Source organism: Medicago sativa, chromosome 3, assembly GCF_051527215.1.
Source record: "Medicago sativa cultivar Bolivia chromosome 3, Bolivia_mono, whole genome shotgun sequence".
NCBI lineage: Eukaryota > Viridiplantae > Streptophyta > Magnoliopsida > Fabales > Fabaceae > Medicago > Medicago sativa.
Genome location: NC_140751.1, coordinates 44924529 through 44988673, shown reverse-complemented (window position 1 = coordinate 44988673; position 64145 = coordinate 44924529). Strand labels below are relative to the sequence as shown.

Below are 64145 nucleotides of genomic sequence, written 5' to 3'. Positions count from 1 at the left end.
ATCCACCAAATTTATATGGGACTCACATGATTTGGCAGAACTCGTGTGAATTTTAACCAATCAAAGGAAGTGTGTTGAAAAGTGTGTATTAAAATGTGTGTCGCTAGCATTTTTCTTATTATCTTTCCATTTTTTTATTGCATTAACGATCATAGATTATTAACAATATTTTATCGAAATTTTACATGTAAGTTATAAAGGATATTTTATATAAATTTTTTCATATAGATAAAAATTATAATTATAGATATTTGTGATTTTCAAATGTAACAAACTCAACAAACCATATTTATTTTTTTTCAATGACAACAATAATATAACATATATAACAAAAAAATTATCTTTTTTAATAACACCAACAATATAATATTATTATATGAAAAATTATTTCAGGGTATAATTGGAATAACAAAAGAGCCAGCCTAAAATCTTCCCGAAACGAGAGAGAGAGAGAGAGAGAGAGAGAGAGAGAGAGAGAGAGAGAGAGAGAGAGAGAGAGGAAAGACACAAAGCAATTATACAGGTTCTTTCAACAATCCGGAAGTAGTCCTGTCCCCCTTGCACTTCTAAGGAGAGTTCACTAAAATCAATATCTGATTACAATTGCTCAAGCACAAAAGAAAGAGACTTCAAACTACTCAACACAAAAGCAAGAGGTTTCCTATGCTCAAGCACAAACGCAAGAGGGTTGCCCTTGTTGAAGTGTGTCCTGCAGTACAATACCCATGGAAGGCACATGGTAGCATCTCGTGATAGTCTTTGTAAGTGAATGTCATCTGTTGGACAATCTTTTGATATTTTGTTTGCAGCTTCGACGGCTAAGATGCCCCAGTAGGTGAGAGATCTTGTTGGGAACCTCTTCATTCTCCCCTTCTTCAGTTTCAGACACAAGGAACTCAAAGTTGGGAGAGAGTACAAGGTTAAAGTGTTCAACTTATTTATCAATGCATGATTTGTTGTTGCAAGTAAATAAAAATTATGATTATGCAGACATTTGAAAATGATTATTCTTTTTAGGTTTCTTGTATTACCATTTTTCCAGAAAAGACACAAAATAAAAACAAAGTCGGGATCAAAACGACCTTTTTATTTAATGATGAAAATACATAAAAAAAAAAACAGAAGCCCTAAACAAGTCCACTTTCGTCTCGGGTGGGACGAAAGGATTTTTTTTTAAAAAAACAGAAAACAACAAACAAACATAATAATTGAACAAATGAGTAGTGGAAGGAACATCAATAGCGACTCAATTGTGGTTAATCACTCCTCCAAGTAAGATTCCAAAACACCCCACCATCAACCATACTCCACAAGTCCCTTACTTTTACCTCTTTGTGTGTCAAAATTGAAAAGATCTGGGGAAAGAGAAGAGCTAAAGACTGCTCACCAATCCACTTATCTTTCCAAAAACTAGTACCCCACCCATTAAACACCTTGCATATGACATTGTTAGAGAACCAATTCGCCCCAAAACCAACTTCCAACGTCTTCAATTCATTCCACCACCCTGAGGCAAAGCGCGGCCATCTTGCCCCTTCCTCCTGTGAGTATAATGACAATCAAGTACAATTATTTTTCTCCTTAAAACTCCATATTCATTCCTAGAACGTTATGGAAAAAACCAGCCATTCAATCCATTAGTTTTCATTGCCATTAATATCTCTTATATTGTTGATAAATGTTGCAACGGAAATATGAGGCTATTGATTTAGTCTTTGCAACGTGCATCATACATATATATTCAATATAAAAGGGAATTGAGGAAGTGAGACAAGGTAGGATGGAAATCTAGTTCATAGTGTTTTATACTACACTATCCTCTTTCCATTGTTCTACAATTATTCTGGGCATTGTTTGTGAAGCTCCATCGTGTTTGACCTCGAGTGCACGGGTTCAGACACGCAGTTGTGTAAACCTTGGGGAGCAAAACCGGATTTGGGTTGCACCGGAAGTCCACCGGAAATTTGCTTTCAGGGCAGTGGTTTTGGGCCACGGCACAACAATTCTCTTCTATCTTTTCCTAACCCTCTCAACTCTAGTTCACTCATAATATTTCTAACAATCTGAAAGCAAATTTTTTTATTGTTTAATTATATTTGGAAATATTAACTTTGTGATTTTTCTATGTATCATGTTTGTTTCGAATTGCATGGAAAGAATCTCACTCGATACCATCATCAAATGGATTGTAAAGAACGATGTGGATGAGAGTTCAAATGATCGTCGTATGATCTGAGGTAAAAAGAGGAGTTTCGAGTTCAAGTAAGCCTTAAACTCAAATATATTTATGCATATAAATGTTAAATTTAAAGGTGTGATATTTTCTATGTCCATAGTTGTGAGAAATTAATTTTTCCTATTGGGGATAATTTATATGAAATGGACAAAAGGTAGCATAGATTTTTTTTTTTTGACAAAAAAAAAATGGTAGTATAGAGATATAAGTTAATATCTTCATATGATAGTTTGATATAGTGATAATGATTCCTATATTTGAGATTGATAAACTACACATAGTTACGTTTATGTTTCAATATCTTTAAAATATTTTTTTTTGGATTGATTTAAAAAGTATGAGGGGAACAATTTTACTATCTTTCTGATAGGAAAATTTTATTTCAAGTTTTATAACTTTGCATTGATATTTATGTGCCTCTAAATATGATTAAATATTGTAAAGTTAACTAGTGTGATATCTTCCCCTTGCTAGCCTTTACTGGAACCGTAATTTATGAATACCTATGGAATTACAATAAGGTTAATTAATGATAATTCTCATATGATTATATACTTGTTCTTCTTAACGTATAGGTTATAACTTATACATTATTTCAACGTTAATATGTTTTTAAGACAACAAATAAGTGTAGAGTAAAAGACGTTTTATTGTCTAGACTACATGGTAATTATAGATGTGTTGTTGGCTATGCACAATATCTTGTGAATTTTTGGCGTGTCTTAGTATGAAATTCTGAAGCAACTTAACTTTATTGTATAACATGCTAGAAACTTTTGGAGTTGATTTATTGTTGATGAATTTATATAGTTATTCATGTTTAACTTTATTTTACATGCATGTTGGGGGAAAGACCTATCAAAAATAAAATAAAAAAGGTAGAAAAGTTATTCTCTTAACCTAAATTACTTAAATGTTGGGGTTATGAGAAGAAGAACAAAAACAATCTTGTGAATGATGTTTATTCTACTTTTACTCTTGTTATTTTTGAATGTTCACAAAGTTTTGAAACATGGGAAATTGTAGAAGGATTAGAAGAAGGAAAAATTAAATCTTCTGGACATAGAATGTATAATTTTCTTTTTTTGGTAAGAGTAGAAGATGTTGATAAATTATGAATAAAAAGCTATGCTTAAGATGATTTCACTATCTATGAGTATGCTAGGGTTAACCAATGTTTTTATTTTTGAAGGAAAGGGTCTATCTCATTGTTATTTAAAATATAAAAAAAAAAGGCATTAGAAGTGATCTAAATTCCATGGTAAATATGGTTTGAAAATAGTGAATATGCTTTAAGGTAGCAATCTCATAAATAACAACTGGAATTTTAACGGATAATCTCTCAATTTGAATGTGAGATGATTGATTGTGTTATGTATTTTGTATATTATATTAGATGTGACATTGCATGTGGTATAATGAATAGATTGAGTATATAAACTCATGATTTCAATGGTTATTATTTGAATGATAAATTATGTTTTCCAAAATATTTAAAGAGTATTTTGGATATTATATTTTGATGATTGTGTTATCTTAGAAGGATTTTAGTGAATTGGATCTCAAATAAGGATGAGGTAAGTTCCTTTGCAAAGCACATATTTATTTCATGATGATGTGATGATTCTTGGAAATAAATAAAGCAAATATGTGTAGTCATATTTACTAATGAAATCAAAATTCATAGCTCTTGAATTTGCAGGTCAAGAAGCATTATGTTTGAAAGACTCCGTGTGAATGAGATACCTTTATGGAGGAGATCCACACCTTCTAAATATTTTGTGATCACTAGCTATAAGCTATGTGACTAATATTGGTGTCTATGAGAGACGACACAAATCATTTTGTGAAAGGAATTAAAAATAATGTTATCTCACTATATGAGAAGTGAGAAAAGGAAAAAAAAAAAAAAAGAAGAAGAAGAAGCTTAAGATCCTTATGTGAAAGGATTACCCAGGAAAATTGTCCTGGATACGTCGAGGGGATGAATTTAAAGCCTTGAGTGGAGGAAAATATGGTGGATACCCATTTTGTGGTCAAACGAAGCCATATGAATACTCCTATATGCACTACATCTTTCATCCCTATGGCGTGTGGTAGTGCTTAATGTGAGGTTGAGCTTTTAGCTCTTAAATGAGTTCATAGCCCTAATTTTTGGGTGGTCCTTATGAGACGGACTTGATTGACTCGCCGCTTGTTAAATTTTGAGGTTGAACATTTTTTTTATGTTCTTAATAAATTCATAGCCTTTTATGGTGGTGCTTTTGAGACGCACTTGATGAATTTACCTACTTGAGTGTGAAGGCTTAGACCACCTTCTATGAAAGACTTGGGCAATCTTTCTAGAGCACTCATGAGCGACCCAAGGTGATAAATGTCTTAATTATGGCGGAATTAATCATCGCGGAGCTATCACAATTTTAAAGGTAAAAGTGCGTGTTGTGGGGTCTCATCTAAAATCTATTAAGTTCAAGAGTAATTTGACTTTATAGATTTAAGGTGTTGCCTCATTTCACTACGTGTTAATTCAATCCTCGTGACATTAACACTTAAGCAAGAAAAAACCTTTCCTTGCCCAGAGTTAAATTTTTTTTCATGTCCAAATTTCTATTCATTTTCATTGTCTTTCTTTGATTGTCATTAGTGGGGGATTGTGAGTATAATGACAATCAAGTACAATTATTTTTCTCCTTAAAACTCCATATTCATTCCTAGAACGTTATGGAAAAAACCAGCCATTCAATCCATTAGTTTTCATTGCCATTAATATCTCTTATATTGTTGATAAATGTTGCAACGGAAATATGAGGCTATTGATTTAGTCTTTGCAACGTGCAGCATACATATATATTCAATATAAAAGGGAATTAAGGAAGTGAGACAAGGTAGGATGGAAATCTAGTTCATAGTGTTTTATACTACACTATCCTCTTTCCATTGTTCTACAATTATTCTGGGCATTGTTTGTGAAGCTCCATCGTGTTTGACCTCGAGTGCACGGGTTCAGACACGCAGTTGTGTAAACCTTGGGGAGCAAAACCGGATTTGGGTTGCACCGGAAGTCCACCGGAAATTTGCTTTCAGGGCAGTAGTTTTGGGCCACGGCACAACAATTCTCTTCTATCTTTTCCTAACCCTCTCAACTCTAGTTCACTCTTAATATTTCTAACACCTCCGATTAAGCATGCAAACATTCTCCCCGTATTTTTCTATCAACACCACTTTCCAAAGAGGTAGATCTTCTTGGAGTAGACACCACTTCCACTTGGCCATAAGACTCAAATTCACAATCTTTACATCTCTCACCCCTAAACCTCCCTTACTCTTTGGTTGACAAATCCTCTTCCAATTCACCCAACTTCCAATTCACCTAACATTTTATCATGACTTATTTTCCCGCTTTAGATAGAGAGCGACCAATCCATGAATTAATTATTTTCCATACCTGGTCTTTGATAAATTTGTACAAGTCTTTCTTGTTTCTCTTTGTCAAGGCGCTGCTCTATAGCACGATTATTGGCCATAGAAAATCTTCAAGGAAAAGGATACCCCTCAAGAGGAATATCAATAACTGCATCATCTTGAGTAGCATCACAGAAGCTTCGAAATTGGAAATTCAACATCATTCAAGCTTATCATCACTCGTTAGAAGATCATTGCAATCTCCCACCATAAACCAAGTAAGGTTGGACATTCCTGCAAGTATACGAATAAGAGCCCAAGACCCACACCTTCTACGTCTGTCAGGATAACTGTAAAAACATGTCAACCTCCAAACATCTTATTGGTCACTTTCCCAATGCAGATCAATGCAGTGACTAGAGTAATTACTAACCTAACATTTAGCATCATCATTCAACTAAACTGCACTACCTCCTTCTCTACCAAATCTATCAACTGCAAAACAAAAACTCAAATCCCACCTTGCGCTTGACTGACTCCATTGAAGTTGCTTTTAGCATTTAGATTTGTTTTTATGTTGTTTTTGTATACAATGATTAGCCATAAGTTACATTGATGAAGTTTATAGAATGTTAGCTAGCCTAGACACATGTTAAAGCACCTAGCACTCTTTGTCTCTTTGTATCATGTGGTTCTTAGATGTCAAATGTTTTCATATGCATTAAAATCTTCCTTAGAATGGCAAAACGTTGTTTCTAAGTGTTTGATTTGATTCAAAATCCTTTGATTAATTCATATCAAGCTTTGTTTTTGCCTCTTCTAGGTGTGTTTCATGCATTTTGATTCGATTCATGATTTCTTGAATCGTATCACAAGTGAATCGAATCATATTCCTTTGAATCGTATAATGAATTCTTTCTGGACTTGTTTTTAAAGGTGTTGATACGATTGACAAACCTTTGAATCGTATCAACCTTCATTTGGGCAAGGTTGATATATTCGAATCACATATTGTCTGATTTGTATCAATCATCGTAGCTCCAGATTCAATCTTTTTCACATGTTTGAAATGATTCAAAATATGTGTAAATTGATTCAACATGTTGTTTTTCGCTAAAATTTTGCACTAGCCACTCATTTCTATATATACTCATATCCTCCCAACTCCCAAATTACTGAATCATTTGCATATTTTCTCTCTAGAGTCTCCAAACCTCTCTCTCCACTTGTTCTTCAGATTAAACACTTTTTCTAAAAATCATTGTGGTCTTTGAGTCATAGATTACTATAATGCTATAAGAATTTGCTTTCAAGGATCTTGGATGGGAATCACGGTTCCAAAGTGAATTGAGTAATTTAATTCCACCTCCAAGGGTATCAAGTGGTTCTTTCTAATCTTCTTAAGCTCAAGAGGATCCAACCATCAGACATAGCAAAGAAGAGTTCGAGGTGAAGAGCTTCAAGGATTGCATGGGTGATTGATGATTCGAAGACTTAGAGAATCACCAATTTCAAGGGTTACTTGATTGGGGGTTGTGGTTGCATAGGATTTGAAAATTAGGGTAATTGAATGGATTCTTGTAATCACAATATTATAATTAAATTTCAATTTTAGTGGAAGTCCTTGAGAGAGACGTTTTCTATCAAAAGTGGAGGTACCCCGAAGCGAGGACGAAAGGGGGAACCACTATAAATCCCGGTGTCTTATCTTTTTCCTTTCCTCTTTTACTTTTTGTTAATTAGTGTATATTAATTTTTGATAATTGTTGCTAATTAGTTTGAATGTGATCAAAACTTTAATTGTAAACCTAGTTTTGATCACAATTGAATTTAGTCAAGTTTCTATTCATCAACTTCATATACCTTGTGTTCATTCGCTTGATTTATTGGTTTTAGGTTTGGTTTGAGAATTGTCTAGTTTTGTAAATTTTGTTAAGAATTATTGATAGTTGATTGTATTAAGATTTAGCAATTGAATCTCTCAATTCAATAGTAAATCTTACCGGCGTTATTCATTGCTTTAATTTTTGTTATCTACATCGTGCACGAATCCAATTGGTCAAAGTCCTTTCAAACACGTTTTTGCTAAACTCTCGATTATTTAGAAAAATGCTATTCATCCTCCTCAACGTGTATTCTAGCTTGCCTTATAGACCAACATCCATATTATTATGTCAAATGTTTATGATCAGGAACAAAGATTATTCAGGGTAAAGACCTGCAGTCAAATGACCCAAGTCTCGACAATTCAAACTTAAGATTTTCATTGCTTCTGAAAAGTCGCAACTCCAAATGACTCTATCAACTGACCCTATCAACTGAGCTAAGATCACGAACACAAATTGAACGTTAGATTAACAAAACAATTGAATGCAAGGAAATTAAATGACAGTTTCCCATAAAAAAAAGGAAATTAAATGATGGTGCACAAAATCAATTGAAACCTAGATTAACTATAAAAGGAATAAAACACAAAAATCTTGAAGGAATTATCAAAAAAAAGAAAATAACATAACTACTAATCAAAAAACAAAATACGTATCTCCCTCAAAATAAAAAAAACCTCCCTAAGAAAAAATATTAGGCGCTGAACCCGATTCGCCCAATAGCCTTTATTTATTCGTCCCGTTTTTCCGCTTTTTTATTAAGTTAACGTTTGAAAATTATGAACAGTGTTTTTTTTATAAAATTTTGATTTTGATTAAAACTAAAAAAAATATAAATGTTTGTTGCTTTCAAGTTAAAAAAAAAAAATCAAACTAATCATGATTATCTATTCCAACGACACCGACAATAATACAATATAACAAAAAAATATAATATAAATTTATTTTTTAATGACACCAAAACAATTTTATTATAGAAAAAGTTGTTTAAGGGTATAATTGGAATGATGAAAAAGTAAGTAAGTATAAATAAAGTTATAAAAAAAATCAAACTAATCATGATTATCTATTTCAACGACACCGACAATAATACAATATAACAAAAAAAAAATATAATCTAAATTAATTTTTTAATGACACCAAAACAATTTTATTATAGAAAAAGTTGTTTAAGGGTATAATTGGAATGATGAAAAAGTAAGTAAGTATAAATATTCTCTCAATTCAGGTGGGCTAATTTAACTTCTTAAAAAAAAATATAAATATACTCATCTAGTTTGTTACACTTTTTAAATGATAAAGAAAAAAACAAAAAAATATATATTCATATCGCGTTTGTTACATTTGTTTTAATATTTAAATTTATTCTTATCTATTTGTTACATGTGTTATTTATATTGAAAATTGAGAGTATTTTTGAAAAGAAAAATTCAGCCCAAAAGTGCTGAAAGAGGTAGTTTTCTTTATATATAGTATAGATATGTCAACGATTCATGAATCATCTCCTCAATTCTTTTTTTTTTCTTCTGGACTTTGTCCTTCTTTACTATCAATTTTTAACTCTCTTGATTTTAGGGTTTGATTTTCCTCAAGCTTATAAATACTATGAACCCCATCTTATAACATCATCTTACATTTGTGCTGCAGCAGCTTCAGCGCCTTCTCATCCCTAGCTTCAACTCAAATCCTTCTTGCTGAGTCTGAAATTTCGACTCATTCATCCATCAAATTAAGTCTCCGTCTAAAATTGCTGACCATTTGTGATTCCTCCTCTTCGTCACAAATTCTCTATCTAAAAGTATGATGATAGGAATCACAAATGGTTAGCAATTTAGACGGGGGTTTAATGAGATTCTCATAGTGGCACCAAATCTATACTATCGGTGACACAGTTACACAAGATGAAAATCAAAGTTAAAGATGAAGTGAATGTAGATGATCTATGACAGATCTACGGTTTAATTTTACTATCATGTTTTTTTTCTAATCCTTGATTCTTCTTTAAAGTGGTAGATATATGATAGATCTACGATTTAATTTTACTATCATGTTTTTTTCTAACTCTTGATTCTTGTTCAAAGTGGTAGATCTATAACAGATCTACGGTTTAATTCTACTATCATGTTTTTTTTCTAACCCTTGATTCTGCTTCAAAGCGGCAGATCTATGACATATCTACTGTCTACTATCATGATTTTTTTCTAACCCTTGATTCTTCTTCAAAGTGGTAGATATATGACAGATCTACGACTTAATTTTACTATCATGTGTTTTTTCTAACTCTTATTCTTTTTCAAAGTGGTAGATCTATGACAGATCTACTGTTTAATTTTACTATCATGTTTTTTTTTCTAACCCTTGATTCTGCTTCAAAGCGGCAGATCTATGACAGATCGACGGTTTAATTTTACTATCATGATTTTTTCTAACCCTTGATTCTGCTTCAAAGAGGCAGATCTACAGTTTAATTTTACGTTATTTTCTAACTCTTGGTTCTTCTTCAAAGTGGTAGATATATGACAGATCTACTGTTTAATTTTGCTATCATGTTTTTTTTCTAACCCTTGATTCTTATTCAAAGTGGCAGATCTATGGTTTAATTTTACAATCATGTTTTTTTTTAACCCTTGATTCTGCTTCAAAGCGGCAGATCTATGATAGATCTACGGTTTAATTTTACTATCATGTTTTTTTCTAACCCTTGATTCTGCTTCAAAAGGCAGATCTATGATAGATCTACGATTTAATTTTACTAAGATGTTTTTTTTCTAACCCTTGATTATGCTTGAAAGCGGCAGATCAATGACAGATCTACAATTTAATTTTAACTATCATGTTATTTTCTAACCCTTGATTCTTCTTCAAAGTGGTAGATATGTGACATATCTACGGTTTAATTTTACTATCATGTTTTTTCTAACCCTTGATTCTTCATCAAAGTGGTAGATATATGACATATTTACGGTTTAATTTTAATATCATGATTTTTTTCTAACCCTTGATTCTGCTTCAAAGCGGCAAATCTATGATAGATCTACGGTTTTATTTTACTATCTTGTTTTTTTTTCCTAACCTTTGATTCTTCTTCAAAGTGGCAGATCTATGACTGATCTACGGTTTAATTTTAGGCTTAATTCGATATTTGGTCACCTAATTAATTTGTTGTTTTCATTTTGGTCCCATAAGTTTTAAAATCAACGATTTGGTCCCTCAATTTTTGCTTCAGTTTTCAAAAAAGTCCTTTTCGTCCAATAAGTAACTGCAGTTGATCATTTCCATCAAATTCCATTTTTCTCATTTTCAAAATATTATAATAATAATAATAATAATAATAATAATAATAATAATAATAATAATAATAATCTATACTATATATAAAGAAAACTACCCCTAATAGTAACAAACGTGAGAAAAAATAATAATGTTAAATATTGGACTTTAAATACTCTAAAAAAAGATTGGTAACAAACGTGAGCAAAAAATAATGTTAAAGATTGGACTTTAAATCTTCTGGAAAAAAAATTGGTAACAAACGTGAGCAAAATGTAATGTTAAAGATTAGACTTTAAATCCTCTAAAAAAAGATTAGTAACAAACGTGAACAAAAAATAATAGTAGTAGTAGTAGCAGTAGCGGCAGCGGCAGCGGTAGTGGTGGTGGTAGTGGTAGTGGTCGTGGTAGTGGTCGTAGCAGTAGTAGCAGTAGAAGTAGCAGTAGCAGTAGCAGTGGCAGTAGTAGAGTGGTAGTGGGTAGTGGTAGTGGTAGTGGTGGTAGCAGTAGTAGTAGGGCCGGCCCATAGCCCGTCGAGGCTGGGCTATGCCACCGGGCCTCGATTTTTTTGGGGCCCGAAACATATTTTTTTTTATATGTTAGGCACTTAATTAGTATTTATATATCTTTAGCGCGAATAAAATTTCAAATAAAACACAGAGCTTCAGTGGCGCGCCTACTTTTGGTTATTTTTGGTTATGTTTGTGGTTGTGGGTTCAACTCCCACTAAGGTGATTTTTGTCCCACTAAGGTGATTTTTGTTAATAATTTTCTTTTTAGTGTCTTATTTAGGTTTTTGGGGCCCAAAATTTAATTTTTTTGTGAATCCTTAAAAATTTGAACAGGGCCAACAAATTTGTTAAGACGGCCCTGAGTAGTAGAAGTAGCAGTAGCAGTGGCAGTAGTAGAGTGGTAGTGGTAGTGGTAGTGGTCGTGGTAGTGGTGGTGGTGGTAGTAGTAGTAGTAGTAATAATAATAATAATAATAATAATAATAATAATAATAAAGTGTTCTTCTCTCTCACGGCAGCAACAGTTACAACACCACCAAAAAAGTTCTTCTTCTCTCCTCAAACACCACCACCCACTGCCAGCCGCCGCCGCCACTAGATTCCACCACCGCCACCCTCAACGGCACCATCACACCGGATCATAACCTAGAACCACCGCCACCATCATCCTCGTCATCACCGCCACAACCAACGACACCATCAGATCACAACCCAACAACAACAACAAAGAATACAGATCCAAATTCAACACCTCTTCTCAGATCGAAATTCCCTTAAGTCCGCTTCCTATAAAAAACCAAAACAATAAACAAATTTGCATCACTCTTTGTTTCTTCTCTTTTCACTATGGTGGTTGTTATTGAAGAAGAAGGTGTTGAAATATGAACCTAAAAACTATTTGGGATCTTTTTTGTTTGACAAAACTATTTGGGATCTATTATTAGGGATATTAGAAATATGAACCGACATTTTGTGGGGAGTGAATTTGCCTGGGTAACAAAGAGGTCCATTGGTTGGCTCAATTAGCCCTCAACGAGCCTGATGGTGTTTGGATGGAGGAGTACACAATATCCACTCACCTTTATAATTTTGATCTTCTTTAATCAATTTTTTTTAATGGATGATGTTGTTGTTGATGTTTTTGAATTTGTTCCGGAAAAATGATGAAGATGATTATGATGTTGATGAAGCTATTGTTTGGGAATTTTTGTGAATTCTGGAAAAAATATGATGATGATGGTTTTGATGAATGTGATGTTGAAAATGATGAAGATGAGTGATGATGAAGATGAAGAAAGAGAGAATTAATTTGTTGTTGTTGACTCGCCATAAGATAAAATAGACCTACGTAATCCAATGGTCATCCTTTTAATAAAAAAGATCAAACAGTTTAAATTAAAAAATTAATAGGATCTATGGTGGACCAACATTGTTTGTGTTCCACTTTAGACATTTAAAGTTAAAGTTAACGGTCCAGGACCTTTTTGAAAACTGAAGCAAAAATTGAGGGACCAAATCGTTGATTTTAAAACTTATGGGACCAAAATGAAAACAACAAATTAGTTAGGGAACCAAATATCGAATTAAGCCTTAATTTTACTATCATACTTTTTCTCTAACCTTTGATTCTGCTTCAAAGCGCCAGATCTATGACAGATCTACGGTTTAATTTTACTATCATGATATTTTAATGATTTTTATTTATATTGAAATTTTATTAAATGACAATTTTATTTATTGTAGAAATTATCTAAGAAATGAATTTGGTTTAGCACGGTCAATGCATTCAATGCACCTCCAATGAATTTTTTTCTCTTTATTTTTACCAATAGTAGCGGAAATGAAGTTAAGTGTGAAATTTGTGGCTAAAAAAAAATATATATTTCATATTCTAAATTTATACCTATATGGTAAATTTGTTCCATTTCTCTTAATATTTCCAATGTGGTTTAATTGATCAGAGTATCATGCTTTATACATGTATGTTCGTGAAGGAAAATAAGAAAGGTACATCATACAAGATGGATATAGAAAACTCATAGGGTAGTTAGGAAAAAGGTAATATTCCTCCTTTATCATTGATATGGTTCCCTTTGTGTTGTCATGGCACTTACGTAGCTTATGAACTTGGGTTCTTATCATTTTTATCACGTAATTAATTCTCTTTTTGCACAAATGTAGTACTTTTTTTTCGAAATAAATTTGGACGGTTTTAATGATGTGTGTCTTGTTATAAATAAAGATATTAAATTTATTTTCAATTTGCTTTGATGATTTGTTTCGTAATCTACCTGTATGTTGTTGTATCCATAATCTTATCAAGAGGGGGAAAAATCGACCACTGTTGAAACCCAGCTTTTGGTGGCAGGGCCGGCCCTAGGCATAGGTCGGGGGTGCGACGGCCTAGGGCCCTTGCCGGTAGGGGGCCCTAAATTTTTTTTTACGAAAGGGGGTGTTTATAGAAATATTTGGTTTTTGGGGGGTGTTAATAGCAAAGATTACTGAAAGACCGAAACATGTTGAAAGGCTGTACTGAAGTCTGTTAATATTTATGGCCCTTTTGTATCAATTTGCTATATATATCCCTTTATATAAAAAGATTTCTATATACACCCTCCCTATAAATGTTTTAGTTTTTCTTAATAACGTGCCAAAAAAATTATTATCGATTAAATTTGTGATATTTTTTTGGCCCTTTGTTTCTAATAATGTGCCTCATTAGTATTAAATATATTTATCATATTTATTATCCAAGAAATTGGGAATTTTATAACAAAACAAATGATATTTTAGTTGAAAATAAGCCTATCAGATAAATTAATTTTAATGTTGTCTTTCAAAGGTCTCAAAAAATTAAATTATATCATTGTGTTAAATCATGTGAGACGAATTTAGAATCATGTGGCCCACTCATCTTTTTTTATTCTTTTTTGGTAGTAATAAGCGGGGAAAAAACGAAAAGAAGACCTGATAAAATCACAACAATGAGTTAAAAAAATTATGATGTATTATGTAAGAGGCCCTTTTTCATATTATGCATAAGGCCTGTAAAACTCTAGGAACGGCCCTGTTTGGTGGTTTGACTTTTTGAATAAATTTTAGGCTAAAACCCACTTTTTGCCCCCTAAGTTTGCAAAAGTTGCGATTTTGGCCCCCTATTAAAAAAAATGGCAATTGTGACCCCCTATGTCTACCCCCTTTTGCAAAACGTCAATTTTGACTTGGTCAAGCCTATGTGTCACGCCACATCACTTAAAAAATCGCCAGCTGTCTATTTTTTGAATTTAAAATAAAGGTAAATGCCACAAGTGTATTTGTAGAATTAAAATAATAAAAAATAATAATAAAAAAAAGGAAAGAATTATGGAAATAAAAAAAATCAAAAAGGAAAGGAAAAAAATAGAGGGCACGTGATTCATTCCAAAACACCACCATGTTCATCATCCACCCAGCAAGTTCTTCTTTTCACCATCAATATTCATCATTTACCAAAAACACAAATCACCAAACACAAACTCATAAATTATCTTCTTAACATCTTCTTAATCATAACCCAAAAAATCTAGAAAGTACAACAACAAAAATAAATAACATCCATCAAATTTCACAAGAGGGTTTGAAGAAACAAAAGCACGCAGCAGCTAGGCATAGTGCAGGAAAAAATACAGCAACAGGGAAGTGGCCAAAACAGAGCCAAAACACCAAAAAACAAGATATACAAGACCAACCCAAGTTACCGAACCAACTAAGCACAACCTGCACAGACAGCCTAAAACCAAACAGAGCAAACCCCCAAAGCCAATCCAATAAAGACAGCGTCACCGTCAACTTCATCAACTTTTCCTTCTTCTCCGCAGCCGTCACCTTCTTCTCTGCAAAACCAGAATTTCGATTTTTCCTTCTTCTCAATTTCTCATTCATTCATGCATGGCATCTGAAAATTAATGAAGGAAATAAAACATGTTCCAAACTTTTCCTTCTCAAGCATGACACGAAGGCTACTGATATGAACTTATAAAAAATGAAAGATGAAAGTGAAGAGGAACAACCAGAATTTATGTGCTTCGTGAATTGAATTTGGGTTGGATTTTAAGATTTGTTGGTATGAATTTTGTTTGGGTTGTGGTTGAAGATGATTTTTTGGGATTTTTCATGAAGATTGGTGTTGTTGTTGAAGTAGTGGAAATGGAAAAGGGTGTTGTTGTTGTTGGTATGAATTCACGTGCTCTTTCTTTTTTTTTTTTTTTTTTTTGCTTTTTGATTTTTTTAATTTCATTTATATATACATGGCATTTTTATTTAATTTTTAATTGAAAAAAACACATGTGGCGTGACACATAGGCTTGACCAAGTCAAAATTGACGTTTTGCAAAAGGGGGTAGACATAGGGGGTCACAATTGCCATTTTTTTTAATAGGGGGCCAAAATCACAACTTTTGCAAACTTAGGGGGCAAAAAATGGGTTTTAGCCTAAATTTTATTGGCTTTTATTGTGGGTTATTAAAGAAAGTTGAATTTTTTGTTTGAAAAGTCTGATTAGACAACAGTTTACTTTGCTATAGTAGTAATAGTAATATAGTATTGCACTATTGCTTTTGAAAAGCCAAAAAAACGTGGGAGTTAACGTGTATTGAAGGAAGAAGTTGATATTTTAGTACAAAAAATATAATCACATGTCCTCTCAAATCAATGAAGATTTGATGTTCCCCCCTCTTTTAAATTCGGTTCGGTTGCATTGCTCTTTAACTTCTATAAATTGCATGTGTTGTACTGGCCTCTTCTCCATTTGCTGTGTGGAATCTAAACTCAATTCTATTCTAAAAATCAAAGTCGCTTTTTCTCAATCCTTAACTCTCTTCATAGCATTATTTTATTCTCTTCTCTTCCAGCATTATTTTTCCCCTTTTTCTCATCCAATGTCTCTATTTTTTCTTCACTAATCCAAAGGTAAGCATAAAAGCATGATCATGATTCCCTTTTCTTTTTCTTTCTTTTTAAATATAAGTATTTATGACTAATCTATCACTCATCACTGAATTCTAGCTCTTCTTTTGTCCAGATGTGCAATCCTACACAAATCAAAATGAAGGTTAGTAAGTTTTGCACCGAAATAAGGTATGATTTTTAAGAAATTTATAAATTATAATCAACATGTTGTATTGAAGATCCATGCATCTTAATTTCAACACTTTTACCCACTGACATTGCTCAAATTTGTAGTCATACACAAAACGATTCTTACTTGATTTTGGTCCCTTGGTGATGCCAAATAAATGAATGAAGAGGAAGAAGCTTTGCTTTGAGCATTAACAACTGCATTTGTGGTGAGTTTCTCCTCTCCATATTCCAAATATGACAGGTACCAATTTTTCATCTCTTCTCCATCCTTTTCTCTTAACAAATTCATTGAATCTGTTGTCAACGGTGGTAGAGTATTCCGACCAAAATGCTAGAACTTGAGGGACTATGTACGTTGTGCATTGTGAACGGATTTGCTTGGTCTGCAAATGTGGATGCACTATTATGTGCATTTGCCATCATCGAAGTTGGCATACCATACGGTTGTTCCCAAGAAATGTTCTGCATATTTGTATTTCGATCATCAAGCCTAGGCCTGAGTAGAGGAGGACTTTGAGTACTGGTAGTCGAAGGAACACCAGCAGTGAATGGGGGCGTAACGGTTCTCATTTCTGGTCGTGTCATCAGAATAGACATAGAAACGTTAGAGGGAGTGGTTACTCCCATTTCCGTTGAAACTGGCATAGCCATAGTTGCCCCCACAGGGGTCGACACGTTTAAATCTCCCAAAGGAGAAGTCGCTTGTAAAGATTGTGCTTGTGAAGATGATTGTGAAGAGGATGAACTGGCACGAGCCATAGATTTACCACTTCTCAAATGCATACACAAACAATTTGTTGTTTTTAGCAATAAAGTTACCCGGAAATAGTAACGAAATCCTAAAAACGGATCTCACCAAGAAGATGGATTTTGAAAAAGTTTTTGAAAATCAGTTTTTTATGAAAAAAGTTTTTGAAAATCAATTGCACAAACAGGGTCCCATTGGGCGTGCCAATTTGTTTACCTGTGTTTTCGACAAACTACGGGTTAGTTCTGATTATTACAAGCGAGACTGAACTAGAGATCTCAGGAGCATGTTGTGTAAAGGTTTTGATCGAAAAAAAGGTTGTGAAAAAGGGCCACGAGCTGCACTCAGGTTACTTAGAGAGCAGGACGGGTTTGTAAACAAAAAAGGCACTGTCTTTCGACAGGTTTGAGATTGCAGACAAAATCAATATAAAGTTAAATGAAAAGGTAAAGCTTTTAAGCACGTAAACTCAAGGAAAGGTAAAATGCATTGCATTAAAATAAAGGTGGTCTACAAATCAGTTTACATACATTCTGTATAGCTCGTTTCCCTACACGTCAGTAATTTGAGTGTTGTAGAATTCTATAAATGATTTGCGACCCATTTTCCGGCTTGGAAACACTTATTTATACTCAAATAACTAACTGGCGAACCACTAATCCCATGATCAACACTTCCTCCATCTTGGGCAACCGTTTGCCCCACGTTTCCACTAAGGAAACCATCTCCAAGCTTGAAATCGTGCTTTCCCGCCTTCATTGTTTGACTTCGACGCTATCTTCCTTCAGCTTTGTTCTATCGAACTTCAAATTAAGCGCGCTAGCTTGCTATCTTGTCGAAATACTCAAGTTGAATTATGAGAAAGTCTTCGATTCCTGCAAAGTAAAAGGTCAAACAAATGCTGACCATATTAAATGAGCCTGTTGAATTTACATGCTAACAGTTTCTAACTGATTTGAATGGTTATCTTGAATTTTTTAAGTCTATAAAAGGTGGGAAACTCTCCATTTCGACTCTTTTCATCTTCTTTGCTCAATTCACTTTATCTATTCCGCAAATTTCCCTCTCAATCATTCTCATTTCTTTCCAAATTCCTTTTACCAAATTCCATATTTTGTGCTTTATTTCCTTTGATTTATTCGGCTGAAGTTGCGGGATTAACAGTTGCTCGTGACCTTTGTACTTTTTTGGTTGAAATCTGGCTTGTTCAGCCACCTTCTCCCTGCTTTTTTATCAGGTATTTTCTTTTTTCTTTTAAACTCCTTGTTTTTTCTCCTATTTTTTGTTATGTTATGATGTAGAGAAGAGTCATTATCCTTGATTCTGAAAATTCATATAAGAGTTCGAGTAATGAGGATATTGATGAGGTAAAATGAGTGACAGGGTTAACAGAGAATCACTTCATCAAACTTGAAAGATCATTCAATTGATATTCATTTAAAGCTTGAGACACAATCTTCAGTATAAAATTCAAATGATTCTCTCGATATCTTATTGAAGGGTTAAGAGAGAATCACTTCATCAAACTTGAAAGATCATTCAATTGATATTCATTAGAGCTCAAGACATGATCTTTAGTATAAAATCTAGATGATTTTCTCGATATCTTACTGTATCAATCATCCAGAGGGTAGCTTGGCCTTGATGTTGACGATGCAAAGTATCATCATATCCAAATGATACCTTCACACCTTTAGCATAGATGATGATTTTCATTGACTTTTTGTTGATCGTAGAACTTGTTGCTTTACTTCCTTTAGACTTGATCAACTTGTATTGTGCTCGATGATCTTTGTCATTTTCTCATAAGATGGTATTCATCTTCTTTTGTCCAATTCATGGACAATCAACCTTTGTTTCTTGTCATAGTATACACAATATACTTTGTTCAGGATTGACCTTTTATTATCATTTGTCTTCGTTACTACCTACACACTTGAACATGCATTTAGTAGACAAATTATTCATTTATTATTGATTGTTATCAACAAAACATAATTTAGAAATATTGTTTATTATTATTATTTATTTTTTTGAAATGCTAACTTGTATCCTAAAGATACAAAATAAGAAACTAAATGTAAAAATAATTCTTAAAAATTGTTTATTCTTAATTTTAAAATCATTAAATTTTATCTTTTTAATTTGTATATTTATTGATTAATTTATTTTTTAACTTTTGACTTGTCTGCTTTAAGTTATCATGACTTTTCTTTTACAAAAGTTCATCAAACCTATTTAATTCTTACAAGTTTGTATAACCATGGCAATTAATCTCTCTTGATTTCTCTCTATTTCTTAAGAGAAACATAAAGTATCCCGGATCTTTGCAAAATAGTAAATAAAAATAGTGTGTGCCAACTTCATACTCCGAATTTTTTTTTATCTGACCTTGTTGCCAAAAAAATTTCCAAATCTGACCCTGTTTTATCTTGGTTTTTCAGGTCTCAAACATTGATTAAGTTTGAACCTTTTTAACCTTTGATATCTCATTTTTTTCTTGGGAAGGGAAAAATAAGAAAAACACTTGAGAATCGAGGTCCGGGAGTTGTTTTCGTTATGGGAAGGTGTTAGGCACCCATAACGACTATAGTATCCAATAGGAACCGTCTTTACTTTCTACGCACGCGCTTTATTTTTAAATGCTATTTGAAAATGTTATTTACACCTAAGAGTTTGCTTAGGTTAAGAATTGGAGGGAGAAGAATGTGTTTGGATTTTTGATTTATTGGACTTGGAGAAGTTTTGACTTCTTGCCTACATACCCTTTTAAGGGATCAAACTCCATGTAGTTCTCTTCCAAAAAAATGTTTTTGTTTTTGTTGGTTGATTTTAATTTTGAAAATGGAATTTTTGAAGAATAAGAGAGAGAGGCCTCGAGGGCATAGGATTTTGGAAAATGCGAGGTGTGATTAGTTATTTTGCAAAAAGGTCTAAGTATTTAGCAATTGTTTTATCATTTATTAAGAAAATAAAAGGGAAAATTCAATGGGATTTTGATCCCAAGGTTTCTTTGGAAAATTATTTGAGTGAAGTTGTTCACATTTTTTGGGAAAGAGAATTTTTCTAAGTATCGTGATTCCTAAGCATACATATAAAGCATGCATTCCCTAAACATACATCTAAAGTATCCTTGTGATGTGTGTGCATGTGTCGGTGCTTGTGTCGGTGTACATCATTAGAGTCCATTGTCCTTTACATAGGCCCTAGTTTACATACTACTCCTTGCAAGAAATTAAAATCATAAAGGAAATTACAAAATCCCTAAGTCTTTACATGCTAAGTCTTGGCAAAATTTAAAGTGAAAGAGATAAAAGCTAAGAATATAAGATGGAGGATGAGATGCTTATGGAATGAATGAAACATGAAGTAGAAGATTAGTAGCACAAGGTGTAATATGGTGAAAAATATAAGCAAGTAAACATCGCAAAAAAGACTTCAAAATACACCAAAAACAAAGGTAAAATATACCTAAAATTTAGCCACAAAAGCAAAGCCAATACATGACTCCTAATCCTCCCATTTCAACAAATTTTCAAAGGTTTCAATTTTAACAATGAGGATTAGAGGAAAGTATCAAACTAAACAATTATGATGCATTTTGGACCTATTTTTCACTTTAATTCCACATAGAACTATTAACATAACTTGTAAAACAAGTAAGTCACAAATCAGCTCACAAAACAGTAAAACAACCACAACTTCAGAGGCATATATATCATAAAATCACACATCAAATAGCACTATCATATATCAAAGTATTAGAATCAAGAACATAGCAAAACTTCACAAAATTTAACAAAACAAGTGAAAATATTAATGAGAAACATCACATATATTTTTTTTAACAGTTTTTACCATGCAAAAATATCACAAGAAACAAGTCTCAAGTATCAATAACAATCACAAGAACCTTCACACAATTTTTGGGAGTTTTAACAAGATTTTAACAAAATTAAAAGCACTAAACTAAACAAGAGATCAACATTTTCACATATATTTTTCTAACCAGTATTAACATGTAAAAATCACCAAGAACCAACAAAAATATCAAGAAAAGCATTAGGAAATTTTCTAGGAGTTTTATCATGCATTTTGAGGCAAACAGGGGTGTAAACAACAACATACAGTGTCAAAATAGCAAAAATATAGAGCAAAATGAATTTTAACAGCAAAATTAGGCCCAAGCCCAAGTACAGGTTGGGTCTGGATCACAGGAGGCCACAGGAGCCGTCAGATCGATCCAAACGGATCAGACCTAGATCTGACGGTGAAGATTGAAGGAAAGATGAACCAGGAGTGAACCAGACCGGTCCACTGGTTATAAAAAGGTTTGAAACCAGTCTGGTTTCATTTCCTCTTCTCCTTTCTCTCTCTTCACTAGTTCTAGTGAGAGAGGCTCTGTAACTTCTCTCTTCTTCTCCGATCGTCTTCTCCGACGAGTACAACGGTGAAGGTACGATGGTTCACCGGTGGCGCCACCGTACCGGAATGTTTTTCTAAATCTTTTTACATCGTTGTGTTCGTCGTCTTCTCCTCTCTTAGAATATGTAACTCTTTTTTCTTAAAACTCACTAGATCGGTGTAGATCTACATTTAAACCTTTCGGTTTCAGAATCTTTCAAGGCTTTCAACAATTTTCGAAACGAAATCTCACGTGTTTGTTCGATCTACACCGATTAGTGAAGAATATTACTCATGCGATTGAAAACTGGAAAATAAACTGTGAGTTTGAAGATTTACCTCTTTGAACTTCGGAGATTCGAACAAAAGATCCACGTGAGCTTTCTGGTAAGTTGTTGAACCGAAAATAAATCGGTGTTCTTCTTTTCCTTCTTCACCGGTTCAAAACCTTGCTTCGATCTTTCCTCTTCTCACTCTCTCAACTGTGATCGTACGAATTCGTCGTTTTGGTGACGAATTTGTGCTGGAATTGCAGTTATTTCGGTTCGATGATGAAGATTCACCTTCGAATCTCTGAGAACTGTGATGAATTCGTTTAATTTTGCTTCAATTTCTTGTTCTGGAAATTTAGGGTTTGGATTTGGGGATGAATGTTCTGGATTGTGATGAAACGATGGAATTGGTGTTGAATCTGGAAAATGGTTAGGGTTTCGGTTTGGGGATGAAGTTCTTCATGAGCTTCATCGTGTTCTTGAGGATTTTCTGGATTTGATCTCTGATTCTGGAGAGAGAATGTGGAATGGTCTTTGTTGAGTTGGCGGTTAGAGAATGGTGATTCTGACACTTGTGCAGTGAATGCGCCTTTTATAGGCTGCCATGTGGCCTCTGACCCAATGCGTGGCTGACACGTGTACTGGACTTTACTTTAGACTGAATTTTGGACTTAGGGACTAATCTGCAAATCAAAAACTAAAGGGACAAAACTGCAACATAAAAAAAGGACTGAACTGCAATTTGAATGACTAAAAGGACTTAAATGCAATTTTTAAAACTAAAGGACTGAAATGAAAAAAGGACTAAAAGAAAAAAAAAAAAAAGTAAAATTGGATTAAAATTGGTAATTGGAAAATAACGTAAAGTGAAACAAAAATAAAATCAACAAAATGACTAAAATGAACCAACTACCAAATGAGGTACTTTAAAGTAACCTCTCTCTGTCAAAATTTTATGTGAAGTGACCAAAATGCCCCTAGGGACTAAATTGACTCGAAATGACTCAAATGCAATTTTTGAAATGGATTTTAACATGGAATTGCAACAAGGATTTATACAAACAAATTGAAAAGACTCAGAGACAATTTTCAGGGATTAAAATGAGTTTGAATGCAGGAAATGACTAAAATACCCTTTTTCATGAATTTTTGCAAATAACATTGAAATAAAATGCAGAGAAATACGCAATTGATCAGAGGGATTTTCCAATGACTTGTGATGCAAGAATTTTTTTTTTGGATGGTTTTAAATGCAAGAAAACACAGACAAATACACAGTTGAAAATATTTTCAAAACAAAGACAATAAAATATGCAGATAAAGCATGGTAAAATATCAGGGTAAAACAATAGCAAATTGGCAATCTCTTAAGAGTCGAAGACATATATCAGAGATGGAAAAACATTTTGAGCAAGTATTTTTAGGTCCAAAATTAGGGTATAACAAACCCCCTTTCATATTTAAATACAGATCTGACCCCCTTTTAGGTATTTTTTTTTTGTTTTGTCGTTTTCCTCATTACCGCAGTTTCAAATTGCGGTAATGAGCTTCCTTTCTGACACATGGCAGGTTGGTACAGGGTGCAGCAGGTTTGACTGATTTTTTTTTTTTTTACTTTTTTTACTCATTACCGCAGTTTGGAATTGCAGTAATGAATTTTAATTTTTTTTTTAGTTTTTCCTCTTTTTGGGTCAATATATGTTTTTTAAAATTAAATGCAAATAATAATAAATAAATAAATAAATAAATATTAATGATAATTGTAATAAATATTAATTTAAAAACACTAATCATGTCGAACAGTTTGATCGAGAGATGTATACCTTCTCTGTTCGTGAGATCGTCAACTACAGGGAGGGAAGGCCAATGGAAACTTTCAAGGTTGACCAACAAGCGGGGTGGTGTGATTGTGGGAAATATCAAGCCTTACATTTGCCTTGTTCCCATGTCATAGCTGCGTGTTCTTCTTTTCACCATGACTGCACAACCCTTATTCCAGATGTGTTCAAAAACGAGAACGTTTACGCCATCTACAACAAAGCATTCAAAGTAGTCCACGACAAGAGTTATTGGCCCCCATACGAAGGTCCTGAGCTTTGCCATAATCCAGACATGCGAAGACTAAAGAAAGGTCGACCCAATAGTACTCGCATTAGGACTGAAATGGATCAGGAGGTGGAAGAAAGGGCACCGACGCCGAGACTGTGTGGGTTGTGTCGGCATCCCGGGGAGAAATTGTCCGACCATTAAAAGTCGGTAGTTGATATCGTTATGTATTATGTGTTCAACCAATCAAACGTGAAATGTTTTTAAATTAATCGTTGTGTAAAAAAATTAAGTAGTTTTGTCGTTTTAATGTCTATTTTTACTGTGCAAAAGAAGTAGAAATGCATGCAAAAATGATTGTGAATTTGGATGAATAGTATGGTGTTTTTATAGTGTCAAAAAGAGGAAAAATAGAGTCGGATAAAAAAAAAATTCTCATACTCCACATGGGATTCAAAAGAGCAATGATATTCTAACAACCAAAAATCAACAACTTTTGTGACAACCACCAATTTTCAAAGGAAAAGTAGATAGTGACACAGAAACCAAAGCAATAGAGAGAGAAAGTAAAAAGATAATGTGAGTATGAGAGATAAAGTTGTCACATAGGTTGTCATAAAATGCTTGTTAGAATATCATTTCTCAGTTCAAAAACATAAATAAAACTTCATCCACCACATGAGTCACTTGCATGTGTCATGAAATCTAAAAAGTGCTAAATAAATCCACGTGTATCATATTGTCACCTTAAATAAAAGTACTGTCCCTTGTTACACAAGATTGCATATGACGTGTACTCTTTCACCACATACAACTTCTTCATCACTTCAATATTCAATATAAAATCGAACCTATTTTCTAAAAAAATAATAATAATTCAGACCCATCAATTTTCATTCTCAATGGCTCTTCATATAAACAGTGGTTGTTTTACTGTGATGGGTCACTGTAGAGTTCAAAGAGTAAAAGCTGTTGCTTCAGAGGGTTCTTCTGCTAATGTTACAGTTGAAGATAAGTTGAAATTGGGTGGTTCTGATTTGAAGGTGTCAACAATTGGAATTGGAGCTTGGTCTTGGGGTGATACTACTTACTGGAACAATTTTCAATGGAATGGTAACTTTTCTTTTCTCTTTTTGTATTCCTTCTAAATTGCATTGCACATATGAAGTAAAAACAATCAATCTTGGTCTTTGAATTTTACTATGTAGCTATGAAGCACGGACACGGACACGTTACAAACACTGACACGCCAACACTGCTAATAATGTGAAAAAATCACATAATTCGGTGTAATTGTAAGTGTTGGTGTAGTGTCGGTGTCAGACAGGACACCAGAACACGTCTAATCCGATGAGTGTCCATGCTTCATAGCTTTGTAGAAATTCCTACCTTTTGATGGGATAAGGAAGTTGACAAACATTTTAGGATTTTAGCTTTTTCAGATACCAATTATAGGTAGCTTTAAAGAGAAAAGGCAAATTGGGACCATTTAAATTTAATTAATCATGGTTCATTATTTTTGAATTGATTTTCTAATTTCTACTCAAGGATCATTAGATAGCAATCATCATCAATCTTCTCTTATGGTAATTTTAGATAGGAATGAGAAAGCTGCTAGAGATGCATTCAATACAAGTATTGATGGGGGTCTAACCTTTATCGACACAGCCGAAGTTTATGGCTCTGGGGTGAGTACATATCTTATCTTATCTAAGTTTCATTGATGAGTGTAAATAAATTCATTAATGTAATACTCTCTCTTTTTTAAGCTTGCTTTCGGAGCCGTAAATTCAGAAACTCTTCTAGGAAGGTAAAGCTTACATTTTTGGTATAATTTTCATTTGCGGTTATTAATCAAGGCTAGCATTAATGTTTCTATATGTTTGTAATGTGAAGATTTATTAAAGAACGAAAACAAAAGGATCCAAATGTTGAAGTTGAAGTCGCGACCAAGTTTGCTGCACTGCCATGGAGATTAGGCCGTGAAAGTGTTCTAAGTGCGCTTAAAGATTCCCTTGATCGACTCGAAATGACTTCTGTGGATCTGTATCAGCTTCATTGGTCTGTATTTTTATGAGCCTAGTGATTGATATTGTTTTTATCTAATAATATTGTTTTTGATGAAGTAACGCGCTTGTTTTTCAGGCCTGGAGTATGGGGAAATGAAGGTTGTCCAAATGTACCAATTTAATTAATTGAACTAATTATTTAATATAGTAAATGGAACAAAACATTTGAAAACTTATTCATAATCATATTAAGAGAATGCTAGTTCACCAATGAATTGTTTTTCAGGGTATATTGATGGTCTAGGTGATGCTGTTCAAAAAGGACTTGTAAAGGCTGTTGGTGTTTCAAACTATAGTGGTAACTCCATGATTATTACCTGTTGTGTAGTACCGATACATTATATTGAGAGTCTTACGAGATAGGATTCAGTTAGGAACTAGTTAGTTTGTTAGAGTTAATTAGAGTTTAGATTGGGAGTTGGTTCTTCTATATATAAAGAACTCATTGTATTACTTCATCTTTCGTTAATATGATTCAATTCGAGTCAAAAAAATTCTCAAAACTCTCAAAAGTTTTCTTCTCTGTCTTAAGGTTCCCAGTTTACTGAGATAAGGCATTTCCGAGTGTCCGACGCACAAACACTTGTGATTACATATTCACATCTATTTTCTCAAACTACTATTGGTGTCGGTGTCATTGTCGTGTCCGGTGTCAGTGATTTGTTGGTGGTTCATAGATCATCTGTCTTGGAGTCTTCTAAACATCAATTTTATGCAAAACTATGACTAACTTGTACCATAATAATTTGTTATGGTACTAGTTCTAGTTCTATGATCAGAAGTACCTAACATTCCTTTTTTCTATTTAAACAGAAAAACGACTACGCGAAGCATATGCACAGCTCAAGAAGAGAGGTATTCCATTGGCTTCAAATCAAGTAAACTACAGCCTCATTTATAGGGTCCCTGAAGAAAATGGTGTGAAGAAAACCTGTGATGAACTTGGGATTACATTGATTGCATATTCACCAATAGCTCAAGGTGAAATCCTTTTTACTATTCAAAACCACGTATTAAAAGAAAAATACTACCTCTATCCCTTTTTATAAATACCTACCTTTAAGGTGAATAAGTGGGTTGTTCGGGGTTCGAACCTCATACCCTGCATAACTAATTTTTTAAAAGAAAGTAGTATTATTAATGTGTACATTTTGTATAGCAATATTCTAGATATTTCTGGTAATGTTAATAATGTCTTACTTTATGACATTTCATCTTCTAAGATGACTTAGTAGTAATAATAATAATAATAATAAGGGGTCTATTTAGAAGAAATAAATTAATGTATTTAGTTATTTGGAAGATTGCTTATATCTCAGGGATTTTTTTTTTTTTTTTTGAAAGGGACTTATAATTAGAGACAGGTAGAATTTCTAATCCATAACACTGAGATTTGTTACTAAATATAACTACCATGGTTAATATATATCTGGTCAAAACCTCTTCCATGAAACATACGCACTTGATATTTAATGGTAACATTAGCACTTGATACTTAATGGTTAACGATTGAGAATCCATTTTCCAGGTTTTTGTAGTATTTAGGTCTATGTTTTGCATAAATTGAAATCTTTTGATTTTAAGAATTAGTTGATTGTCAGATACGGGAATTCGGAGTTTAATTATAATCATGGAGGGAGAGTAAACTTGCAAAAGTAATCATAAACTATTGTCGGTTTGTTTGGGAGAGTTTTTGTAGGGGAGGGTTTTTGTCTTAAAGAATTTGAGGAAGCTTAAGAGAGCTTTGAAACTTTCTCAAACAAACCGAGTTTATACACTACAAAACAATATCTAGAAAACATTATAATATACGGTATACACATATGACATAAGCATATGCCCATATGCCCATAACGAATTCCAACTCCATTCATGAAAGTTGTGCATACTCAATACTAATAGCCGCAAAAATTTATGCAAAATCATTATCTTAAGCAGGTGTTCTTACTGGAAAGTATACTCCACGAAATCCTCCATCTGGGCCTCGAGGTAGAATTTATACTCCAGAATTCCTAACAAAGGTACAACTTTTCTGAAATTTGCAGATTTAATGAATTATACCGATAGTACTTGGTTCCTCAAGTGTTTATTAATTTTGCAGCTTCAACCACTGCTGAAGAAGATCACTGAAATAGGAGACAAGTACAATAAAACTTCTACACAGGTTCATACTGTTCTTTATTTCCATGATATAAACTGAAAATTTGAAATATTAGTTTATTGTTTGTGTCATTTTGCTTTAACAATATAGTGAAGTCTGTTTGTGTCATCCTGCCTTGTTTCCAAAGGAGTTTAATGATTAGAAAAAGAGATAGTATAGCGTAGAATTTGTTCTGTGAGAATCACGGATTCACACAGAAATCTTACCAAGTACAACAAAGGCATTAGACATGGTGTTATATCGCCATGTGGTCATTGGCTTAATTGCACTTTTCCTCTCACTAATATCACTATTGTGCGTCCCCACGTTCAAATTGAGCGAATTAAGTTCCAAAGTAAGTAACCCTCTTATTACATTTAAGTCTCACTTATTGTGTTGTCTAAGTAAATATTTTTGGTATTCTCATGGGGGCAAAAAGGAGACAACATCAGCCATTATTAGTGCATGTGCTGCACTGCACGTGAAAATTCGTCCCTTGTGAACCGTCGACAATGCCAATGACAACGGACTTGATTGTAACAAGATGCATGCTTAGGGATTTAATTCCTGCATTTGAAACCTGGAGAACCGAAATTACACAATTGTAACACCTGATAGACTAAAAGTGCAATTAAGCTTTTAATTAGAATAGCCTTCAGATAATAATACTTGTGTGTTATCCCTTAAAAACAAACTGATTCTTTGTTAGGTATCACTAAACTGGCTGGTAGCTCAAGGAAATGTTGTACCAATTCCTGGTGCTAAAACAGCAGAACAAGCTGAAGAATTTAAAGGTGCATTGGGATGGAGATTGACTAATGAAGAGGTAGCTGAGCTACGAAGTTTGGCGTCGAAAATTAAGCCTGTTATTGGCTTTCCAGTTGAAAAACTCTGAAACATGGTTAATCACTTATCAATTGCTGCAGCATACACCCCCTCCTAAATCATTTGTAAAGTTATATATGTAGTGTAGCGAAAAAGAAATTGCATTCATAGTAAATTGGAAATTGAGAGCAAATGATATCTCATATCTTATTATAGTTACTGAATAAAGTGCTTATCTACATGGTCTACTTCCATTTTTGTTCTTCTCATTGGTGTTTGACATACGACGTCATTTATTACCAATTTCAGTGTCGATGGGTCAGTGATGTGTCCGTATTCTTGTATGTATAGTGAGAAAACTACATAATTATCTTGTGGGTTAGGAAGGTCTATTACACTCTTAATTTCAAAAGCTACAATACCAATGATATGCAGACAAAACTTCATTGAATTAGGCAACATCTTGAGTTGAGCTCTCCTTTCAACCACGAATTCCAAAGTTGCTTCCAATAAAATAACATGAAATTACAACATTAAGAAATCAATATAAATACAAAATGTGAAATTTTCTGGGAAGTGAAAGTAGCTGTGCACTTTGGCTTTTTGTAGAAAAACATTTCTAATGTATTGCAAAGTATTTTTTTCCTTTTTGAGGGATAATGTATTTCAAAGTTGTAATGAAAGTACAAGTACAAATTCATTTAAACAGACTATTTCATTATTTAATTATATTAAGGTATCATTATGTGGGCAAATATCATAACATATATTCTAGGGCCCTCATTGTATGTGATCATGGTGGTCCTATTTTTAAAAACCGGTTATTCTATATTGAAAATTGCTTTTCTAACATCAAAAATTTCATAAAAAAACAAGTAAAATACTTAAATACCCTCAACGGTAGTTAACTACCGTTGAGGACTCAACTGTAGTTAACTTCCGTTGAGGACCCGGCAGCAGTTAACTACCGCAGAGCCTAGCGGTAGTTAACTGCATTCGCTATTTCCCCCCTAAACCAGTACAACCCTACTTCCCTATTCACTCATCACCTTACATCATCATCACCTTACCTCCAAAAATCCCTTTCAATTTTTTTTGATGAAAACTTGGTTCAAAATCATTGCTGATGGATTGTTAGAACATTTCTACACACATTTGACATCAAAAAAAAAAAATATTGCAACGTTAAACTCGTTTCCATTTGATTGATTTTTATGGTTATTTTTTTTTTTTTGCTCTGACATGCAGCTCAGCGGTAGTTAACTACCGCTCAGGTTGAAGAACCAGCTGCAGTTAACTACTGTTGGGGCTTAGAAAAAATTTCAAAATTTTGAAATGGCAGTGCTACTGCCAAAAAAAAAAATCTCTTTTTTTTTGTTTATTTTTTTGGTTTGTCTATGTTCTTAAATTATATTAGATACATGTTAATTAATTATTTTAGCAATTATATGTTGTTTATTTATAGATGTGGTTGAAAATGCGGGTGATGATCCAGTTGATCGAAAACCTAGTGTTGTCGATTCTTTCGTCGAGATCAAACAGCCGAAGCTTGAAGTCCCATTAAGGTCGAAGCTTCTGTGAAGGTTGAAGCTTCCGTTAAAGTGGAGGCTTCAAGCGTCAATTCCTGTGTCCAAACTTCGTGACAATGAAGTGGACACAACTCATATTTTTTTTTCGAGCCGAGAGACATGGAAAGATAAAGACGAATTGCTCGGTTGGGTGCGTCGACAAGAAAATAGGACTGAATTTACGGTTATCATTAAAAGATCTTGTTCAATTATAAATCCTATGTTGGAGTTGGTTTGTCAAAGAAGTGGCGAGCACAAAATACCGAAGAAAAAAGTGAACCATGAAGCAACTGGATCAAGAAAATGTGGGTGTTTGTTCAAGGTGCGTGGATATGTCGTCAGGGAAGACAATGCTTGGAAATTGGTTATTCTTAAGTGTGTTCACAACCATGAGATGGTGCCATATTTAGCAAGGCACCTTATTGAAGGAAGATTAATGGAGGACGACAAGAAGATTGTACATGACTTGAGCAATAGTTCGGTTAAACCAAAAAATATTTTGACAAATTTGAAGAAAATTATTGATTCTCAATTTCCGGAAATTAATTCATGGAGGGCACCTTGTTTGTTTGCTTATTAAAGAAATTAATTCATTGACATGAATTGTTTCTAGACGAAGAGTCGACATACATAAAATATAAAGTCCCAAGATTTTATAAAAGAAGTGTATATCATTGAGCAAATAATTGTTCTAGGGAGAAGTTCAGACAAAGGCCTTCCCTATTTGAGGAAAAAATAATAAGAAAATTGCTTTTTTGACATGAGAAACTTCACATTGACACAAATAAATTACGTTAGGGCCCCTGGCGGTAGTTAACTACCGTTGGGAAAACCGCCGGTAGTTAACTGCCGCTGGAACTCAGCGGTAGTTAACTACCGTTGAGTTCTGCGTTTTAACAACTGCAGAAGCATCAGTTTTCCATTTTCCATAAACATAAACACAACTTCCACAACTTCCAAATTTCTCCAAACTTCTACTTCACGAATTTGAGCCCAATTTCTTCAATTAATTGACAAGTAAGTTCTTTCCTTCCTTTTTACATGCAATGTAGTTTGTTTAGGGTGTTAGTTTTTATAATTTTGAGCAAAATGTTAGTTTTAGGTAGTTTTAGGTTAGGTTAGAAAATTGCAAATTATGTATGATTTAGATACTTTGATGGATTGTTTATGCTGGAATTGATGTTTAGAGACAATGTAGGTACAATGTAGTTGAATTTGATGTTGAAATAACACTAATTGTGCTAGTATTTTGAATAGCACTTAAGGTGTTTGATGAAATGCCTAAGTGAGAGAATCTTGTTTTTTTGTGTAATTTTTTTTGCAAAAATGTTAAATTATGTAATGTATATATGTTATGGTGTTTATAAGTTTTTTTTTTTTTTGCTTTTTTGGCAAGTTTGATGAATGATATAATGATGAATGACATAATGTGCCTAAGTTTAATTTGTCATATGCTTAAGTTTAATTTGTGATAATGTAAGGGTTAGAACCATTGTTCCATAAATTTGGCATAATGATAACCATAATGTAGAATAACCATACGTGATAATGTAGTTAGATTAGGTTTGATGAATGCATAAGTTAGATTAGATTAGAATCAATGTTCCACGTATGTTTTTTTAAATTTGTTTGGTACAGATATGGCTAGGGATGAGGATGAGCGGCAGCGGGTTATTAGAGAGGATATGATGCGCAAAGGTAAAGAGGCGAGTACCGCTAGCACTCGGAGAGAAAAGAGGGATCAAAACCCGTATGTCCCTAAGACTCGGAAGCGCAGGGACCCGAGGATAGATGGAGAGGGCTCACAGGCACAGGTGGATTACTCCTCCCAGGTGGTTGATCCGACACCAGCGCATGATTATGCTAGGTATGCGGATGAGGGTTTTGTTGGATATGATCGGATGGAGGAGGAAAGAATGTTTTTTCAGCCGCGCAGGACGAGGCAGAGGATGAGGGGGTGCCACAGGATGTTATGGAGGATTATCTTGAGGCAGATAATGTAGTTCCTGAGGGTGAGCCTAAGGCGGCGACTCAGCCACGACGTCGTCGTGTTCCGTTGATACCGCCGTATCCTGCTGGAGAGCTTCCCTTTCCTGGAGGACCTGAGACCACGACACTGTTGTCCGACTACGCGAGGCACGTGGCGAACCCTCTTTGGGTGAACCATAATAATGTAAGTGTTTAAATTGTTTAAAATTCTTTAAATGCTTTAAAGTGATTATTTAAAATAATGTAGCGTAAGTGTTTTAATTATTAAATAATATGTAGCATAAGCGATTTAGTTATTTAAATTAATATAGCGCAAGTGTTTTAATTATTAAATATTATGTAGCGTAAACGTTTTAATTATTTAATATTATGTAGCGTAAGTGTTTGAATTATTTAAAATAGTGACAATGTCTTAATTAATTTGAATTTCAGATGTGGCATGATGAAGTGGGTTACAAGAGTATAAATGCAGGGAAAAGGATGAAAGTCCTTGATAAGCCGGAGGCGGGTTTGAGGTGGTTTTGGGAGCCTGTGGAGGGATCTGGCCTGCATGATTTGATATACACCGGCTATTCGACTGTGACCCATGCCATGATACGTGCTTTGTGCGAGAGGTGGCACACGGAGACCAGTAGTTTTCATCTACCTGTGGGGGAGATGACGATCACTTTGGACGATGTGCATAATCTCCTACACATTCCTATTCATGGCCGCATGCTGGACCACGACGAGGCGATGGATCGGGACCGTTCGATTGATTTGATGACCAGGTTGTTGGGCATGTCAGATGCTGATGCCAGGGCTGAGGTTAGGAATGAATCTGCTGGTCAAATCAGTTATCCCGCACTGAAGCAGGTTTATGAGGAGCACCTGTCAGAGGCTAGACGACTTAAGGAGCCACAGACGAGGGAGGAGCTGCAGGAGAGAACCAGGAGGAGGGCGTGGTGTGTGAGGAGTTTCCTTTTATATCTCGTCGGTTGTGCGTTGTTCACTAACAAAACGAACAGACACATCGACTTGATATATCTTGATTGCATGGCGGACTTGCAGGCGATTGGGAAGTCGTCATGGGAGGGATGACCTTAGCCTACTTGTACGATTACCTGGATGATTCCGTTATCTTGAATAACAGAACGATGGGTGGTTGCACGACTCTTTTTATGGTAATAATTTAATATTTATCTTAATTTATTTATGAATTTATTTTATAAATTTTTATTATGATGTTATATTATTTTATAATGTTTTAGATTTATTGAATATTTAACCCGAATAATTAATTTTGTGTATTATTTATTTTGTTGCAGGGATGGATTTTGGAGCATTTGCCAGGTCCTTACCCAAGGAAGCCTAACCCAGGGTGGGAGCCGCAGATACCATGTGCTGGGAGATGGCTTACTAGCAGAGGGCACAAAGATGTGCACCATTACCTCTTACGCCTGGATCGCTTGGAGGTGGATGACGTCAGGTTTTCTACTTATGGTGATCACAGAGACGTGCACCCATTTCAGCTCCTGTGCACTTACTCGGGATGTCTCATGTGCGGGAAGGAGAGGGTGTACCGTCATTTACCTGAGCGGGTAAACAGGCAGTTATCCTTTGTGCAGGACATTCCCATACATCCGTCAGATGTCCCTCAGGTGCCTACGCAGTTGCTGACCACTGTGTTGATGGATGCTCAGGCGTGGTTATTCACTGCTTGGGGAGATGGGTGTGAGAGAGCATGGCATCATGCGCCTGGCTACATGGCTTGGTATGCCAAAGTCTCTCACCCTCGTATTCTCCTACCTGATGAAGGATCTCCTCCCAGGCCGGCGAATGTGGAGCAGATCATAGAGGAGGAGCATGCCAGGGAGATGCCTGACACACTGACGATCGTCCGAGATGTGCTGCATATAGCCGACGATATTGTGGCCAGGCAAGCTGAGATGACCAAAGAGGAGATTGTCCAGGAGGTCAAGCGGATAGCTAGTACTAGTCTCCCTGCCCTTACTTATCTGATTGCCAGGCAGGGTAGGCAGCATGGCTGATTATTATTAGGATTTTTTTATGTATTTTTTGAGTATGATGATGATGATGTATTATTATGGCATGTTCCGTACATTTTCCTATTTCTATGACATATACGTACATACGTTTTATATTACCTTCTTGCGTTTTAATTTTACCATGTTCGTGTTAAATATTGGATGAATATGTTTAGGTATCAATTGGTTAATAGATGAAAATTTTAGATGAATTTTCAACTGGTTATTTGATGAAAATCTTAGATGAAAATGAAAATGAAAATTAAAATTAGTTAGGAAAGAAACTGGAAAATGAAAATGAGTTTCTGGAAAATGATCAAGACACGTAGCGGCAGTTAACAACCGCTGGATTCAGCTTCAGCGGTTGTTAACAACCGCTGAGTTCCAGCGGTTGTTAACTGCCGGAATATCATGGAGCGGTTGTTAACTGCCACTGTGGCCATTTAGGTATTTTACTTGTGTCAATGTGAACTTATCAATGTCAGAAAAGCAATTTTCAAATAATAATTAGCTTGTCATGTTACTTTCCTAGATCTACAAAACAGACTAAACAGTGAATAATAATGATGGGACATAAGAGTGCTGATAACAAAACTGGCCCATTATGAAAGACTTGTCTACTACAATTTCTCAATTTTAGACAACAAATTCTAAACTACATAAAATTTGCATGGCCACCAAACTACACAAATTCTGTGACAATTTCCCTAGGATTGATTCCACCAGCAAAACCCTTCAATTAAGGATGTTTCATGCAGTGCTTCTCTTTAGTGAAAGTTGGAACATAATACACAACTGGAGGGTACAACTGGAAAATGGAATCATCAACTATATGGATTACGATATGTAACAAAACTATGACCAATTGATTTAAATTGTAAGTTGCTAATGTATTGATATTTCATTGGTTAATATTCTGAGTGGACCAGAATTGAAGCAATAAGTCATGGATTGAGCTATAGTGTCTATTTTTGAGGTCCCATATGACAAGATAACAACTTTGTATAAATATATGGTATCCAAATTTTAGTAGTTAGTTGGTTGTCTTTAATTTTGATATAGGGACCACTCTTGTTAGCATTTATTTGAAGATTGACTATAGATAAGGTATCACACACAAAGTGAAGGGTACATATTCAATTTTTCAAGCCATTTTATAGAGAAAAAAAATGTAAAGTGATAAAGATTCACCCTGAAATAATTACAATCAGACGACAAAAGAAAAATGTTGAGGAAGTCATTTATTGTTGAGAAAAAAAATAGAAATTAATCATGCATCATCTACTTTTTTCAAACTCATGAATATATTTTTTTGGTAAAATTTGGGTTCTTTTGTTATGCAAGCACTCTAGGAAGCTAGGGACATACTAATGTAAGCAATGAAAAAGCATGAACAAAAATGACCTAATATAGTTGCATAAGTCATCTCTATCAAAAGGTAGCATGCTATAATCTAGACATAGTTTTAGACATTTCATATTGACTAAATATTACATCTCAAACATTGAATGGCTTACCTTCACTTTATTGCAATTTTTTTTTTTGTCAAGTAACTTAATGGCCGGTCACATATTTTAAATGTGAAAAAGTAGGGTGTCTGAGGTTCGAAACTCGACCTCTGCATATATTATACCAATGTCCCTATCAATTAAGGTGAGCTCACGAGACAATATATTACCCTGCTTTACTTGTGTTTATACATGTCGACAATAGGAATTCAATACATGTTTTAGTGTCTATGAAGTTGACAATTTTTCAAATTTAATTCTTACACAAGATTGTTCGAATTTAGTCTCTATTTTCCTTTTATAGAGACGAAATACAAGATAAAATACACTAACTTTTTTTTATAGAAGTATCATAACAACGATTAAAATTGAATAAAATTTATGTAGGGGCTAATCTTTAAAATTTGGTAACTTTATAGATACTAAAACATATGAATTCTGCTCTTCTCCCAACACGTTTTGCTCATTCCCAACCAAACTTTCGAAAATGTCCTTGCGTGAGTTAACTCACGTTAGTGTTAATTCTGCGTGACATAACTCACGCTGCGTGAGTTAACACACGCTAGTGTTAATCTCTACGTGAGTTAACTCACGCAGGAGCATTATAGGAATTACAGTTGGGAACGAGCAAAATCAGTTGGGAGAAGAGCATAAATCAAAACATATTTAACTTTTGTTTATGTTCCATTTAACATGTAGAAGGTGGCCCTTTCATATATTAGTGTCTAATGGATTGATTTAGTAACAATGCATGATATGAAAAGACCAACTTTATTACTTTTGGCAAGTGTTCAAGGAAATAAGGGTAATATAACATTTTCTTAATATTTATTTTAAATCTAGCTAGTTTTACCAAAACCAATTTCTTCATTGTTATATAATTTCAATGAAGGTATTGATTCTTTCCTTTTATTTCACATTTAGACTCTTTTTGTTGTGCTTCTGTTTTTATTTGAACATTATTGTACAACCGCAACGAATAGATCATCTTAAAATTTAGGTTGGACCTAATTGCCTCTATTTATAAACATATTTTCAAGTCATATCTTATTTAATCTGAGATTTTTCAATAGACCCAAAAAATAAGTCACTTGTATATAAATCAAGTGAACTATATTATGTACATACATATATTTATAGTTGAGCTGGCAAACATATTTTTGTTGCTGGTTACTCCATAGGTTCTTCTAGGAATTCCTCTAGACTAATTAACCTGTAAACAAAATGACAAGTAAAATTTTTAGTAAGTTTTAAATATACAAGTACATAATAAATAAAATAGAAAATGAAAAAAAAAATCATGAAACTTTTAATGATATGTCTATGTATAGCATATAATATGAGAACAATATTAGAGGCTATGACAATAGAGAAGTATGTGTTGGCCTACCCATTTTGCCACCCACAGCATCATTAATGTTTGCTGTTCCACTCATTGGTCCACTGCTATTGCTGGGTGGAATCATTGTTTGACTATTTTGTACAGCTTGGGGACCATATCTGTACATATTCATTGGCTACAAAATAGTGCCAACATACAAGGTAAAATTAATTTCCATAGGGTAAAACATGAGAATATCATTAATTTATAAGGGGAGCATTTTAAATTTAGACCCTGTTTGGATAAACTAACTTAACTAAATAGTTATTATATACTAGTATGTGTTTATGTGTAAGTTATTTTTGTAACAAAAAGAGAAAATTTAAGTAAAACTGTTTACATGTAAGATATAGGCTGTTTTTATAAACTATCATGAAGAACTTGTGGAAATAAGCTGAAAACAACTTATGGACATGTAATATAAGTTGTAGCCATAAGATCTCCTAAATAGTCTCTCAGGTGTTTATGTCAGTAGAAAAAAGAAGTATATCCAAACAAATCCTAAGTACCTGAGAAGCATTTTGCATAAGATGATAGCCCATGTAACGAGCATATTGCTCCGAAAGAGCAGGATTTTGCATCTGATTTTGGTAGTTGAAGGCACCTAAAACAGGATTTTGGCTCGTTAATGTCTGGTTTGGTGTCTGACAGGAAGAAACGGACGGATCCAGAGGCATTCTCGGTAATTGCATCGGATTTTGAAGTGGAGGAAACGAAGGTGTAGTCATTCCCATACCCATTTGTGACATATAGTGCTGATATCCCGGTAGCATCATCGGTGTCATGCCAGATCCCATCCACATCACCTAACAGAAAAATCAAAAAAATTCTTTAGCAATGTGAGGCAATTTTCATATGCAAGAGATTATTTTGTATGGCACATAATATATATACCTGAAGTTGTAACTGAAGTGATTTCAAGTATTCAATTGCCTCTTCTAACATTGATGCTTTGTCTGTCTGCAATATATATCACTTACTCAGTTTTTAAACCACTGCGATTAAATCATACAACATGGGAAATCGATCGTTTTCTATACACGATTAAATTGACGCGAATTCAGGGTTCAATACCTGCTACTAACAAATTTTTTGTAGCCTTAAAAAATTAACCACTAGCAATTGCCTACAAAAAATAAAACACGGTTTGATGACAAACCTTACTACTGTGAGGTATGAGTTGTTGTAATGCTTTCATCTTCTCATTAATTCTATCTCTTCGCCTCTGCATCAATAAACCAATAACACTTCTTGTAAGCGAAAAAATTTCAAAAACTTCAGTCTATCTAGAGAAGTGTCAAACCCTTACCCTTTCTGAAAGATTATGCACTTCAGCAGCGCGGTTCCTACGAGCCGAACCTGACCGCTGAGATGCCTTTTTCCTCACGGCTGATTTAAGTTCTGTATCCTATTAACACAAACCGTAAAATCATAACTCAGTGAATCAATGAATGAAAAACATCTAATTATAAAGGTAAAAAGATAGAGTGCGCGGCTTTACCTCGCTTTGTTCCACTGAATCTTCAACATCCATCACTTTCCTCTTTTTGTCATGACTTCTTGTAGATAAGGAACAAGTTTTTCCAAGACTACTTCCCGAACCACCAGAAGATGAAGTAAAAGCAGGTTCCAACATCTCCGATTTCCCATTCTCATGCCGAGGAATTGTCTTCTGAACATCATTTCTGACTTGTTCAGGCTCGGTCGATAAATTAGTCCAAACACCGTTGCTTGATACCCTGCTTACATCTTGATCCTGTTGGACTTGGTTGCTTCCGCAATAACTCGAACCAACTGTCATCGTCGAACACTCTCTAACATCACATTGTGACAGATTACCCGTAATTTTGTCTCTAAAATTTGCATCGCCGTTTGTAGATGCTAAAGTAACATTGGGAAGTCTTGAAAAGTGAGAAAAGTTTACAACCTTGCCGGATCCACACAAATCGTTGTTTCTTTGCAATGAATCGGGAACATGATGATGAAACCTCGGAGCCGACATAGGAAATTCCTGAACAAAAGGCGGTTTTGTATTCGTCGGTTGCGAATTGAAAGACTCGACGTTACAAGGTGGAAGTTCAGATAAAAGGTTTGAACATAATTCTTGTTCAAGTGGATCCTCAATAGGGTATTGTTGGATCCATGAAACAGTTTCATCATCTTGAATCAAGTTGCTTAAAGTTGTTGATTGAAGATTCTTATGAACTTGTCTTGAATTGATTGTATTTGAATTCAGAACTTGTTTCTTATTTGTTTGGCTATTCAATACTACATGACCATTCTGCCATAGAAGCTCCACAAGTTCATGGTCCAGCCTGTAATGTTAAACACATGGTTAATAATTAATTATTCATAATTTAATCAAATTTAATTTTGACAATAATATTTTTATGCTTTGATAATGAAATATTGAACACACACCCCATAGGTTGCTTCTTTTGATTAGTGACAAAACTATCACTCCCAAAATTCCAATCAGGAACGGTGTTGTTCATCGCTAACTGAACCAAACCAGTACCTATTTGCACCAAAATGAAAGAAAATTAGTTTATTGAATAGAAAAATGAAGATCCTTTTAAGTAGAATTTGACTCCATTAAGCAGAAGAATAAAATATTATGTAAAGACCATTTAAATGAATAATCAAATATGCATGAGATTAAACAGATTTTAATATTGATAAAAAAGGAATAAAAAATTTAAAGGGTTTAAGAGTTTAGATCATGTGTGGAATTTACTATGAAATGAAACTAAAGTTTTTTTATTTTTTATTATGAACCAAGAATTCCAATTTCAAGAGTCCCATAATTGGAAAAATCAAGTCTCAATTACTATTGAAAAGTACATGTACATTCATAAGCCCAGAAGAGAAAGATCATAAAAATAAATTTTATAACAAAACATTAAACACAACAAATTAGGCAAAATTTGAGACAGAAATCTTACATAAAGATTGCATATCACAGACACAGAAAAACAATTTCCTAAAAAAGAAGAAAATAAGAAAGCAAATAAGCAAAGAAATGATTCATGAATCACTTTATACTTTATATGAAAAACATGAAGTAGAGAGAAGTATGAAAATTTAATCATTTTTATGACCATTATTTATAACATTCACATTTAGATAAGGATTATAAAAGAAGAAGTTCACCTAAACTGAGCAAAATAGATTTTAGTTTCTTTTTTCCTTTGTTTCTGACTTGCTGATGTAGAAAGTAGCTGAAAGCTTGGCAGAGAAGCTCCTTGTTTGTTCCTGCTTTTTCTTCTGTGTTTGGTTCTCTTTTGAGTGTGTCCTTATGCTTTGGAAAGTGTGAGAACAAAGTATGAACAAGAGGTTTTAACAAGAAGAAAGATACTGACATCAGCACATTTAGATAGAGAGAGAGAGATGAAATCCCATGGTAAAACTAAATTCAATTGTAAAGGTAAATAAATCACATGGTAAAATCAATTGTAAAGTAAAATGATATAGATTGTTCTAAGAGCATTGATAAATGCTTTTGGAACAATCAATTTAGCTCCTTTTTGATTAATGTCCTTAAGATTAAGGGTGTTTACCTTCAATCCGATTCAAAACAAAACAGCAAACCAATCTAAAAAATATGAAAAGTGTGAAAAATCGGGTATTTTTGAAAGCGTTTGAATGATGTTTTGGAAAGAAAGAAACTGCTCGGATAGATTTTAGATCATTTTTTCAAAATCAAATTAAACAGAACTAAAACGCAAAATTCAATTTTAATAGCTGTCTCAATTATTGCATTAATTTACTGTTTGTTTATATTGCATTAAACTAGATTATAGTTCAATTATAGTTCAAACTAGATTGGATACGAGATCAAACTAGATTATATTATAGTTCAATTAATTCCATTAGTTTAACCATAACTTTTTTAAACAAATGAATTGGCATGCAGAGATATCAGAATCACCATTGACATATCAATTATGTTGACACTCTAGTAGTTAAATTATGGTTGATTCAAGTAATAAATAATTAAAAAAGTGTTTTTTATAGTATAAATAAAAAAGTACTCCCTCCGTCCTTCAATAGATGATCTAGTTGACTCCGACACACATACCAATGCATATTTTTTATCTTTGATATCTTCAATTCTCTACTTAAAAAAAATTATAAAAATTTAATATTTGAAAAATATTCATCGAGACGAATCCAACAACATCTTACATGATATTATTTATCTTTGTGAATTAGTGGAAAAATATGGTCAAAGTATGTCAAGTCAATAATGTATATTGTCAAATAGATCATCTATTGAGGGACGGAGGGAGTAATAAATAATTGCAAAACGAATTGCTTAAAATTGACCAATTCATATCAACCAATTGACCAATTGACCTTGCCGGTCTAATTTTAAAAATGTTGGTATGGGTTTACTTGTGCTTCTTAATATCGAGAAAAACATGGTTTCATGGATATAAATGATCATGAGACCGGTTGATTTTTGTATTAAAGTATTAACAAAAGGAAAAGAAAATGTGAAATAAGTAAAACTCAGATGATAAAAAAAATGACATATTTGATGTGTTAGGGAACACGTTCAAACCGAAACCCTCTTAACATTTAGTGTATATAATTTTTGTGGGAGATTCTTTTGAAAATAGTTATATACACTAAATGTGGGACTCCATTTATGTACCATTAAAGGGAGAATGTCACTACATTGATCAATCTAATTATGACAAATACATAAATTAATTCAACTATTTTCTCTACTTTTATCTATTTTTTTTATATTTAAAAAAATTGTATTGTCACGTGTCACATTTTGATTGATCAATTAATGTGACATGTCACACGAGTGCAATCCATAAATATGATCATGTTAGTAAATAGTGCAATCCATAAATATGATGATGTTAGTAAATAATTATAAATGATAATTATATAATTATATTATATTTATGAACAAAGGTTCAAATTTTATATCAATATAAAAATGCTTAAACGTAATCCTCTACTTGTTAATAATGAATTTAAAGTTTACAATAATTGGATAAGGAAAAATTTGCTTATCTGGATATTGGTTGTTGATTATTTAAAGCAGAAGGAAATCTAAAACTCAAAGCACATGGTGGGTGCTATCTCAAATTGGATGGAGGATGATGCCACTTGGCAGCGACAAGCTGTGTTTTCTATTGGAGAAATGATAAGGGACATCAATGTCGGAGAAAAGACGTGGCCCTCATGCTCCTCCAAATTATCAAACACTATCAAGCTATGATCTCTTTTTATTTTATTTTATTTATCATTGTATTCTCTTTCTTTTGCAAGACATAGAATTTCCACATATGCATTGTTGTAATTAGATTATTATTATGAAATTCTTATGTCACTTAATAATGTTGAAAAAATTCTTATGTGGTACTGTACTTGCAAGTTGGAAGATATTGCTTTGATGCGAAACTAATAGACCTAACATAAGTTTGCCATTTTTCATGAGTACTGTTGTACAGCACTCAATTGGAGTATCTCAAAGGGCATACAACAAATATATTAATATACTATAGGCTAAAGTATTTTTTATTTTTTTAAAAACTCGGTCTTCTATTCGGTGATCGACTAATTTTAAAGGTTCAATCTCGCCGTCTATTTGCGAAATTATTTATTTTTCATCTAATATTTGTTTTAGATCTTTTTTTTTATCTATTTTAGTGTAGCATCCAACATTACATAGGAGTTATAAAAAAATTAGTAGGTGGCAACCAGCGTGGATATGATCGTTACCTTTCTAAATTTAAATTCATCTCATCTTCTTCCATCATATGTCCTCAAATTAAAAATTAGGGTTCATCATCTCTTGTCTTCATATTCTTGTGGCAGAAGTTTCTGAAAGCCAGTGTAGTTAATATACTTTAGCAGCAGACTTGCATGCATTCTTCTTCTCATAATACCAACTATTGGTGTAAATTATGGTGTTTATCCTATATAAACTAGTGATAGGAGAGAGTTCTAAGATATATTTGAATTAGTGTGAACATGAATTTATTTCATTTATTGAACTATAGTTGAAAGTTTTGAAATTGGATAATGGAAATCGGAACTTAGCAAAAATTTCAAGTATAACTTCACATTTGGAAATTAATAGTATGTCATGCCATATTTAGTTAACATAATGTAACAATGTCACTACCACTTAAAAATTTCGAAATGGAGTAGACATTATTACCCCGCATCATCGAAAATTCTTCTAAGAATAACATTGAAAAAGATCAAATTCTTCGAAAATAGGGAGCTCCTAACCCTTGCACGAAAGATCAAATGCATAATCTTCCTCCACTTTCTTCATATTCTCTTATTCTTGACCTATAAAAAAAGAAAATCAAACAAAAAAAAATAGTAAAATGCAAATAAAAATACTACCTTATCAAATAAAATAATTCTAAGAAAATAGGTCAATTATGGACCTATCAAACTCCTTCATGCTTGAACTATTGCTTATAAAGCGATTGCTTAGGTGGAAAGTATTAGGAACAAGAACATTAAAACAAAAGAATAAAATTCAAATATATGTGCTTAATTAGGTGAGAAGTATTGGGAAAATTTCAAAATCAAAGGATTACCAACCAAGTTCAAAGTTATAGCCTTAAGCTCCCTAAGGTACTGAAGTTGAGGAAGACCCAAGTGAAGCCGAAGGTACTGTAGATTTTGAAGTCAAAGATACTGAAGCCTTTGAAAAGGAAGGTGATCGTACCTGATCAGAAGGTGACTGCCGGTGCTTTGAATGCGGTGGTTGTGACGGTGGTGGAATACGTCAGAATGCTTCTTGGAGCAGATGGGGGGTGTGTACTTGCAGGCACTCCGAACGCGCAAGTCAGTAGAGATCAGAGAGTGAGGGTTTTTGGAGGAAGAAAGAGTTCTACCTTGGGGACTGCATTGAGTCCCCTATTTATAGAGGTGGAGGGCTGCATAGCCGTTGAGGAGGCACACATGGCTCCGGCGGTTACAAAATCGTGGGAAGTGTAACCGCCAGAGAGTTTATTGAGGGAACATGCAGAATGTGCAAAGAGACGTTGGGGGTCGTTTGAACCGGTGTCGTTTGCTTCGTGCACCCCCCTCGCGGAGAGAGGGTATGTTGCGAGCAATAATGCCAAACGTGGAGTTTGGGCTTTGAAAGATATTGGGCCTAAGCTAATGGGCCAAGTATCCTTTTGGTCGGTCCAGAACAGAAGGTATTGATGCCTTCCCCGATGAAGTCAATTCCAAAGCAAGGAAAGAGAAAGGTCAGGGTGGATGCTTCCAAAAAATCTTACAGACGCTAGCAAGATCAAAAGTGGAAATGCCGACAAAAGAGATGTTGGAGCAGAATCCTTGTTACATGCAGATGCTGCAAAACTTTATAAAACTAAGGGTCCGTTTGATGGTTAGGATAGGGAGACAGAATATGATACATTAATCATATCCTGCTGAAATCTCATGTTTGATGCACTAAAGGGATATGATAAAATAAACCATTTTCCTATCCTATCCCGACTTTCCTTTGTAATTTCTATCCTGAGTATAAACTGAGTTAGAAATTATCCTGATGGGATTAGAAGATCATTCCTTATTTATTATCTTGATATTCTGCCATTTTTAAAATGTTGTCATTTTTAAAATAATGATAGCATGCATTTTCTATTATAATTAATGACATGCCATTTTTACAATATTTAATTAATTATGAGAGCAATTTTTTCATTTAATTATAATGATATCCTGTTTGTTATCATGTGCGTATCAAACACATGATATGATTAATGTTTATCATGTCCTTATCATATCCTATCTTTATCCAAATTTATATCATATCATGCCTCAATCCTATCCTGACCATCAAACAGACCCTAAAAGAGCAACCAACAACATCAGAATGGGTATCCTTAGCCAAAGATTGGCACGCCAACACTGAAGTAGAGACACACATCAAAATCAAGGATCCTGGAAGTTTCAACATTCCAATTTCAATCAATGGTGTGTTTCTTGGAGATGCTTTATGTGATTTAGGGGTCAGCATCAACCTATTTTGTCAAGCTATTGACCTAAAAGAAGCGCTGAATAAGAAGAAACCTATTTTAGTCGGGATTTAGACGTTAAACAAGCGTTGAATGGCAAACAACCCATTGATTATTTTTCCGCATTTATTTTCCTTTTCAATAAGCTAAGCTGATATTTCCTTTCTAATCAATTTCATTTATTTTTTTGTTACTGATCCTCAAGTTTTATCATATAAAATTTTATTTATGTGCATTTCCCTTTATGTTTAAATTTGTTTTAGTCTTAGAAAGTCATTTCAGAACGTTTACAGTGGAGGCTAGGTTACCCTTACATTCAAGAGCACGATAAATATTTGGGCTTACTATTTAAGGTACTCATATGATCACCATCTCTTGTATGAATAGCATAACTAGTGATATTTAGAGCCAAATATTTCCAATATACTATATTACTATAATTCTTTCTATCATGAGTGTTCCATATGGATGCTATTTTTGCTCAAATTTGTAGTCGTTCCTTATGGACGATCGGTTAAGTTATATTACACACGAGGAAATTTTTTCGTTAGTGCCTTGAGCCTTTTAAGCCACCCGTTTATATTCTTATTATCCTTTGTGTAACCACTTTGAGACTCCATATGCAATTTCTTTTGTTGTTACTAAGTGATGAATCATGTCACAGTCCTGAACCTTAAATGTGATCTGTTTAATTTCTCTTGAAGTTAGATAGGTTATTATTATGACTTAGTATGGTTTGAAGCTAAGTTTGGGGTTGCTCTTTGGAATTAGCAACATTTTAAGTTTGGGGTGGGGTACCAGTAGAACTTATTTATCAAAAAAGAAATAAAAAATAAAAAATAAAAAAAATCGAGAGTCAAAAACATCAAAAAATTTGGTCTCTTCAAGTCTTTCCCGCTTAAGTGTAACAAGGTGAATTAGTCAATGTTGTAGATGTGATGAATGATGCTTTGAGCACAACTCCTGAAAGGTATGTTTTTTCTGAAAAAAATGCAAATAATAAAATATATTTTTCTTTCGCTACTTGAGGACAAGCAACAGTTTAATTTTGGGGTTGTGATGACAGGTCATCTTACGTTATTCTTAGCATGTTTTTCATTCATTTTTAGTAGGTTTTACCAGCAAAAAAGAGGAGTATTAGAGCAATTGTCTATGATTTCGGGACATTTGTAACGTTTTCTATATATTGATTATGTAATTCTATTCTTCCCGAAACATAGCAATTTTATGATATTTTTGATGTAATTCACAAAGAAATAATGCAAATCGGCAAATCAAGACATTCAAAGATTTATGTGGTCCTTGGGAAGATGAAGAATGAAGATTCAAGAGGCCTCATAAGACTTTACAAAGAAAGGAATTCTATTCCCAAATTCCAAGACATCTTACATAGAAGCAAACACCTAAAAAGGCGAAGAAAGCATGCATTTTCAGCACATAACACACTCAAAAGCGCCCAGGCGCACAGAACAGGGATCCCAAGCGCCTAAAGGCGGCAAGAAAGCACCTGGCACATAAAACAAGGAACTTAGTGCCTGTATATCATATGCACATGTGCCTGAGTATAGGTGCCAGATGCCAAAGACTTGCGGGTCAAGTCACTGTCTTGTGACTTTTTTGTGAAGAAAGCCCGCGATTTTAGCCGAAGTTCAGGTGAAAACTTTCCATATAAATATCGCATTCCTCATTCATAATTTCTCGTTCAGGACTGAGCAGTTCAAGAGGAAGGCAGATTCTAGGAGCTTTTTGGAGGAGTTTCTCTCTCCTCTCTCCAAGTATTTCTAGCTTATGTTTTATTTCTTTTGAAATTAGTTTTTAGTTACCATGGGTAACTAAATATTTTTACGTTAGGGTTCTAAGATGAACCATAATTTTATTTTTTGGATAATCATTTAATTTAGAGTCGTTTATTCAGTTATTTTTGTTTTATCTTGGTTTTCGGGTGTCAAACATTGATTACGTTTGAACCTTTTTAACCTTTGATATCTCATTTTTTCTTGGGAAGGGAATAAGCAAAACCCTTGAGAATCGAGGTCCGGGAGTTGTTTTCGCTACGGGAAGGTGTTAGGCACCCATAACGACTATAGTAACCTATAGGAACCGTCTTTACTTTCTACGCGCGCGCTTTATTTTTAAATGCTATTTGAAAAGTGATATTTACACCTAAGAGTTTACTAAGTCAAGAATTGTAGGGAGAAGAAGATGTTTGAATTTTTATTTTATTTGAATTGAAGGAATATTGTTTCCTTGCCTACGTACCCTTTTAAGGGATCAAATCCACCGTAGTTCTCTTCCAAAAATATTTTTGTTTTTGTTGGTTGATTTTAAGTTTGAAAATGGAATTTGAAAGAATGGAGATTGAGAGGCTTCATGAGCATTGGGATTTAAGAAAAAGTGGGGTTTGATTAGTGATTTTGGAAAAAAGTCAAGTATGATTAATTTTCATTGAAATTTGATTAAGAAAATAAAGAGAAAATGCAAAGGAGTTTTGACTCCTATATTTTTGGAAAAGGTTTTCAAGTGATGTTGTTCAAGCTTTTTTTGGAAAATTGATTTTTCTAAATGTAAAACCTAAGCATTCATCTAAACATTCAATCCTAAACATACATCTAAACATGCATATCCTAGCCATACATCTAAAGTAACCAAGTGATGTGTGTGCTAGTGTCGGTGTGAGTGTCGGTGTACATATTTAGAGTCCATTGTCCTTTACATCATGCCCTAGTTTACATTCTATAGTCTTGCAAGAATTTAAAATTTCATGAAGTGAAGTACAAAGAATCCTAAGTTTTTTTACATTCTAACTCTTGGTAAAATTTTAAAGTGCAAGAAATAAAAGGATGATGAGAAGGTGAGATCGATGGAGGATGAAATGCTCATGATGTATGAAACAATGAACAAATGGTTAGTAATACAAGGCAAAGAGTGGTAGAAGATGTAAGCAAGAGAAGTACTAGACGCAATTGCAATATTTTCAAGCAGGGAGTAAAAACTTAATCAAAAGAAAGTGGTAAAATATGCCTAATATACATCCTAATATCAAGGCAAGACTATGTCCTATAATTCTCATGTTGTGACAAGTTTTTCAAAAGGCTTATTTCAACCACAACATGAAAACTACAAAGCAATATCAAGCTCTTAAAGATTATGACTCATTATAAGCCTATTTTACCATTTATTCACATATTAAAGCATACACATAACTTGTGAAACAAGCAATCAACAAGTCAACTCATCAAAACAACAGAGAATAGCATCAACTCAGGGGGATACACATTGTAAATTCACATAATCATCAATTCAATAATATGCATCAAGAATTGGCATCAGGAACATGCAATTTTTCCACAAGTCTTAACACTAAAAAATCACAAAGAAGCAAGAAAACCACCACATATTTCCCTTCAAGTTTTGACATATAAAAATATCACAAAAATGTCAATAAAATTGTTTAGAACATGTAAGAAAATTTTTAGGAATTTTTAAAGGATTTTTGGATGAAACAGAGGTGCAAATAGCAAGGAGCAGTGCAAAGATAGCAAAAAACACAAAAAAAAACCTAAAGTCTGCGCAGACATAAGCCCAAGCCCACACCTGCATGGATCCTGGATCATCCAAACGCATCAGGGACGTTGGATTGATCCAGGATCCTAAAACCCTAGATCAGACGGTGGCAATCAAGGTCCAGGAGTGAACCAGACTGGTTCAGGTGAACCGGTCTGGTTCACATCCCTTTAAAAGCATAAGGACCGGTCCACAATTCATTTCTCTCTTCTCACTCTCTCTCTAACTTCTCTCTCTCTAAGAGCTCTGCAAATGGCTCGCCGGGGAGGATGAACATTGGTCGGAAAGTTCATCTTCTCCGGCACTACTTCCAGATTCCGATGAACATGAAACCCTAACGTTTTTAATGAAAAGAAACACCATAATACTCGTTTTTTCGTTCTCTTTCTGAATCTTTCCTTGTTTCTTGTGAAAACTCGTAGATCTTTCTAGATCTACACTTTTATGGTTCGGTTAGGTTGAAAATTACAAAGAACGAGTCGAAACGAGGCTATGGCGTTTGTTTTACGGTGTAAATCTTCTTCTCTTCCTCTATTTACAAAGGTTTTCAAAGGAAAACGAGGAAACAGGCGAAGATCCACACCGTTTCGCTTTTTCACATATGCAGTTCAAACATGAAGTAAAGGACAAGCTAAACTAGAGAGAAGAGGTAAGATCTTTACTTCGTTGAACTCGGAAGATGATGAAGAGCTGGAATCTTCGCGAAACTCGTCCTTGACGCTTCAGGTGAACGGGAACGAACTGAAACTTGAAAGGTATCTTCCTTCTTCTTCTTCACCGGTCCTGTTCCCGCTTCGAACTCTCTTCTTCTCCCTCTTGACGCCTTCTTTGTGATCGCGTCGAATTCGTCACAATTATTGACGGATTCACGCTTGAATTGCAAAGAATCGAGTTCAATGATGAGGATTCTCATAGAGAATCACTGAGAACCTTGATTAATTCGCAAAGATTTTTGTTGAATTGAACATGCTTTTTGTTTTGATTCTCTGGAAATTTGTGTTGATTTTGTGTTTTTGAGGAGAAATTCAATGGAGGATTGGTGCGGTGGTGAGTCTGAGAACTTGTGGTGGTGATTTGAGGTAGTTAGGGTGGTTCAAAATTCTGTTACGGTGGTTAGGGTTCTGTTACGGTGGAGAGGACTTGGAGAAGAGAGAGAAAGTTGTTAGACTTCTCTGTGGTTATGTGTGAAGGTGAGAAAAAACACAAGAAGGGGGGTTGAATTGTGTTTCGAAAAATTCTTCGTTTCTTTTAAAAACTGAACACACTGATCAGAAGCTAAGTGAGACAGCTTCTGAAGTGATAATCAGAATCTAAATGCAGCGGAATAAAACAGAGAGAGAGAAGAAGAACGACACAAAGCAATTATACTGGTTCCTTCCACAATCCGGAAGTAGTCCAGTCCCCCTTGCACTTCCAAGGAGATTTCACTATGAGTAATATCTGATTACAAATGCTCAAGCACACAAGCAAGAGACTTCCAATGCTCAAGCACACAAGCAAGAGACTTCCTTTGCTCAAGAACACAATCAAGAGACTTCCTTCTCAAGCACAACTGCAAGAGACTTCCTAACTAAACAAAATTACACAGAAAATTGTTTAAGGTTGAACACTTGATATACAATCAGAGGTGCTCACAATACAAATCAGATACAGACTCAATGGACTTAAGAATTTCTAAGATATGACTTTGAGACACAGAAATTCTAAGTGAATGCAGAACAATTTCAGCAGAGGTTTGGTACTTGTGAAAATCTTGTGAGTCTTTCGTTCAGCGTTCTTGCATTACCAAAACTCTAAGTCTTCACTCCTTTATATAGAGGTGTGAAAGAGACGTTGTGAAATTGCCAGCACACCAAAGAGTCGTTGTTGAAGCTTGATCTTTCACCAATGATCTTTTGCCTGATTTGGTTGTTGTCCTATGAAGAACCAATTTGAAATCCATTCCTTATCCAAAGGAACATATATGCAGGCGAGACCGAATTCTGGAGCTGTTTTCTTGTCTTATAGCGTGGACACAAAACAGAGTGGTGGAGAACGTGGTTGTACAATTCGTACAAAGTACAATGTCAACGCTTTCGTCCAAATTGCAAGCACAAGCCTTCAAACACCTTTGAAATGACCGTTGCAAAATTCCACTAATCCTTTGTTTGTGTTTTCGAATCCAATAGACAGCTTTTGCATTGATAATTCTTCAATTCTTGAATCTTTTGCAAATCCAGTTGAGATTCAGCTTCTGGTGAAATAGCTTCTGATGATGCAGCTTCTGATGATGCAGCTTCTGATGATATGACTTCTGGACTTCTTGTCTTCAGGAGCACTATTCTTACTTCAGAAGCGTCTTAACTTCAGGAGCACTATCCTTACTTTAGAAGCGACTTAACTTCAGGAGTGCTTTTTCCCTTCAGTAACAAGTTGCCTTCAGGAGCGTCCAAGCTTCAAATTTTTGTTGTTTCCTTTGCTCTTTATTTGCTCATTCAGAACCAATGATGATGTAACTTTATAATTATGGTCCTGTACACTTGAACAAATATTAGCTAGTCCAATTTACAATTTTTAATACTTTGTTATCATCAAAACTCTTTAAGGTTCATTGTTAAACACATTTTGTTCCAACAATCTCCCCCTTTTTGATGATGACAAACAAAAGTATTTAAAATTGATCAATTGTTGTTAATCTAATTAACAAGTTGACTTTGGGGTTCTGAGGTTTGTAAGCTCAGAATCTGAGGTTTGTAAGCTCAAACTCCCCCTGAGTCTGATAGTCTTTAAGGTGAGGTTTGTAAGCTCCCCCTAAGTTCTATCCAGGTTAATTAAATTCATTTTTCGCACAATAAAAATATCAGAGCTTTAAAAAATTGAATCATTGAAAGAATTAACTTATAGATAAGAAGAATGGTTCAATTAATTTTACTTGAATTTTGATACTTCTTCGTTCGTTCATAGCTTATACCAATAAGGTAAAAAAATGATAGAAGTTTTTCAAAAATTTCAAGTGCCATTAATGTTAATGGGGCTCAGAGCCTTTAAATACTTGTCACATATACTCCCCCTTTTGTCATTATCAAAAAAAATGATAAAAAAAATAAGCATAAAAGACAAAAAGATTTGAGAAAAACTTAAACATGAGAGAGTATACTAAGAAATAAATTAAATAAAACAGATCAAAAATATATGAGCATGAATATCCATTTATCAGAAGCAGCTAAGCAGTCAGAAGCAGTAAGCATTCAGAAGCATAGAAAAACAAGATGGTTTCAGAAGCAAGGACTAAGAATTTAAAACAAACAACAAACAAAAATAACACAAAGGTGTGCAACTAAGGGTTGGTTTGTTGTTGTTTCTTCATCTCCTCCATTTCTTCAATTTTCTTCTGCAACAGTTCTTCAAGCTGTTGTTGCCTCTGGAGAAGAGCTTGTTCCCTTTCTCTAGCCTCTTGCTGCTGCTGTGCCATCTGTTTCTTTAGAAGCTTACACAACCTTGCTTCTCTGGTCAAGTAGTCCGTTTCTAAGAAGAAAGGCTGGTTTGCCAGGAGCAGTGTAGAACTTCTTACTTTAAGACTCTGATTCAGTTTTTCCATAAGCCTTCTGACTGAAGCTTGCTTGACTCTGATGCACTTAGCCTTTATGTTTTCAATGAGCTCATTTGCCCGGTTTTGAAGAGATACCCAGGAGTCTTCATATGCATTGGTGAGATCAATTGACCTTCTTTGATTCACCAGATTATGCATTTGACTAAGGATTGTCAGAAGCTCAGCATTTATATATCCAGATTCCAGGATGTTTGTGGGTGGTTGTTCAAGGGTTTCAAGATCAGAATCACTGATTTCCAGGTCTTGAACAGGGTTAGGAACTGGAATGGTAAAATGTGTTTGTGTGTTTGAAGATGAGGGCTGGTCAGAAGCAATGTGTGCGGTAGAGGTTGAGGCTTGGACATTGACTTGAGAGTTGTCAATATCCATGGGAGTTGGTTGTGGGGAGTGTTCAATGTCAGTCGGTGGTTGTTGTGGTGAAGTTGATATATGAGTGTTGAGTTGGGGGTAAATGGTAGCTGTTGGTGATTGTGGGGGTGTTGTGGGTTTATGTGGTTCAGGTGTTTGTTGATGGGGGTTTTCTGAAACAACATTTTCAGAAGCAGCTGCTTCTGGAGTTGTTTCAGAGGCCTTTTCTGAGGTAGATTTGTCTATAGGTAACTCACCTGAGTAGTGGAGAGCAAGACTTTCTAAGACAGAAGTGTCTTCTATTGGTTCAGGTATTGATGGTGAAGAAGGTGAAATGGGGATAGAGGTGACTGGAATCTGGATTACCTCAGCTGCAGGGCCAGCTTCAGAAGTGATCTTCTGTGGACCAGCAGCTTGAGGAGCCTCTTCTGGAGCATCTTCCATAAAAATCATCATTTCTTCATCCTCATTGTCTTCAGTAGACTTACCAGCAATGGCTCTTACTTCAGCCAATTTCTCCTTGAAGTACCTATCACAATCTTCCATACCCAGAGCCTTGAGCTTTTCATCTCTTTGATGATTGTATTGTGCTTTTAGATCCTTTTTGTCTGATATAAGATCAGAAGCACGTTCATCTGCCATCCTTTTCCTTATTGGAGTCATCTCGACCATAGGACTCACAAGTTGAAGGGGAGCCTTCTTCTTCTTCAGCTTGGGCTCAGCCTCTTCTTTCTCTATATCTTCAAAAGCTTGCTCCAGCTGCTCTTTGGTGATTACCAAATCTGCCTTACCTTTTCTTCTTTTCTGAGGAATAGAAGCAGCACCAATCTTCTGCATCTTTCCTTTATCCTTGGCAGAAACAGATTTAGCATCAGACTTAGCAACTTTTTGCTTCTCAGTTATAGCAACAACAGCTTCTGACACAGTACTAGTTCTGGCCCTTTTTCCTTTAGCAAGAGCAGCTTCCTCCTGAGAATTTGCAACTTCTTCCAAGACGTACTCAGCAACTGATTGAACTAGGAAATCAGAGTCACTTTCCTTAAAGATGGGAGGAAAGTCGCTGATTATCTCAGTTTCAGCAGTTGTCAACTCTAACCACTTCTCATCTTTAGGGGCTTCCTTGATGAACTTCATAGAGCATAAGCTCCTGCTACTGATAGTCCTTTCAGCAGTAGAGACATCGAAACATCTATCAGAAGCATTCCTTGTCCTCTTTAAGAACTCCAGCACCCTTCCTTGAAAAAAGATTTCAGACAGCAATCTCCCATAGGGTACTTGTTTTCTTCCTCTTATAGTGCTTTCGTTTATGGCCCAGCAGAGATGATCCATTACATATCTGGGGATGTTTATCTTTTCCAGAATAGCCATGAAGTAAATTGCTAGCTTCTGTTGGTTGTTGGGTTGGTCAGACCCTCCTGCTCTTTGAAAGAAGCAATCATTACTGAATTTCACCAACATCCTGTTGTGAATCTCCATTTCAGAAGGCTTGGCATCTTTCTTCCCACCCAGAAGAGTGTTGTAGTAACCTTGTAGCAGGACATCTTCCTTCCTGACTATTTCTTGGAATCTACCCTCTGCATGCATTCTACAAGCTTTAGCTATAACGTCCTCAGTGATGGTTATAGGAATGCCCATCACTTCAGACCTTATTTCTAAGCTATCAAATGATGTAGGATTCATATCCATGGCCATTTTCCCTTTCTTTGACCCAGCTTGTTTTCTTACAACTTTTGCAGGCTTTTCATTGTACACTTCAGCTTTTAACCAAAAGTCCTTGACCAAGTTCACATATGTTGGCCCATTTAGCATCTTGAAATACTCAGACAGCATCTGAGTCTCTATCAATCCTTCCATGTTTACTTCGTACTTCTTGAGGGAAGCAAAATCCACCGGTGACTTTACTTGAACTATTAAGGACTCCCATGGAATATCCATAGTCTTCTCTTTGTAGATGGACCCAGATCCTGGTACGCTTTGCATGGTTGATGTAGATTCTGAAACTTTTGAGCTTGATGATGCCATTTGATGATAGACGAAGATTTGAAGAAGATGAAGATTTTAGGGTTCTAAGGTTGAGAGAATGCGCTTACTTCGCAAGAGGTTTGAGAGCAAATGTGTTTGTTGTGAGTGAGAGTGTGTGAATTGTCAAAGTGTTAAAAGTAAAACGATTGCAATTCAAAAGAGACAAACAAACATAACATTAATGACAAAATTGGGGGCGCGTGAAAAGTACTTTCAAAGCTTTTGAATCATCATTGCCCTTTTAGTTATACACCAACACATACAGGCCACGTAAGAAGTTCACAGAGTAACTACCAAGTTAGTGGGCCAGAAGTTACTTTTTAAAAGGTAACTTCCAACGTTTCCACTAATTTAACTATTCAGAAGCAATGAATCCAGCTTCTGGACTTCAGATGCTGACGTCATCATCAGAAGCGAGTTTTCCTCAGAACCTCAATAAAGAGCTTCTGATGGACTACCGCTTCTGAACTAACTTCAGAACCTAAAATCCTATTCAGGAGCAAGCAAACATTTAATCAGATACAAAGTGCATGTTCAAATTTTTCTTTATAAAATCAAATCTTTCAACAGTTAAAGGCTTAGTAAATATATCAGCCCATTGATTTTCAGTATCAATGAATTGTATATCTAAAATTCCTTTTTGAACATAATCTCTGATAAAATGGTGTTTGATTTCAATGTGCTTAGCTCTTGAATGCAAAATTGGATTTTTAGACAAACAAATAGCAGCAGTATTATCACAATAAATGGGAATACTGTTAGCAGTTATCTGATAATCTTCCAACTGATGTTTCATCCAAAGTAGTTGTGTACAACAACTTGCAGCTGAAATGTATTCTGCTTCTGCTGTAGACATAGCAATAGTTATTTGTCTTTTGCTAGCCCTGGATATAAGATTATCACCCAGAAATTGACAATTGCCACTGGTTGACTTTCTTTCAATCCTATCACCAGCATAATCAGCATCACAGAATCCAATTAGCTTATAATCTAAGGATTTCCTATAAAGGAGTCCAAGATTAGTTGTTCCTTTCAAATACCTGAAGATTCTCTTGACAGCAGTCATATGAGATTCTCTAGGATCTGATTGGAATCTTGCACACAAGCATACACTGAATAAAATATCTGGCCTAGATGCAGTGAGGTATAACAAAGAACCAATCATACCTCTATACAGCTTCTGATCTACTTTAGCTCCTTCATCTTCTTTGCTTAAGTTACACGTAGGGTGCATTGGAGTGTTCATCACTTTACAGTCTTCAAGTTTGAACTTCTTCAGAAGCTCCTTTGTGTACTTTGATTGATGAACATAGACTCCATCTTTGCATTGATTGATTTGAATGCTAAGGAAGAACTTCAGCTCTCCCATCATGCTCATTTCAAATTCATCCTGCATTAACTCAGAAAATTCCTTGCAAAGAGATGCATTAGTAGAACCAAATATTATATCATCAACATATATTTGCACAACAAGAATATCTTTCCCAAGGGTCCTTCTGAAGAGTGTAGCATCAACCTGTCCTCTTTTAAAATCATTCTTGATTAAGATATTACTTAGTCTATCATACCAAGCTCTGGGAGCTTGTTTCAAGCCATATAGTGATTTCTTCAGTTTAAAAACATGGTCAGGATATTTAATATCCTCAAATCTAGGAGGTTGCTTGACATACACTTCTTCTTCTATGACACCATTTAGAAATGCACTCTTGACATCCATTTGATATAATATTTATGCCATGATTAACTGCATAGGAAAGAAGTAACCTGATTGCTTCCAATCTTGCAACTGGAGCAAACGTTTCAGTGTAATCAATGCCTTCTTGTTGACTATACCCTTGTGCAACAAGCCTGGCTTTGTTTCTTGTTACTTCACCTTGCTCATTCAGCTTGTTTCTGAATACCCATTTTGTTCCAATAATGTTCTTGTGCTGAGGTTTGGGTACCAGATCCCACACATCATTCCTTTGAAATTGATTCAACTCTTCTTGCATAGCTAGGATCCATCCATCATCTGAAAGTGCTTCATCAACTGTTGTAGGTTCAATCATTGAGATTAGTCCAATCATTGACTCCTCTTGTCTGAAATGTGATCTTGTTCTTCTTGGACTATCTTTGTTTCCAATGATTAGCTCCTCAGGATGAGAAGACTTGTGTTTGAATGTGTTTCTGGGAGGATCTGCTTGATGTGAGCCATCTTGTGCTTCATCAGAAGCAGCTTCATCTTGCGCTTCTGATGTGGGTTCAGCTTCTGGACTATCTTCAGATTCAGCTATCTGATCAGGTTCTGGAGTAGCTTCAGGAACCTGTATCTCTTCAAAACTTTCACCTTGCTTTGAAGTTTTATCTTCAAGCTCCTTGTCATCAAATTTAACGTGCATAGATTCTTCAACACAAAGTGTTTCTGAATTATACACTCTGTATGCCTTTGACCTTTCAGAGTAACCTAAAAAGATTCCTCTTTGGGCCTTGGCATCAAATTTCTTTAGGTAGAGCTTGTTGTTCAGAATGTAACATGTACATCCAAATTGATGAAAGTAAGAGATATTGGGTTTTCTTCCTTTAAAGAGTTCATATGCTGTTTTCTCCAAAATAGGTCTAATATAGATCCTGTTTTGAACATAGCATGCTGTATTCACTGCTTCTGCCCAAAAATGTTTTGGTAAATTGTTTTCATGAATCATGGTTCTGGCCATTTCTTGTAAAGTTCTATTCTTTCTCTCTACAACCCCATTTTGTTGTGGTGTTCTAGGAGAAGAGAATTCATGGAAAATTCCATGTTTTTCACAAAAAGCTTCAAATGGCTCATTTTCAAATTCTCCACCATGATCACTTCTGACTTTCAAAATTTTTGATTCTTTTTCAGATTGAATTTGAGTGCAGAAGCTACTGAATACATCACACGCAACATCTTTACTCTTTATGAATTTTACCCAAGTCCATCTGCTGTAATCATCAACAATGACTAATCCATATCTACTTCCATATAAGGATGCAGTACTCACTGGTCCAAATAAATCAATATGGAGTAATTCTAAAGGTCTTGATGTTGAAACAATGTCTTTGGTTTTAAAAGATGATTTCACAATTTTCCCTCTCTGACATGCACCACAGAGTGCATCTGAATGATAGTCAATGTCTGGTAGCCCTTTCACAATGTCTGGTAGCATGTCCCAACCTTCTGTGCCACATCCATTTCTTATCATTCACTGATAGTAGGCACATCACCTTCTGATCAGCCAGTTCAGAAAAATTGATTTTATAGACATTGTCAACTCTCTTTCCTTTGAACACAATTGATTTGTCTTCCTTGTTGATTACTGTACAGTTGGGTTTTTCAAAAAGCACATCATAACCATTATCACAAAATTGACTAATGCTCAAAAGGTTATGTTCAAGACCATCTACCAACAATACATTATTAATTGAGGTAGAGGAATTACCAATAGTTCCTGTACCTATGATCTTGCCTGACTGGTTGCCTCCAAATTTCACATTTCCTCCCTCTTTCATTGTTAGGCTGAGGAACATGGACTTGTCTCCTGTCATGTGTCTTGAGCAACCACTGTCTAGGTACCATGATCTTTGCTTTGGCACTGCTCTTAGACATACCTGCATCATTGACATTTTTAGATTTAGGTACCCATTGTTCTATGGGTCCTGGAAGGTTAGTACTTAAGGCTTTACTCTTCACTTCTTGTACCTTGTGCTGTGAGTTGAGTTGCTTCTGATTAACCATCACCTTAGGTTTTGGTACTTCAGAAGCAGTAACTGTCTTCTTCTGAAACTTAGACTTCAGAGCCCCAGATTTTGGTTTCACCAGACTCTGAGGAATAGGTTCTGATCTTTTCAGGATCCTGACCTTTGAAGTCTTGGAATCAGATTTGATCATAGCCTTTGACTTAGAGTTCTTTCGCTTTGAAGTAATCTTAGCCTTAGGACTAGAAGCTTCAGGTTCTGATTGAACAACAGTTTCCAACTCAGCCCCTTCTGGTACAAAGAATGTTTTCAGATCTTTCTTGATGCATTCACAACAAGATTTTAGATTGGTTTTCTCAAGTTTCACCTCTGGAAAACCAATTCCTATGCCATTGTTCTTGTAAATGCTATAAATCATAGAAGCCACTCTGCTTCTGTCAATGCCAGATATAATGAAATCTTCAAGAGCAATTTCATGGTTACTTAAAGGTTTTTCATTACACTTTTCTTGTAGCTTCTGACATAAGAACCTGAGCTGGTCTTCATATGTTTTACACATGAAGTCAAAGCCCCTAAGTCCTTGTTCAGAAGCTTTCAGATCCAATAGAGTTGATTTTTGCTGTTGTACCAAATCAGCATATTTTTCTTTTAAATCCTTCAACTCATTGGTTCTTACTTCAAAATGTGTAAGAAGTTCTTTAAGAGACTCAACAAGTTCATCTCTGGGAATTTTGGAATATACCTCGTTTTCATCTTCTGAGTCTGAATCTGATCCAGCTTCTGAAGTTGCTATTGCTACCAACCCAACAGCTACCTTTCCATCTTCATCAGCTTCCTCTTTATCAGATCCAGATTCACTACCCAAATCATCCCAGGTTGCCATTAAACTCTGCTTAATCTGCTTCTTGAGTTTGCTTGGTTTGAATGTAGACCTCTTTGACTTATCCTTTGACTTTTCTCTTTGAAGATCAGGGCATTCAGCAATGAAGTGTCCAAGCTTCTTACAGTTGAAGCATCCCTTCTGATCTTCTTTCTTTGAGCTTCTGGAGTTACCCCTTCTGGAGAGAAACTTTTTGTTCTTCTTGGCCAGATATTGAAGTCTGTTTGAGAGCATGGCCATTTCAGCAGCATCTGGTTCAGAATCTGAACTTGACTGTTCTTCCTCTTCAGATTCAACTACTTTGAGAGCTTTTGATGACTTGCCTTTGGATGGAAGAGCTATTGATTTACTCTTCTTAGTAGTCTCATGTTCATTAAGACTTAACTCATGAACTTTGAGAGAACTAACAAGATCTTCGACACTTAAAGTGTTTAAATCTTTAGCTTCCTCAATGGCAGTCACTTTTGGTCTCCATTTTGCAGGTAAGCTTCTGAGTATCTTGCTTACATGATCAGAAGCAACATAGCTCTTCTTAAGAATCTGTAGCCCAGAAACTAAGGTTTGAAACCTTGAGTACATCTCCTCAATAGTTTCATCATCCTTCATCTTGAATAACTCATACTGATGTACAAGCAGAAGAGCCTTTGCTTCTTTGACCTTCTTGCTCCCTTCATAATTTGAACAGAGAGAAGCAAACATAGCTTTAGCAGTGGATTTGTCACTCATTTTCATGTACTCTGCTTTGGGTATGGCAGTGACAAGAGCTCCTCTGATAATATGATGCTTCTTGTAGAGTTTCCTCAGTTCTGGAGTATGTTTCTTTCTATCCACAGCAGCTCCTTCTTCATCAAGGACTAAATCACCAACACCATCTTCCAGAATATCCCATAATTCTTCATCTAGGCTCATGATGTAACTGTAAAAGTTGGTCTTCCACCAAGAGAACTCTTCAGCATCTCCATTGAACTTTGGAACTTTTCCAACGCTGGTTTTCTTACTATCACTATAATCATGTGAGACATTCTTATAGCTAGTATCACTAGGACCAGTAGGAGGAGGAGTAGACATGTTTTTCTCAGATCTTTGACTGTTGCACGGTTAAGTGTTACACAACAGACCAAGGCTCTAGATACCAATTGAAGGTGAGAAAAAACACAAGAAGGGGGGTTGAATTGTGTTTTGAAAAATTCTTCGTTTCTTCTAAAAACTGAACACACTGATCAGAAGCTAAGTGAGACAGCTTCTGAAGTGATAATCAGAATCTAAATGCAGCGGAATAAAACAGAGAGAGAGAAGAAGAACGACACAAAGCAATTATACTGGTTCCTTCCACAATCCGGAAGTAGTCCAGTCCCCCTTGCACTTCCAAGGAGATTTCACTATGAGTAATATCTGATTACAAATGCTCAAGCACACAAGCAAGAAACTTCCAATGCTCAAGCACATAAGCAAGAGACTTCCTTTGCTCAAGAACACAATCAAGAGACTTCCTGCTCAAGCACAACTGCAAGAGACTTCCTAACTAAACAAAATTACACAGAAAATTGTTTAAGGTTGAACACTTGATATACAATCAGAGGTGCTCACAATACAAATCAGATACAGACTCAATGGACTTAAGAATTTCTAAGATATGACTTTGAGACACAGAAATTCTAAGTGAATGCAGAACAATTTCAGCAGAGGTTTGGTACTTGTGAAAATCTTGTGAGTCTTTCGTTCAGCGTTCTTGCATTACCAAAACTCTAAGTCTTCACTCCTTTATATAGAGGTGTGAAAGAGACGTTGTGAAATTGCCAGCACACCAAAGAGTCGTTGTTGAAGCTTGATCTTTCACCAATGATCTTTTGCCTGATTTGGTTGTTGTCCTATGAAGAACCAATTTGAAATCCATTCCTTATCCAAAGGAACATATATGCAGGCGAGACCGTATTCTGGAGCTGTTTTCTTGTCTTGTAGCGTGGACACAAAACAGAGTGGTGGAGAACATGGTTGTACAATTCGTACAAAGTACAATGTCAACGCTTTCGTCCAAATTGCAAGCACAAGCCTTCAAACACCTTTGAAATGACCGTTGCAAAATTCCACTAATCCTTTGTTTGTGTTTTCGAATCCAATAGACAGCTTTTGCATTGATAATTCTTCAATTCTTGAATCTTTTGCAAATCCAGTTGAGATTCAGCTTCTGGTGAAATAGCTTCTGATGAGGCAGCTTCTGATGATGCAGCTTCTGATGATGCAGCTTCTGATGATATGACTTCTGCAGCTTCTGATGTTGCAGCTTCTGATGATATGACTTCTGGACTTCTTGTCTTCAGGAGCACTATTCTTACTTCAGAAGCGTCTTAACTTCAGGAGCACTATCCTTACTTCAGAAGCGACTTAACTTCAGGAGTGCTTTTTCCCTTCAATAACAAGTTGCCTTCAGGAGCGTCCAAGCTTCAAATTTTTGTTGTTTCCTTTGCTCTTTATTTGCTCATTCAGAACCAATGATGATGTAACTTTATAATTATGGTCCTGTACACTTGAACAAATATTAGCTAGTCCAATTTACAATTTTTAATACCTTGTTATCATCAAAACTCTTTAAGGTTCATTGTTAAACACATTTTGTTCCAACAATGTGTCAATGAATGAATGGTGATCATCCTGTGTAATTGGTGATGTGGCTGTATTTATAAGCTGACATGTGGCCTTCTGGGCCAATAATGAGCTGACACATGGACTGGACTTGCTTTGGACTGAATTCTGGACTTGTTGTCTTGAGGGACTAATCTGCAATTCTTCGAAATTAAAGGACCAACCTGCAATTGAGACAAATGGACTAAAAAAAAGACTTGACACTAATAGGGACCATTCTGCAATAATAAAAAAAAAGACCAAAAAACAAATTTAAGACTAAAAGGACTTAAATGCAATTTCTGAAAATAAAAGGACCAAAAATGAAAAAAATAATAATAAAATTGGAATAAAATTGGCAAAATGAACAAAACGTAAAGTGAAACGATTAAAAAACACAAAAAGGACTAAAATGAACCAATTACACAAATGAGGTACTTCAAAGTAACCTCTCTCTGTCAAAATTTCATGTGAAATGACCAAAATGCCCCTTGGGACTAAAACGACTCAAAATGACTCTGATGCAACTTTAAAATGGTTTTTTAACAGGGGATTAGAGCAATAATTTATACAAGCAAATTAAAAGATTCAGAGACAATTTTTAGAGATTAAACAGAGTTTTAACACTGGAAATGACTAAAATGCCCCCTAAGGGCTAAACTAACTCAAAATGACTCCAAATGCAATTTTTGAAATGGATTTTGACATGACATTAAACAAAAATTTATTCAAACCAATTGAAATAACCCAGGGACAATCTCTCAAGGATTGAAAGAAATTTTAAGATGGAAAATGACCAAAATGCCCCTAAGGGCTAAATTGACTCAAAATGACTTTAAATGGGATTTTTGAAATGGGCTTTGACATGGAATTAAACAAGGACTTATACAAATCAAATGAAAAGGCACAAACAATTTTCAAAGACTAAAAATGAGTTTGGATGCGGGAAATGACTGAAATACTCTTTTTTCATGAATTTTGCAAATAACATCGAAATAAGATGCAGAGAAAGGTGCAATTGATCAGAGACACATCAAATGACTTGAAATGCAAGAAAAGAAGAATTGAGCTAGTATTTTTAGGTCCAAAATTAGGGTATAACAATTTTCTGTTTGCTATTTAGTTTTAATGTAGCGCTGATGGTCGGACTAGGCAAGTGTACTAGATCATTTACCAAGTAATAAAGTGATAAGTGAGTATCGTATCCACAATGATTGTCGTTTCGTCCAGACAACTTGCATTACTTATTTTAAGTTCGACGATAAAATAAAGAGATAAGGATTAAGAGATTTGCAATTTTTATCTGTTTACGACAGAGCAAGTTACTTGTATTTGGTTGCAGAAAAGTAATAGCGGTTAGAAGATTCTTTGTATCCCCCCATTTATTTATTGGATCTTTAATTAGCATACATGTCGCATCTAGTTATTCTATGTAAACTATCTAAGTGATGAGGCCGTGGGACATTTCTAACCTAGTCATTCGTCATGTTTCACCTGCTGATCGCATGATCCTTACGTTTAGAGACTTACACTCCTAGTTGATTATAGGATCATCCCTCCAATGGCTAACTGCACCTGCTGGTCACACAGTGATCTTTATGTTCAGGGTCATGTTAATTCAAAGGTAATTGAAGCATGAACTTAAATTGGCTTTCCAATATTTTCGAAGGCAATGAAGGTCACACTAAGGTTATACGTGAGCTACGGTATATTGTTATTGAACCTATATGATTCTACTACCTTCGTAAGGATTATTAGTGTGAGGCCTGGCCAATGTTCCTGTAGGTTAGCCCATCCATGAAACTCAGGTATCTCAACACACTCTCTCTCTCTCTCTCTCTCTCTCTCTCTCTCTCTCTCTCTCTGTAGTTCTACAAACGGGAAGCCCTATCAGCGTCTACCTTACCAAGGGTCGAGGAGAATGATTCTATTAGGTTCAACTTATTTCCTGCAAGCAGCTATTTGTTTCCCTAATTACTAATTAGTTAACCTAATTACTAAGCACTTACTTC

The 64145-nt window shown here is 34.8% G+C and overlaps 4 protein-coding genes and 1 long non-coding RNA gene across 8 annotated transcripts; 3 read left to right on the top strand and 2 right to left on the bottom strand.

The window, feature by feature from the left end:
* Positions 1 to 15873: 15873 nt before the first annotated feature.
* Positions 15874 to 16701, bottom strand: LOC146937661 (uncharacterized). The gene is made up of 2 exons (XR_015031006.1): positions 16548 to 16701; positions 15874 to 16374 (listed from the first exon to the last, which is right to left on the bottom strand). It is a non-coding gene; the product is annotated as an uncharacterized LOC146937661 (long non-coding RNA).
* A 6961-nt stretch (positions 16702 to 23662) lies between these two features.
* On the top strand, positions 23663 to 24097 carry LOC146937660 (uncharacterized). Its single transcript, XM_085749490.1, has one exon. The coding sequence runs from the start codon at positions 23663 to 23665 to the stop codon at positions 24095 to 24097; it is 435 nt and encodes a 144-aa protein (XP_085605616.1).
* A 665-nt stretch (positions 24098 to 24762) lies between these two features.
* LOC146937659 (NAD(P)-linked oxidoreductase superfamily protein) lies at positions 24763 to 29175 on the top strand. Its single transcript, XM_085751857.1, has 10 exons — positions 24763 to 25006; positions 25490 to 25581; positions 25663 to 25703; positions 25790 to 25954; positions 26039 to 26061; positions 26189 to 26260; positions 26776 to 26943; positions 27901 to 27983; positions 28064 to 28126; positions 28812 to 29175. Exons 1-10 carry the CDS (start codon positions 24796 to 24798, stop codon positions 28995 to 28997), a joined length of 1104 nt encoding a protein of 367 aa, XP_085607983.1. The 5' UTR covers positions 24763 to 24795; the 3' UTR covers positions 28998 to 29175.
* Positions 29176 to 33620: 4445 nt separating this feature from the next.
* On the top strand, positions 33621 to 34514 carry LOC146937658 (uncharacterized). Its single transcript, XM_085749489.1, has 2 exons — positions 33621 to 33647; positions 33792 to 34514. Exons 1-2 carry the CDS (start codon positions 33621 to 33623, stop codon positions 34512 to 34514), a joined length of 750 nt encoding a protein of 249 aa, XP_085605615.1.
* A 2433-nt stretch (positions 34515 to 36947) lies between these two features.
* On the bottom strand, positions 36948 to 40714 carry LOC146937657 (transcription factor PIF4-like). Of its 4 annotated transcripts, none has more exons than XM_085751856.1 (9): positions 40346 to 40714; positions 39822 to 39918; positions 38902 to 39715; positions 38710 to 38808; positions 38560 to 38625; positions 38295 to 38360; positions 37910 to 38206; positions 37410 to 37536; positions 36948 to 37232 (listed from the first exon to the last, which is right to left on the bottom strand). In XM_085751856.1, exons 1-9 carry the CDS (start codon positions 40356 to 40358, stop codon positions 37228 to 37230), a joined length of 1584 nt encoding a protein of 527 aa, XP_085607982.1. In that variant the 5' UTR covers positions 40359 to 40714; the 3' UTR covers positions 36948 to 37227. The 4 variants fall into 4 exon arrangements, with proteins under 4 accessions (XP_085607982.1, XP_085607980.1, XP_085607979.1 ...); XM_085751854.1 differs by having other exon boundaries at positions 40554 to 40714; XM_085751853.1 differs by having other exon boundaries at positions 37153 to 37536; positions 40554 to 40714.
* Between the last annotated feature and the right edge of the window lie 23431 nt (positions 40715 to 64145).

Bases quoted from the DNA above. Each gene is read 5' to 3' on its own strand.
- LOC146937660 (XM_085749490.1), top strand. From the start codon at position 23,663: ATGTATACCTTCTCTGTTCGTGAGATCGTCAACTACAGGGAGGGAAGG.
- LOC146937659 (XM_085751857.1), top strand. From the start codon at position 24,796: ATGGCTCTTCATATAAACAGTGGTTGTTTTACTGTGATGGGTCACTGT. The intron at 25,704-25,789 runs GTAAAGCTTACA...TGTAATGTGAAG, and splicing joins TCAGAAACTCTTCTAGGAAG to ATTTATTAAAGAACGAAAAC. The intron at 26,062-26,188 runs GTTGTCCAAATG...ATTGTTTTTCAG, and splicing joins TGGAGTATGGGGAAATGAAG to GGTATATTGATGGTCTAGGT.
- LOC146937658 (XM_085749489.1), top strand. From the start codon at position 33,621: ATGGGTGGTTGCACGACTCTTTTTATG. The intron at 33,648-33,791 runs GTAATAATTTAA...ATTTTGTTGCAG, and splicing joins GTTGCACGACTCTTTTTATG to GGATGGATTTTGGAGCATTT.
- LOC146937657 (XM_085751855.1), bottom strand. The intron at 38,809-38,901 runs GTAAAGCCGCGC...TTGTGTTAATAG, and splicing joins ATTCAGTGGAACAAAGCGAG to GATACAGAACTTAAATCAGC. The intron at 38,626-38,709 runs GTAAGGGTTTGA...TTATTGATGCAG, and splicing joins TGCATAATCTTTCAGAAAGG to AGGCGAAGAGATAGAATTAA.